Source organism: Nelumbo lutea, chromosome 6 (assembly GCF_056320005.1).
Source record: "Nelumbo lutea isolate HS-2025 chromosome 6, American lotus-T2T, whole genome shotgun sequence".
Lineage (NCBI taxonomy): Eukaryota > Viridiplantae > Streptophyta > Magnoliopsida > Proteales > Nelumbonaceae > Nelumbo > Nelumbo lutea.
In genome coordinates, this window is record NC_142689.1 from 52,506,254 (window position 1) to 52,578,342 (window position 72,089).

At 38.4% G+C, this 72,089-nt stretch overlaps 2 protein-coding genes across 6 annotated transcripts; one reads left to right on the plus strand and one right to left on the minus strand.

Annotated features, from left to right (window-relative positions):
• The first annotated feature begins 5,621 nt into the window (after positions 1-5,621).
• On the plus strand, positions 5,622-32,794 carry LOC148848901 (uncharacterized protein At3g49140-like). Of its 5 annotated transcripts, XR_016101048.1 has the most exons (13): positions 5,623-5,749; positions 5,843-5,933; positions 6,005-6,233; positions 6,393-6,495; positions 6,614-6,669; positions 6,790-6,939; positions 7,086-7,211; positions 8,444-8,785; positions 12,960-13,037; positions 28,729-28,881; positions 31,253-31,355; positions 31,685-31,780; positions 32,554-32,794. XR_016101048.1 is itself a non-coding variant. In XM_088951251.1 (12 exons), the coding sequence occupies exons 1-12, from the start codon at positions 5,674-5,676 to the stop codon at positions 32,656-32,658; spliced, it is 1,605 nt and encodes a 534-aa protein (XP_088807377.1). In that variant the 5' UTR covers positions 5,623-5,673; the 3' UTR covers positions 32,659-32,794. The 5 variants fall into 5 exon arrangements, 3 of the variants coding, with proteins under 3 accessions (XP_088807378.1, XP_088807377.1, XP_088807379.1); XR_016101049.1 differs by lacking the exon at positions 12,960-13,037; XM_088951251.1 differs by lacking the exon at positions 31,253-31,355.
• Positions 32,795-33,936: 1,142 nt separating this feature from the next.
• Positions 33,937-35,556, minus strand: LOC148848902 (NAD(P)-binding Rossmann-fold superfamily protein). The gene has a single exon (XM_088952391.1). It carries the CDS (start codon positions 35,304-35,306, stop codon positions 34,269-34,271), a length of 1,038 nt encoding a protein of 345 aa, XP_088808517.1. The 5' UTR covers positions 35,307-35,556; the 3' UTR covers positions 33,937-34,268.
• Between the last annotated feature and the right edge of the window lie 36,533 nt (positions 35,557-72,089).

A 72,089-nucleotide genomic window follows, 5' to 3' on the forward strand; every position in this document is an offset into this window, starting at 1 on the left:
GGTAGTCTACGGCTAAGGCGTCGAATTGGTTTTCCGCGAGCCGGAGCCCAAACTGAGAGCGTCGAGGTGATGCTAACTTGATAGGCCGGGAGGTCCCCAATCTGCTGGCGTGCTGCGAAGCAGGGGTAGTTAGTCTCTCCCTCCTGCCAGGGGATGAGGCTTGGCTTCTATAGGGGTTCTGAGCCTGAGAAGCTTCCCCCCGGTGAAGGCGTCCGCCCTGAGGAGATGGCTTGACTTGCTTGACAGCAGGGTGCCGAGGTGGAAGCTGTGGCTGGTTCTGAGACAGTTGGGGGAACTGCTGTTGGTAGTGGTATTGAGAGACGTGATGTAGTACCTGCTGCTGGTAGAGTTGGTGTTGCTGAAGCTGCTGCATTTGGACTTGCATGGCTCGCATGAATTGCATCAAATCATTAAGTTGGTTCTGGTTGGTCGCCAGGGGGACAATGGTTGGTTCAGCGAAGGTTGTCTCAACAGAGGGGGGAAGGGGAACATTCACAGGTGCCACTGTTTGTGGCACATTCAGGCTAGGGATTCTGTCCACTGAGAGGGGGATGGTGAATTTCCTGATGCAGACAGTGGGGGGCTGAGGGTGTTCCCCGATGGCATTCAGGTCGGCATTACGTCTATTGCTGCTGGAGGAAGCCATGAATGCTAAGTTTTCTTTCTTTAGAAAAGAGCTAGAGGTTGGGGGAGGCTTTTTGAAACATTCCCACAAACGGCGCCAAATGATGATGCACGATCCGGTCAGTCCTAGCTCCCGGTAGCCTTGCCTCTGATGGAGCAGGAGATGCCTGAAACAGGGAGGAAACAAGAGATTCCCGGGGGAGAAACCCGATGGGAATGCTCTGATGAGACTGAAAAGAACCCTATTTTTGTCCCTAATTTTCATCTTTTTAATCACTTTATCACTTAAATGAACTCATTACTCTTGTATTTCGATTCAGGGCAATAAAGAAGGCAATTGGAAAAAAAAATAGGACAAATTGGGTGATTTTGCACAGTTTCGGTGACAGTCAGTAATCTGGGTCTAACTCCCAATTCCGGACTCAAAATTGGACAATTCAAGAAGCATAAGAAAGATGAAAGGAAGGCCCATAACTTTTATGTTTTGGGTTTTGACAGATTCGGCCTGCATCGAGTATGGAAACAAGCCCGAAATCGGAGCAAGTTCATAGCCAGGCCCATTTCACAACTTAAGCCCAACTCGTAGAAGTACCTTGAAGCAGCCCAAGTTTTAAAGCAGCCCAACTCGAATTCAGGAGTCAAGAGTCCAAATCTCAAATGTAATCTCCAAAGAGAGAGTCTTATCAGATTTAAAGTCTTGAATGTAATCCTAAAGAGATAAGAAGATTGAGATTACATCATTAGATAAGAGATAGGATAGGATTAGTTCAAAGAAAATCAAGACTCCCTAAAGATAAGATCATCTCCTAGAAGGAGTTGAAAACAGCCCTCTCCTTTGGCTATATAAAGAGGGGGGGTGAACCAGCTCTAGCATCACTCACTCCAAGATCCAAGAGATCACCAAGCAACTCAAGAAACTCAAGAGAGCAGTTCGGCCATGAAGAAGCAGAGCATGGAGGTTTCACAAATCATGAGCAACTAAGCTTCTTTTTCTAGTTCAAGGGGGGAGGTTCGATTGTGTCACTGTGAGGTTCTGTAGTTAATTTATTTTCTTGCATTTTAATTCAAGTACTCATTGATTATTGTGCATATTTTTATTGGATGTTAATGTTAATTAGCCTGACAAATTGAATTAATATTGATTTTCCTACTGCTGTCCATGATTTCGGTGATCCGTAATTGTCACGAATAGTGGTACAAATAGCAATTAGGTTAAATATCCTTTTGGATCAATTATTCGTGACAGCCTTTGGCCAATGTATTGACATGGTTTAACCTAAAAGGAATCGATGGAACAAGATTTTATAATTGCAGCTATCTCAATTATTGTTGTTTTGGTTTAACTATTTTAACAAATCTTAATGCTATCACCGGTTAATATGGAACGCTATCGTACCCAGTTGAGTGGTGATAAGTGTTGATTGAATGCTAGGTTTGGTCAACTGATTTAGGAAAACACAAGGTTTATTATGGCTATCCTAATAAATCTAAGGTTAAATGCTTGAATCGCAAGAATGTTGAAATTTTCCTAGGATCGATGGCCAATGGATTCAACCCGAATCCATGAACCAGAATTCAGTAAGACTGATTTTCTCTTATTTGTTTAATTTGTTATTGCTTTCTTATTCTTTTAATTTTAGTTATAAAATTTTCCCACTCAATTACTTTACCCATTCGGCTAAGAGATTACTGAATTGCTCCCTGTGGGATTCGACCTATTACCACTTTTTACTGCAATTATTTGATTATGGGACTAGCATTAATTTTGTGGGCTTCGACAGCTTGTCATGCTCCAATGCTCAAGTTAGTACTTTTAAGAAGGCGCAAAAATATCACCTACCTTTACTCTGAGGGAAGATGACCTTTTATAACCACCTTGGTGCACTCATTCCCAAGCCTCTGCTAGATCGGGTGTAACCGCCTCTATGGGGGGTAGGCATAACCGCCACTGTCTTCTCTGTCAGGGCCGTCTCTACAACAACTAAGATGGCTGTAGCAAGTGGCTGTTGGAGTGTAGTTGTCATGTGTCAAATCCCTGGTCAGTCAGGCGTGTCGCCTCAGAGTACGGACTTCTATGTCAGGTACATTTATTCAGTCACGCAACCTAGAGCCGATGTGTCGGAGTGGTGCACGAGGTGAAGTCTTGAGTTCAGATAGGAGTGTGGCCTAAACTGACCCGAGGTGCCGGGGTGTGGGTTCCTTTTGGTGAGTTCAAACCTCTTCTTGGGATATGGCTATGTCGTTGTGCCGAGCTGACGCTCCTGCCAAGTCATACCTGGTTGCTTCCACGTGTCGCACAGCCAAGGGGTCGGGCCAAATCTACCTCCATCATAAACATTATTAAAATACTAAAAATAATTAAAAATAATGAAATTTAACAATATTTTATATTAATAAGGGTATTTACTAAAAATAATTAAAAAGTACAATCAATAGTTTATAATTAAAAAATACCAAAAGTTATTAAAAAATACCCAAGCCAGAAATTCTTGAAAAATACTTAAAATTAACAGTATTTTTTATTGACTATGGTATTTATTTAGTTATTTAATTTATTTTTACTGAAAGCAAATGCAAATTAAATTTGTAGTGACTAATATGAAAAATAAATGCTGAAAACACTGAAAATTATTTAAAAATACTCATATGCAAAAATTATTGAATAATAATGAAAAAAACACCAAAAATTAATTAAAAATCCAAAAATTCTGAAAAACCTAAAGCTTAATTAAAATACTGAAAACAATTAAAAAAATTAATTAATTGTATTTTATTGCAAAAAATGTTGAATAATAATTAAAAAATAATGTATTTTCATTATTAATAGTAATATAATTAACAATAATTATTTTTAAACTGTAATTAATAATAATTATAATTTAAGTTATAAATAGTAGAAAATTACATTTAATTACCAAAAAGTTATATTTAATTACCAGAAAATTATATTTAATTTCAACCAAGAAATTAGCAATATTTCTAAAAATATAATAATTTATAGAAATTATTGTATTTTAAATAAATACAATATTTTAATAATTAGTAATAAAAAGTAATAAGTCATTTATAACTTAACCTAATCCAATTAGATCTATAAATTTGCAAGCTCAAGCAACTATTTTCTTTTGAGTTTGGTCTAGTTGAGATATACACCATGCCCACACATTGTCAAGGATAATTAGATTTGAAGTCTAATTGGGTATCAAACTTTTGGAGTCCAATGATGGCTTTAGCGGATAGGGCCCAAGCTAAACAACCCCTAATAAACTCAACTGGGAAGCTATATGCATATATGGTAAAAATTATTATAATATTTAAATAATAAATTTTATATTAATATATATAGAACTGTTATATATTTTTTATACTAGATTAGAATTAAATAAAAAATTAATTTATAAAAAAGCATAGTTTTATAATTAACACGTGCCTCTTTATCAACAGAAAATGTGCAAGCCCAAGCTCGAGCCTGGCCCGACCATCGGGCCTAGACCTTGAGCCCAAGCCCAAAGCCTGACTTGTACACAAAATGTCTTATTTTTAGTATACTTTTATAAATTAATATTATATTAATTTAGTAATAATTTAATAATTTATTAAACTAATTTATATTTCCTAATAGTAAATTGATATTTATTAACAAATTTAGAAGCATATATTTATTTATTTATTTATTATATATAACATAAGTACTTTTTTATATATATAATAGTATCGGGTACTTGGGCCCAAGCCAGGCTTATTTAAGAAAGCCGAAGCTCTAAGCCCATGGGCCTAAAAATTTGTCCAGGCTTGAAAAATAATGGGTTAGGTTGGGCTGGGCTGTCGGGCTACTTGACCCATGAATAGGTCTAATTGTATACATCAAAAATCATATAAAATAAAAATTTAAACATCTTTTTCATTTTTTTTAAATGGACCTCTCATAGCTTGGCCTGGTTTGTGGCCTGGCCTGGTCCAAGGCTCAGCGCATGGATCAGCTCGACCCATGGCATGGCATGGGCCCGTGTGGGCTCAGACCTTAGGTCATGCCGAATTGACCCCCACATTATCTTAGGGGAGGGAGGCATGGCTCGAGACGCCGCATAGGCCAGCATGACCCGATTTACACTTCTACTTGAACCCGCCCAATGTTGGGGATGGGGCGGGGAAATTCAAGGATTCCCCATCCTTGATAGGGAGGGCCTTACCCCTAAACTCACCCGACATTGGGGAGTGGTTGCCTTGTCTTGAACCTGCCTGACATTAGGGATAGAGCGAGGATGGGGTAGAGTGTCTTGACTATGGGGCAAGGACAGGGATGGGGTGCCTCACCCTGAACCCACCCCGTTATCATTCCTATATAATTGTTAATTGTTAGTGAAATTAATAAAAATATTAGCTTTTGTAATTATTTTTATTTATTTAAAGTTAATCAAAATTTCATTTAAAAATGATAAAAGTAATAACATTTATTAAAATTACTAAAAATTATTAATAAAACTAAATTTATTAAAAAATATTTATTCATGTTAAATTAACAATAATTATTTTCTATAAATCAACATTAAATGAAAATACAATTATTAAAATTTTAGATATTAACAATAACTTTGAATACTTTTAGTTAATTAACAATAAATTTTGATTATTAATTTAATATTAATTAATATTAAATAAAATTATTAAATCTTTTAGATTTTCCTGTGCATCGCACGGGTCCCCACTAGTTTTATATATTGTTTGTAAATATTAGACATTTTATTTTATAAATTTTGAGAGATTTCAGACATTTTTTGTCTATTTATAGTTTTATATAATTTTTTGAATATTTATATAGGTTTTATTCATGTGTATATATATAATACATTTTTTTCATATTTTTAATTATGATGTAACGGGTTGAACCGTTCAACCCGGACGGTCGAACTGGTGACCCGTGACCCGGAGGAAAAAACGGGTCGACCTCCAGTTCGGTTTTTAAAAACACTGGATAAAACAGCCTACTTCCTTGGAAGGAAAGTCTTGGTACCTCATAGCGCGACCAGCAGTCACACAGCGCGAAGAGAAATGGTGGTGATCGAATCAGCTCTGGCGGTTGGGTTCCGAACCGCCGACAGATTTTGCTCCTCCGGCAGTATAGCAAGTGAGACTTCATTGCTTTTATTGCTTAACTCATATAGTTTTTCTGTATATATCTAATCCTTTTTTTTTTAACCTCTCTTTATCACTTTCACAGATTACCGCCCCTTGTGGAGCACGGACGACCCCATCGGTCTCCACATTTCTTCCGGTCGTCTGTCCCACGGCAGCAGTCTCGATTTGCGTTGGTAGTTTTCTAGAACTGTTTCCGGCAGCCATACTTTAGTTGGAACTTACAAGCTATGGAATTGATTTACAGGAACAGAGTTCCAAGACTCATTGATGGTTGTTCCTTTTCAACAAGAAACAATGTCCTCAAAACCAGAGTTCGGGCTACAGAAAACCACTCAGGCCCGACGTCCAATCCTCTGTACCGGAATCGGAAGCCGTATTACCACCCACTTGAGGAGATAGCTGAATCTACACCACAGGACAATGGTGAAGACGCGATTCTCACAGCTGCTGAAACTGCTAGAACCATAATTGAGGTAAATCTCTCTGTATTCAATCTAGGAAGAAATGAAGAAAATTGGAATTGCGTAGAAAGTTCTACTACATTGTACATTGTACTCATCAATTCATTCTTGAACATACATTTGATTGGGTAATATGGTTCTTACTCTATCACGTGGTGCCTCGTTGTATAGGTAAACAGCAAAGCAGCGCTCATTTTTTCTGGGCTGATAAACGATGAAGTTCACGAGAGCATTTTCTGGCCTCAATTGCCTTATGTAACTGATGAACATGGAGGTGAGTTGGAGAAATCATATTTATCAATGAAAATACTTCATTATCGTGCGTTTTGGCCTTTTAGAACAGATATCCTTGGTTGCATTTTTTAAGTGTTAAATGATTCGGCGTGTTCCAGATGTTTATTTCAAGGTGAATGAAGAACAAGGCATTCTTCAGGAGAATAACTATGTGGTATAAATACTTCGATTTGCTAGTTGGCATATATTTTACTATTTTCTGTGGGCTTTTTTTTTTCCCTCAAAATGTCTTGCTACGATTATTACACTGTATGGTATAAACTTTGGAATGCAGCAAGTAATCATAGGATTGGATACCATAGAAATGCTCAGGGAGATGGAGTTGTCTGGACCATCTGATATTGATTTTGGCATTGAAGAAATCACTGAAGAAGATGGTGATGATATTGATGACAATGACGATGAGGATGGTGATTATGAAAAGGTGTGGTGTGGTTATATTATGTATTTTGTTTCATCATTTCACCTCTCGGGTATATGGGATAGTTTTTGCTATTTGACCTAGTCCTTGTAAGCATAGTCTTCCTTTCTCTTTTTTTCTCTCTTTCTTTTTCTTTTTTGATTTTATAGGACTGGGTTGCAATTCTTGAAGATGAGGAAGATGAGTTGGATTCTGATGAGACACTTGGTGACTGGGCGAAATTAGAGACAATGCGTTCTTCTCACCCAATGTATTTTGCTAAAAAGCTGGCTGAGGTAACTGATTGCAATAAGGGTGTTTCATTCTCTCACCTTATTTTTAAGATTAGGGTAAAAGACTTAAATATACCTTCAGTTTTCTTAAATTGACTTAAACATACCCTGAGTTTTTCACATAGACTTTAAATATACCATATGGATGTTAGATTTTATGGAATTAACTAAAAGGCTTTTTTTATCCTTCATTATTCTTCAAATTTTCAATGAAAATCAGAAAGAAATAAAAAATCTCGCATATCCATTTTCATTTGAAGTGTTTGTGCAGATTTTACTATAGGCCTGTTTTATCTTACATAAGGATGGAATGGCTTTAACTCTGGTCACCATTCCTATTCCTTGATCATCAGCATGAAATCCGTGAATTGGTTGGTAGTTTTCATTAGTTGCAATTTACTCTGAAGTTGTTCAATCCTCAAGCTCTATTTGCTTGCTGCTGATGTGAAATGTAAACAATCGCCTGAACCTCAAAAAGAAAAAAAACCAGAAAAAACAGAAGTTCTATCATGACTGAAACCACTATAACATCAAGGCAAGATCCTTTTCAATCTCATGTTTTTACTTCTTACAGATCTATATCTATATATAAAAACTCCCAATGCCCAGAAACAATTATTCCAAACAACATTGAAATATTACTAAAATTTGATAGCAAACCAAGACTGATCCACAAGCAAAGCCATAAAATCAATCAAGTGTCCCTAATATGATCTGATTAATGAACCAAATCTTCAAAATCACAGCAAATACAAACCCAGAACCCTGCACATCTCAGCTATCTTATATCACAGGAATCAATTTAACTAAAAAGGGGTATCAAGTTCTGTTGCAGTTGTAGAAACAGAGCAAGAAACAAGGTATATTCTTTCAAAAGAGGTCTATTGTTTATGGAGGGTAAAATAGGAATTTTTGAATAAGAAGTTTATAGAAAAGCATATAACATTTTATCAAATAAGGGTATGTTTAAGTCCTGTGGGGCCAATCCTCAAGGTATATTTAAGTCTATTTGAAAAACTCAGGGTATATTGAAGTCAATTTCTGAAAACTCAGGGTGGGTATGCTTTAGTCTTTTACCCTTAAGATTAAAATCCTGCTCACCATTGTGAGTTTATTATATTCTCCTTTCAATTACTGCATGTATAGTGTCAAGCTTCATTTACCAATTTGAAGAATTAAATGATTTTATTACCATTGTTCTTACTCTTTCCTTTAATTTGTTTCTGTTTGTTCAGGCTGCATCAGACCTTCCTATTGATTGGATGGAACAACCTTCAGTTGGTCTTGCCATCCAAGGCCTTCTGACGCCTGTTTTTGTTGAAGAGGCTGTCATCCAAGAGCATATACCAGACCATGAATACAGTAATGGTAACTCAAAAAATCAGGTGGGGGAATATGTGGAAGACAAACTAGAAGATATTGGCATGGTTTATGGCCATCAGCATGAGTTAGCCTCATCTGAAGGTAATTCAATATGGGCAGAACAATTGGAGATAGATGAAAGCTTAAGAACTGGGGTTTCATTTTACAAGTTAGAGATGGTTAAGATTCAGATGATTTCAGCACATGGAAACCAGGCATGTTCTAAGCTTTCTAGTTGCTTTTGAAAGTAGACAATTGCTTCTTTCAACTACTTCTCACATTAGGCTATCTTTCTGTAAAACATGCATGGCAGTGAAATGGAAAATAGGCATCATATTCTATATCTAATATAGGATATTCCAATTTAAGGTTCCCCATTTTCTGAATTCCAAAGTTCAGCATCTGGAATTGAAATAGAGTGATAATCTAGGGATTTTAATGGTTAAAAAATAGGAAAGTCCACCAGAGTGTAAATGAATTCAAGAAGGTGCTGTCGGCTTACATTCGAAGTAGGTTCAGTGAATCACAAACAAAGTTTGGTAAAGGACATGCTCAAATAACAAAAAACATTTATAGGGGATAAGGCTTCAAATTTAAGCAAATAACTCCAACTAGGCATCACACTAGAGAACCTAAGCATATAAGCTTCAAATAGATTTGTTTGTTCATTAGAGTGTCTTATGGTTAATTAAAAATTAATCTTATTTTGAGAGAGATTGAATTGGGGGGGAACTTGTATGCAGAGTAATTTATCCTTCTCAGTATGACAGGCTGACAACATTATGCTTCTCATAACATTTCTGCTTGTTTGGCCCCATTTTAAGATCCTTAAAGTAGCTAGTAACTTCTTTTTCTTCAATTTATAAATCCAATATACTATAACTGATAAAAAAAGCAATAACCCTTATTTTATTGGCTCATGTTAGACAGTTTATGCCTTAGCTCCAATCAATATGATGTACATTATGACATTTATTGTAAATGAATAAAGTACATATTTGATTCATGTTATTATGGTGTGTTTCTGTGTAATACCTTTAAAGTGGACACATATGAGACTCGTGTTAGTTTAGAATCTTCACAGCTGTTGGATAGATCTGGGGAGATTTATCCTACCAAGGCTGACATTGATGTACCGCCAAGTTGGTTGGGGTGGCTTGTCTCAACTGCTAGGGTGAGACCTGAGGTACATGCAGTGTGGATTTTCTTAAAACCTTGAACCAGACCAAAATTCCAGTATTACTCTGGACCTTAGAGATAGATGGACAAAACTGGAATGTTACACATGACCCCTACACTCGATTATGATGCTGCACTAGGTGTCGGATTTGACTGTCTTTGATATGCCAATCAGTGAGATCCTTAGAGGGGGTCAAAACCTGGGTATGTTGGGACAGTCCGAGAATTCATCTGAGTGGGTGATCATAGTGACAGGATCAGCTCCTTTGTCAGACAAAGTGAATGATCGGGGATGCACTCTCCCTGATGTAAACCTAAACTGCTGGTAGTTGAATTCATGTGAGTAGTGCAGCACTGCACCTTGCAGCCGAGGGGGAGGTTAAGTGTAAAACCATTAAGGGTTATACCTGATGGGCTGAGAGGTTAAGTGTAAGACCATTGAGGGTTATACATGATGGGCTAATCTTGCATTTGCCCGCAGTCCTTGGGTCTTCATAAAATGGTTGGACCCAAGAACCATTTAGTGTAAATGTTGGGCCATAAGAGCCCATAGTGATGGACTCAGGGGTTCACTGTATTCAGCAGTGAATTCGGTCAGACCTTATAACAGAGGCTAGGCTGAACATATGTGACTGATGTATAGATCAATGATAGGGTCCAACACCATACAAAGAGAGCCAAGCTAGCTAGCATTAAAGTGGAAGTGAGCCTGAAAGCTTAATGGGCCTAAAAGCCCATTTCGAACTTGGTTAATTAGATTAATTAAATAGGGGCGGATTTGGGATTTCGATCAACAAATAAGATAAGAGATTATCCTTATCCACTTAAAGAGTCCAGATCCAAATAAAGATTTGGATCAAATGAACTCCTAATTTGATTAGGAAGGCTAATCTTTATCTGTAGATAAGATAAGAGTTTATCATTATCACTTAAAGAGTCCAGATCCAAATAAAAGATTTGGATTAGGAAACTCCTAATGTGATTAGGAAATTTTTTCTTTAAGGTAAATAAGAGAGCAGGGCGAACCTCCAAAGAGACATTCGCTGAATACAGAGAGAAGACAACACGGTTAGACTGCTCTTGCCTTTTGCTTTATTTTTTCCTGCACTTGCCGCCCCTGAAGGGATGAGATATCCATCGTATGGACGCCCGAATCTTGCGGAATAGAATGGGCGAATTTCAAAAATTTCTCCTCATCCTACTGGGAATCGTATTCTCTATTTTAGAAAAATCATATTTTTCAATGATCAATCTTGAACCAAGAACCGAACCAGATCTGAACAAAAACAGTAGGAAAGGGATATACCTGATATGGAGAAATAATATCTCCCAATGGAAGTGTTCACACCCAAGGAAGGAACCAAAGGCTGCTTCCATGAAGATGACGCAGTGCAGGATGGAGCAGAATCAACAGCGTTCTTCACAAGAACCAGATCCTTCGCAAAAATCAGCTGGATGGCACGTGAGCACTACTTCCAATCAGTTCTTCCACAAAGAATTGATATCAAGATCTGATCTTGATCACTCCCACTGAGAACAGGAGATCGAACTGGCAGATATGGCGGCGGCAGGAAGGAGGTGGCAAGAGAGACTTGGCGCAGTAATGCTGAATTCTCTCTTTTGTGATTTCAGCTCTAAAGACAGGGTGTGAAGTGTGTCAAAAGGCTGCCGCCCCCTCCTCCTTTTATAACCTTAAAGGGATCAACTCCTAATCCCATTAGGAGTTGCTGATCCAAATCATATTTGGATCAAAATTCCCTTTAAGTGATAAGGGTAAACCCTTATCTTATCTGCAGATTAGATCAACTTTCTCCTAATCTCTTTAGGAGGTTTTCAGATTTAAATCATATTTAGATCTGGACTCTCTGTGTGGATAGGTTTAAGACCCAATCCTATCTGCTAATCCAATCTTAGAATTTGCCTCTTATTTAACTGATCAAATTAGCCCAGTTCGAAATGGGCTTTAGGCCCAGTTGGGCTTCCTTGTATGGCATGGGACTCAAACATTGATCTACACATCAACCACATGGGTTCAGCCCAGACTTTGTTACAAGGCCTGGCCGAATACACTGTTATGGACAGTGCACCCCCTGAAACCCATCATATGGGCTCAATGGGCCCAACATTTACCCTAAGTGGTCCCTAGGATAAGCCACTTTGTAACACCTAGGGACTGTGGGCAGATGCAAGATTAGCCCATCAGGTATTACTCTCAATGGTCTTATACTTAACCTCTCAGCCTATAATGATCAAATACTACCCGACGAGAGGACCTCTCCCTCGGCTGCAAGGAACAGTGCTGCGCTCTCTTCTCATATGGATCCCGGGAATTAAAACCTTTTACAAACGTTTGGAAACCATAATATATATACTTTTATATCTCATAAAATATATTTTGCAAAACAAATATCAACGATTGAAATCGGCTACTGGCAGTCTTGGTTTCCATCAGAGAGAGTGCATCCCTGATCATTACCGTTGTTCGACAAAGGGGCTGATCCTTTCACTATGATCACCCACTTAGATGAATTCTCAGACTGTCCCAACATACCCAGGTTTTGACCCCCACTAAGGATCTCATTGATTGGCATATCAAAGACAACCCAATCCGACACCTAGTGCAGTATCATAATCGAGTCTAGGGGTCAGGTATAATTTTCCAGTTTTGCCCATCAATCTCCAAGGTCCAGGGCAATACTAGAAATCTGGTCCGGTTCAAAGATTCAATTAATCCTACACTACATGTGTCTTGGGTCTCACCTTGGCGGCTGAGACAGGCCACCTCAACATTTGGTAGCACACTAGTGTCAGCCTTGGCAGGATAAATCTCCCCAGACTTATCTAACAGCTATGAACATTCTAAACTAACACAAGTCTCATAAGTGTCTAGTTTAAGGGTATTACACATAAACACACCATAGGAATATGAATCAAATATGTACTTTATTCATTTACAATAAATTCATAATGTACATCATTCTGATTGGAGCTAAGGGCATACAACTGTCTAACAACTCCACCCTGTTCGATCTCCAGTTCTTGGATTGGATCAAGATTGGATCAAGATTGGATCTTGATATTGTTTCTTGCCAGAAGAAACAATCTAGAAGCTGTGCTCACTGTCCTATTCGATTCTTGCTGAAGAATCACTAGTTCTTGGTGAAGAACTACTTGCTGATCCTGCCTCACCCTAAGATGTGTCATCTTCAGTGGAGGGAGAATTTGGTACTCTCTTTGGGCGTGAACACCTACGTTGGGAGGAGCATTCTTGCGTGGATTCCATATCAGGTATATCCCTCCCTCATTTTGGTTTCAGATTTGGTCCAATTTGGTTACAAGAATGAACATTGAAAATGCAGTTTTCTAAATTGGGAATAGGATTCCCGGATGGGAGTAAAGAAATTTTTGAAATTTCGCCCAACCTTCCTACAGGGTTCGGCCATCCATATGATGGGTCTTCCATCCCTTCAGCTCATGCTGCTGATATTGAGCTACAAATGGCTCTAAGTTTTGATTGCTAAACGAACTAGAGAATATCTTATCATTAGTTGTTTATACTAGAATCAGTAAGAACTATTAAATCTGACTTATTCCATTTGTTGAAATATATGCCCATGAGGGGTATTTTTGTCTTTTGATATATCTTTGTATTTCCCCTGTTAAGAATCACTTGACAGGGGCATTTTTGTAACTTTACAATTTCTAAATAGTGAATTACAATTCAGGTCGATGGGGGGGGGGGGAGGATTTCTCTTTCTTTTTGCTTCCTTCTGTACATGACCTCTCTCTGTACATGACCTCCTTTTCCTTCTGTTTTCTTTCCTTCTCATGTTGTGACATGGTATCAGAGCTCTAAACTCTACTGTCACTGTTCACACCTTTGTTTTTGTGCCCTATAAGTTGAGAACTCGCTCACTTAGAGACAAGGAGTTAAAAGGACCTAAAAGGACTGGTTGCCCCTTAGGAAAAGAGGCTTTAATTCCTTAAGCTGGCCAGTTTAAGGTGCTGGTGCTGGTGTACTAAGTCATTCCTTGCTGCAGCCCTAGATATGAGTATAATTATGTGTACTAAGTGCAGCTATTTTTTGACAGTTTGTAATGTGGGAATTTATTGTCTATGGTGTGTGAAGCTTTTTTGGGACCTTACAAGTATTTGTGTGAGCTTTTTGTTGGATTCTAGGGCTGAAAATCACTGTAGCAAGGTACTGTTGTAATCTTGTTGGGCTTGAAATAGCTGTAGTGAGTGTTTCATCTTGTGGTTGGTAAATGATGTTGTTTTTCCTTGCTGGTAGGTGTCTCGTTCTACTTATGACTGCTTCCAATAGTAACTCCAAGTCTGTTGTAGTAGTGCAATCAGACCTTATGAACACCCGGTTAACTATTGTTAAGCTCAATGGTACTAATTATGTATCATGGGCTAAATCTGTGGAAATTTCTTTAATTGCAAGAGGGAATTTGAAATATGTTAAGGAAGATCAACCCAAGAGTGGGCTTGGAGAGTACAGTGAATGGGTGCAAGAAAATGCTCAGTTTATGTCTGCCTTATGGAACAGTATGGAAAATAATATTAGTTTAATCTTATGTTTTTGGACACCGCTAAGGAAATTTGGAAGCATGCCCAACAGTTGTGTTTCGACTGTTGCTACAGTAGTCTGAACAAGAAGAAGAAGAAGAAGAAGAAGAAGAAGAAGAAGAAGGGTCTGTCGAAAATCTGATGGTTAACCCATTCTGTCAACCCCCTTAATCTATATTAGATTCTAATCATAGTTACAAAGATAGAAATGACCTACTCAAGTGTGGGGCAGAGTAACTCTAATAACACTGCCACATAAGCAAGTTACTTAACAAACAGAAGAAGACTAAACTACCCCTATTCGACACATCTTAACACTCCCCCTCAAGCTGGAGAATATATGTCATATAATCCTAGCTTGTTACATAGATAATTCACTTTCCCTGAGCTTAGAGCTTTTGTAAACAAATCTGCCCACTAGTCATTGGAGCCCACATGTTCTGTATTTATCTCTCTGGCAAGAACCTTCTCTCTCACAAAGTGGCAATCAACCTCTATGTGCTTTGTTCTCTTATGAAAGATAGGATTGGATGAGATATGTAGTGCAGCTTGGTTGTCACAGTACAATTTCATAGGTTTATCCATGTGAAACCCAATTTCTTGTAGGAGATTCCTCAGCCACACTAATTCACAGGTAGTGTGAGTCATGGCCCTATATTCGGCTTCAGCACTGCTTCTGGCTACAATCGTCTGCTTTTTACTCTTCCATGTCACAAGATTTCCTCCCAGAAATGTGCAATAGCCTGTAGTAGATCTGTCACTCACTGAGCTTGCCCAGTCTGCATCTGTATACCCAACTACTTCAAGTTTTCCTCCTGGTTTATACAATAGCCCACGGCCTGGAGCTCCTTTCAGATACCTCACAATTCTAAGGACTGCATCCCAGTGAGGTATACGAGGGTTCTGCATGAATTGGCTCACCACACTGACTGCAAAGGAGATGTCGAGTCTCGTGATAGTCAGATAGTTCTGCTTTCCCACTAATTGTCTATACCTTCCAGGATCTTCAAATACTTCTCCTGTATCACTGCTCAACTTAACATTTGGTTCCATAGGGGTCTCAGCCGGTTTTGCACCTAACAGTCCTGTTTCTTCCAATAGATCAAGGACATATTTGGCACAGATTCACACCTTGTTTTGACCTGGCAACCTCTATTCCCAAGAAATACTTTAATGTTCCAAGGTCCTTTGTTTGAAAATGATTTTGCAGAAATACCTTTAGTTTGCCAATCCCCAATTTATCACTACCAGTGATGACAATATCATCCACATAGACCACTAATAAAATCTTTCCAGCTTCTGAGTCATAGCTGAACACTGAGTGATCAACCTGGCATTGCTTCATTCCAAAACTCTTCACCACTTCGCTGAATTTCCCAAACCAAGCACGTGGAGATTGCTTCAACCCATAAATTGCTTTCTTCAGCCTGCACACCTTACCACCCTCCCCCTGAGCAACAAACCCAGGTGGTTGCTCCATATATACCTCATCCACTAGATCACCATGGAGGAAGGCATTCTTTATGTCAAGTTGAAGGAGAGGCCAATCATACATAACTGCTAAGGAAATTAGGACACGAACGAAACCAATTTTAGCCACCGGAGAGAATGTCTCCATATAGTCCACACCATACACCTGTGAGTAACCTTTAGCAACAAGTCTGGCCTTCAGACGCTCCACACTACCATCTGGCAAGTATTTCACAGTATACACCCATTTACAGCCCACAGCATGCTTCCCAGGTGGAAGATTAGTAAGTTCCCACGTTTGAGCATGTTGAAGAGCAGAAAGTTCCTCCTCCATTGCCCGCCGCCATCCAGGTGAACTAAGAGCTTCTTGAACATTGTTAGGTAGGGAAATAGAAGATAAAAGAGAAACAAACTGGCGATGTGAGGCAGAAAGACGAGATAATGAAACAAAATTGGAAATGGGATGGAGTGTGGAACTACGTTTACCTTTCCGTAAGGCAATGGGTAGGTCAAGATCTGAAGGTTCAGCAATAGGAGCCATGAGAGGATCCGTAGATGAGGTAGAAGCAGGAGGAGGGGCCGGTGTCGTTCGACGTGTATACACTTGTCGGATCGGTGGTCATTCAGTGGTGACCTGCAATGGATGAGGAGATGAGTCTACTCCAACAACAGCCTCTGGAACTGAATCACTAACAGGAAGAGGAAGAGGAGGTAAGGGTGAGGACAAGGGTGCTTCATGACTGGAGAAGAAGGGGACGGACTCAAAAAATGTGACATCAGGGCAGGCATAGCACTTTCAGGCAATAGGATTATAACACTTGTACTCTTTTTGAGTCCGAGAGTAGCCAAGGAAGACACATTTAATTGAGCATGCATCTAGCTTGTCTATTCCAGGACTCAGATTATGAACAAAGCACACACAACCAAAGACACGAGGAGTTAATGGAAACGGAGATAAAGTGGGAAACAAGATGGAGAAGGGGGACCGACCATGAAGAATAAAAGAGGGCATCCGATTAATGAAAAAACATGCAGTGAGTACAGAATCACTCCAAAACCGTTTAGGAACATGCATGTGGTGAAGCATAGACCGAGCAATTTCAAGAAGATGACGATTCTTCCGTTCAGCCACCCCATTTTGTTGAGGGGTGAAAGCACACGATGTCTGATGAATAATGCCATGCTGTTCTAAATACTGTTGAAATGCAGTAAGAAAGTATTCACGACCATTATCTGAACGAAGAACTTTGATTGGAACACCAAATTGTGTGCATATTTCAGCATGGAATTTTTGAAAAATGGAAAATAATTCACTTTTTTCTTTCATTAAGTAAATCCATGTCATTCTTGAACAATCATCAATAAATGAGACAAAATACTTGTACCCATTATAAGACTCTATTTTGATCGGACCCCAAACATCTAAGTGAACCAAAGAAAAATGACTCAACATACAACTCTCAACTCTTGGGCTGAAGGACACACGACGGTGTTTACCAAACTGACATGACTCACATTGTAAAACTGACAACTGACTCAATGATGGAACCAACATCTTGAGGACCTTGAGAGATGGATGTCCCAGTCGGCAATGCCATTGTAGAGGAGTAAGGGAAGTCTGAAGTGCAATTGAAGATCCACCGCCGTCAAGGTAATACAATCCACCAGCTTCATGCCCCCCACCAATCTTCTTCCCCATCTTGAGATCCTGAAAAACACAAGTGGAAGGAAAGAAGGTAACAGAACAGTTAAGAGCTTTGGTTATTTTACTAACAGACATAAGATTGAATGGAAACTTAGGTACGTATAAAACAGATGATAAAGGGACAAAAGCCAAGTCAACATTACCAACACCACAGATGGGAGATGAGGACCCATTGGCAAGTGTAACAGTTTGTGGTGTGGAGGTTTCAGCAAGAGAAGAGAACACACCTGGAGTCCCGGTCATATGATCTGAGGCTCCAGAGTCAATAATCTAGGAAGGAGTTTTAGATGACATGCAAGCGATACCTGATTGGGCATATGTGGCAGTGGAATGCTGTGAAGTAGTTTGAAGGAACCGTTCATACTCATCACGCGGAACACTCACCATCTCCCTCCCAGAAGTAGATGTAGATGTGGAAGGAGTTAGGTCTGCCAGTTTACTGTCACTAATAGCAACCTCGCCTGCTACAGCATGATTAGCCCATTTAGAGGGAGGGCCTTGTAGATCATAACAGAAATTCACTGTGTGTCCATCCCTACCATAATGAGTACACTTCACTGTGTGTCAATCAACCATTCACTACTGAAGTCACTTTCCTTGTTGAAGAAGATTATGCGCAACAAAGAGACAAGCTATAATGTTTCTGACCTAGGGCGAACCAGTTCTCTCCATCGACTGATCAGAAACGAAGGTGAAGAGTCACGAACAATGCTGAGGTGCTTTACCAACTGACTTAGGTTAGGAGCATTGCTCTGATACCATGTTTCGACTGTTGCTATAGTAGTCCGAACAGGAAGAGGAGAAGAAGAAGAAGAAGAAGAAGAAGAAGAAAGGTCTGTCGAAAATTTGATGGTTAACCCATTCAGTCGACCCCTTTAATCTATAGTAGATTCTAATCATAGTTACAAAGACAGAAATGACCTTACTTAAGTGTGGGGCAGAGTAACTCTAATAACACTGCCACATAAGCAAGTTACTTAATAAATAGAAGAAGACTAAACTACCCCTATTCGGCACATCTTAACAACTTGTCTTTTGGGACAGGACAATGTAACAAGGATTTACCAACTTTACTAGGATTATTTCTTTCTTCAACAGGGTGATAAAAGTGCCGAAGAATATTATGCTACCTAAAAAGGTCTACAGAATGAGTTGAATGTTTATCAACCTCTTTCCCTTGATTTGAAGGTACAACAAGCTCAATGGGAGCATTTAGATGAAAAATTCTTGTTAAGACTGAGGTCTGAGCTTGAACTTGTGAGGGCTCAAATCTTTGGAAGTAATGATCTTCCTTCCCTATCTGAGGTGTGTTCTTGTATCCAGAGGATATGTTAACCCCATAATGATCATTCCACTACTTTAGAGAAGTCAGCTTTAGTAGCAACTAGATGTGATAGTGGTAGAGAGGTTAGGGGAAGAAGTGTAGTTAGAGGTGCTAGCCACAATTTTAGGGGTGGTTGTGGTGGAAATAGGGAAGGAAGAGGTGGTGGAAGAAACATTGGTGGTCGTGGTACAGTTAGAGAGTGCACACATTGTGGTTGTGAGGGAATCATTGTTGCCTTTTGTTATGACTTGCATGGTCCTCCATCTTCATGGGACAATTATGCTATATAGTTGAGGATGATTATGGAATTAACGACTCTACTAGTAAGTTGCTTGCCACAGGAGTTGTTAGGAGTAATGAGTTGGTCTCCATCACTTGTGAGGAATATGAAAAGATTTCATTAGGCTTCTTTCATGTCTTCTAAGTCCATTGCCACTCTTGCTAAGTCAGGTACAACTTGTTTAATTTCTTGTTCTAGCCATTCACCATGGGTAATTGATTATGGAGATTCAGATCATATGATTGGATCTTTAGATCTTTTCGAGTCTTTGTCTCCTTCCATTGTTTAAACTCACAAAGTCATTTAAACTGTTCAACCATGTTCTTTCCTTTCTATTGTGTTTTTCAGGATCTTACGACGGGGAAGATGATTGGTGGAGGTTGTGAAGTTGGAGGACTGTACTACCTGGATGTTAATGATCCACTGAGAGCTCTTCATTCATCCCTTACTCCTCCTCACTAGTGGCATTGCCATTTGGGTCATCTTTCACTTCGTATTTTGAAGAAGTTAGTTCCTAGTTTGGTGTCAGTATTTCAATTAGATTGTGAATCATGCCAACTCAACAAGTATCATATAGTTACTTTTGTTCCTTGGGAAGATAATAGCCATGACCTTTTGATCTTGTTCACTCAGATGTTTGGGGTTCTAGTCTTGTGCCATCGTACAATGGATTTCGATATTTTGTAACCTTTATTGATGATCATTCATGAATGACATGGATATATTTAATGAAAGAACGTTCAGAATTGTTCTCTAATTTCCTTTTCTTTCACGCTGAAATTCACAATCAATTTTGTGTTTATATTAAAGTGTTTCGTTCTGATAATGAAGAGTATCTTTGTAGTTTCTTTCAAGCTTATTTTCACACTCATGATATTATACATCAATCCTCCTATTCCCGTACTCCATAGCAAAATGGTGTAGCTGAACGAAAGAATCAACACATTATTGAGATGGCTCGTGCATCGTTGCTCCAAATGTATGTATCTAAAACCTATTGGAGTGATGCTGTTTTCACTTCATGCTTCTTGATCAATCGCATGCTCACGTCTGTCTTTGCTGGTGATTCTCCCTTTTCTATCATGTTCTCTTCAGGATCCCCCTTTTCTCTCCCTCATGTTTTCGGAAGCAATCTGTTGTGTTGTTCTTGGCTACTCTTGCACCCAAAAGGGGTACAAATGTTATGATCCTATCCTCTGTAAATCGTCTGTTGCTTCTGATGTCACCTTCTCTGAGAGTCTTATTTTTCTGAATGGGAAGCCTCTCCCTCTAATCTTCTCCTGTTTGCCTGGTGATGTGTTTACTCCTCTTCCCACTCTTGAGGAGCTTATTTGACCATCAATTCGCAGTGTACATTAGACGTGCTTGGGAGGTTGTATCAGATTCTATGCCAGCTCAGACTTTAACTTACGACCTTCCACTAGCATCTGAACCGGTGGCTGATCACCCTCTGTCAACTTGATCTTTCCATTGCACGTAAGGGTAAGTGTGATTGTACTAACCACCCCATCTTTCGTTATTGCTCTCTTGTTCACTTATTTGCTGCCCACTAGAAATTTAGGGTGGGCAATTCAATGATCATGGAAGGTTCAAAGTGATCACCCTCTGTCAACTTGATCTTTCCATTGCACGTAAGGGTAAGTGTGATTGTACTAACCACCCCATCTTTCGTTATTGCTCTCTTGTTCACTTATTTGCTGCCCACTAGAAATTTAGGGTGGGCAATTCAATGATCATGGAAGGTTCAAAAGATTAGTTGGAAATTTGATCTCTCTCATAATCATCCATCTTGATATTTCCTTTAGTGTTGGAGTTGTGAGTCAATTCATGTAGAATCTCGCAATCACCCACCAGGAAGGTGTTGTAAGAGTGTCGAGATATCTGAAAGGTGTTCCAGGCCGGGGATTACTATACAAGAAAGGGGGAGAGCTAACCTTAGAAGGATATTCCAATGCAGACTGGGCTGGTTCTTCAATGAATAGGAGGTCTACTACAGGGTACTACCTTCTTGTGTGGAAATCTCATTACTTGGAAAAGTAGAAGGCAAAGTGTAGTTGCTGGGATTAATGTTGAGGCTGAGTATAGAGTAATGGTCCATTACCACTTGTGAGTCGATGTGGCTGAAACATCTACTCCAAGAGATAGGCATTCCTATAGGGGAACCTATCATGTTGTTTTGTGATAATCAAGCTGGCACTTATTATTGCTTATAATCCAGTTTTTCATGAGAGGAACCTATCAAGACCTCTCTCTTTTTCTCATGTTGTGACACCATTTGCTTTAATAAGGCCTAAAAGTTAGAAAAAAATAAAAGAATAGGAAGGGCTTCAACAATGCTAAAGCTTTACAAACAAAATCATGAAGTAAGATTAAACTCTTATATAGACTATAACCTAAATAAATCAATTCAATGAACACACATAGGAAGTAAAACCACTAAAAGAACCAATTTTTATTTGGAAGGTAAATCAATTTAATGAACACTAAAAGAACAAAAAATCAACTTAAGATACCAAAAGAATTTGTGATTTTCATTAGGGCATGCTCCACCTTTGCACTCCTCACTAGGCCTGTCAATGATACTCGAAAATCCACAATTCAATTTGACATCTGATCTGATTATCTTGGATTCAGATGATGAGTTTATGTAATTGGATTGGATTTGGAATTTTGCAACCTGCATCTGATTAATAATCAGATCAGATTCGGATTTGACTCCATCCAATCCGATTAAAATCCAAATCCAATTATATTATAATAATTATTGATTTTAATATATAAAATTCAATATTTAGTAGTCGAACAAGACTACAATCTGTTTTAAGTTTTAATTAGAAAACAAATAAAGATTGAATAGAAGAAGAGAAGAGAAGAGAAGAAGAGGAGAGGAGAAGAACTCGAAGAGAGAATTCAGAAAAAGAGAGTAAGAGTAACTAGCAATAGTCGCCCCAATCTTATATTTATATTCATATTCAAATAATTGTAAAAGGGCTGAATTAGCCTTATTGCTTACATGGCAAAGTAAAAGAAAAACTAATAACATAAGTCTGAAATAACTACTAACTAACAAACTGAAGTAACTAACATAACTAACTATTACTGTCATACGAACATAGTGGGGACCACATCAGTGGAGTCCACATCAGTGTTCTCTACACTCCCCCTCAAGTTGGGAATATATATTTGTCATTCCCAACTTGCATAGGTCTGCCTCTAACCTCTTCCTTGAAGCAACATTGGTGAGAAGATCTGCAAGCTGCATGTCAGAGGTGATATACGGAAGACATACTTCTTGAGATGCAACCCTTTCTCTGGTAAAATGCCGGTCCACTTCAATATGCTTAGTTCTATCGTACTGTACTGGATTATGGGCTATATTAATAGCAGCCTGATTATCACAGTACAACATTAAGGGCTTCTCATAAGCAATACCCAACTCCTCAAATAGTGATCTCAATCATAGATTTTCAAACACACCATCAACCATGGACCTATATTCAGTTTCGGCACTTGAACGAGAAACAACATTTTGTTTCTTACTCCTCCAGGAAACAAAATTACCTCCTACAAAAGCACAATATTTAGAGGTAGATCTTCTATCATCAACACACCTTGCCCAACCAGCATTTGTGTAAACTTATATCTTCATGTGATCATTATTCTTGAATAAAACACCTCTGCCAGGGCACCTCTTCAAATATGCCAATATCCTCTCAACTGCAAGTAGGTGAGTAGTTTTAGGAGAGTGCATATACTGAATAACAACACTGACTGCATAAATGATGTCCGGTCGTGTGAGATAAAGATAGAGAAGTTTTCCATCTAACAGTTGGAACATAGCTTTATCTTCAAGAGGCTCTCCACCCTCTACACTGATCTTGTGGTTCTGTTCAATAGGTGTGTTAGCAGGCTTAACACCTAACTTTCCAGTTTCTTCCAACAAGTCAAAAACATACTTTCTTTGAGAAACAAAAATCCCATGTTTGGACCTAGCACCTCAATACCCAAGAAGTATCGTAGCTCTCCCAGATCTTTTACCTCAAACTCTTGATGGAGTCGCTTAAGAGACTCAATCTCACTGTTATCACTCCCTGTCACTACAATTTCATCTACATATACAACAAGCAAGGTTAAGGAAGAATCCACTTTCTTAATAAACAAGGTGTGGTCTGACTGGGCTTGCACATAACCGAACTAAGGGCTTGTTTGAATCTATCAAGCCAAGCTTTGGGGGATTGCTTTAGTCCATACAAGGCTTTGTTCAGCCGACAAACCTTCTTTCCTGTTTCTACACCATAAAATCCAGGAGGCAACTACATGTAAACCTCTTCCTGCAAGTTTCCATTAAGGAAGGCATTTTTAACATTCATTTGAAACAAAGACCAAGAGTAACTAGCTGCAAGAGATAATAAAACTTTGATAGTGATCATCTTTGCTACTGGTGCAAAAGTCTCCAAGTAGTTAATACCATATGTCTGAGTAAATCCCTTTGCAACTAATTAGGCCTTATACCTTTCAATGGAACCATCAACATTAAGTTTCACAGTAAACACCCATCTACATCCAACTGATTTCTTCCTTTTGCGCTGATCAACTATCTCTCAGGTATGGTTTTTGATAAGGACATCCATTTCTACCTTCATTGCATCCTTCCACTTAGGAACTGACAAGGCTTCTTGCACTGTTCTGGGAATGGGAATATCAGCAATGGATGCAAGAAAGGACTTGTAAGAAGGGGACAGACGATCATAGGACAAGAACTGGGAAATGCAGTGCGCTATGGATGTGGTGCAACGACATTTGCCTTTACGGACAACGATGAGGAGGTCAAGGTCTTCAAATGAAGGTGAGGGTTCAACAGTGGAAGGTATCTCATCTGTAATATCTGATAAAGGAACTATGGTACCTGGATCTGGATCCGCAGAAGGAACTGGAGCTGGCCTGGATTGCTGATGACCAAAATCAACCTGCCTCCACCATCTGTGATAGACTGTCAAATCCCGACACCTTTGACAACCCTCCCCATTACATCCCTCTTCACTCAATGGGATAGGTAAATGAACTTCTGATGAGTTAATCCCAACCTCACTACTTTCCCCCTAAGGAGAAACTCTAGGATAATAGGGTACATCCTCATAGAAAGTGACATCCATAGAGACAAATCTCCTCCTAGAAGTAGGTTCATAGCAGCAATATCCTTTTTGAGTTTGTGCATAACTAAGGAAAATACATTTTGAGGCCTTAGGATCAAATTTGGAATGATGAGGGCCAAGAATCTGAACAAAGCAAGTACAACCAAAGGTTTTAAGGGGGACGGTAAACAACTCTTTATCAGGATATAAAAGGGTAAATGGAGGTTTCATATCAAGAACTCGTGAAGGAATCCGATTGATGAGATATACTACTGTAAGAATAGCATCCCCTAGAAACGTATAGGCACATTGGAGTTAAACATAATGCTTCTAGCCACCTCTAATGCGTGTCTATTCTTTCTCTCAACAACCCCATTCTGCTGTGGTGTATGAGGACAAGTATTCTGATGGATAATCCCGTGGTCAAGGAAATAAGAGGCTAATGGTTTTGCATAGTATTCTTTCGCATTATCGAATCTAAAAATTTTGATTTTGACCCCAAACTGGGTTAAAATCATTTGATGAAAGATCCGGGTCAATGCTGGAAACTCATCTCGAGAACGCATAAGGTAAACCCAAGAAAAACAGGTATAATCATCAACAAACAGCAAGAAATATCTATACCCTGCCCCCATAGCAGTGATATGATAAGGTCCCTAGACATCGGTATGCACAATTTCAAAAGGAATATCTTCTTTTATTACTCAATGAATAAGTTGTTCTACAATGCTTTGCAAGCTCACAACTTTCACATATCAAACTAGACATCTAGATAGACTCAAACAAGCTAGGAAACACTCTTCAAAGCCCGAAATGATAAATGACCTAACTGATTATGCCAAAGCATAGCCTGACCAACAAACTAAGAAACAAAAGACCTAGCTTCACTATCTTCCCAGTGAGAGCTCCGTCCAAGTAGATAGGTTCCATTCGTCTCACGGCCAGTCTCAATCACCTTCCTTGTCTCCAAATCCTGAAAAACACATCGATCAGGGAAAAAAGTCACTGAACAATTCTGGTTTTTAGTAATGCTACTAACCAAAAGTAAATTAGTACTAAGTTTAGGAACATGCAAAACTGAAGACAAGGAAATGGCATTAGACAACTTGATGTCTCCCTTGCCAGAAATGGGAACAAGGGAACCATCAACAATGGACACTTTGTCTCTGCCAGGAGATAAGTGATTAAGTGGTAGGTAGTAAACAGTGAAGGCAAGCCAGCCATATGGTCAGATGCACCTGAGTCTATTATCCAACAATGTTCAGTGTTACCTGGAGCTGAAGCATGATAAGCTGAGGCTCGAGTATCTGAATGAGCAAAGGCTAAGGTGGGAGGAGCTAATGGTGGCTGAGGTGATGGAGCTGAATTACCAACTTCACTTTCCAACTGAGTTAGAGCAGCCCGAACAACAGCTAGGGTGTCTAGTGGTGTGCCTCTTGTGCCCGATGAGGTTGCACAATCAGTATTAACAGCCATGTTAGCATTACCCTTTTTGTTCCTGAGTTTTGTTGGAACTAGATGAGGATGCAACTTCCAACAAGTGTCTTTAGTATGTTCAGGTTTCTTGCAATGTTCACATACTAGGTCTTTCTTGTCTTCCTTCCTCATATCCCTCTCCTTATCACCCACAGACTTAGGTTTAACTGCTGCCAAGGCTGATTCGAAGGGTTGATGTTGCAACATAACTTTTCTCCTAGTCTCTTCACTGTGCACTAAGGAATAGGCTTGTGATAGGGTTACACTGTCTCTTGTCAGTAGTTGTTGTCTCACAATATCATATTCAAAATTCAGACCAGCGAGGAACTCAAAAACTCTATTAGTTTCAACCTGCTTTCTATAAGTTTGTGCATCCTTTTGACTTTCCCACTCAATTGTTTCCAGATGGTCAATTTTATGCCACAAGGATTTCAAGTTTGAGAAGTAAACCGAGACCTGTTTCTCTCATTGCTTAAGATTATTGACCTTACATTTCAGCTCATAAGCTCTAGCAACATTAAGGGGTTGGGAGTAGGTCTCTTTTATGACATCCCATTATTTCCTTGGTTGTTTTTGCCCACAAATAGTTTTGGCTGATATGTGGCTGCATAGAGTTGCACAGCCATGTCATCACCAAATAGTTCTCTTGAACCCATTTGGCATAAGTTGGGTCCTCCTTAGTTGGTTCCTCTTCACATCCCCTAACAAATAGTTCAGTTTTCCCCTACCCCCAATGGCCATCATGGCTGATTGGGCCCATTCTAAGTAGTTTGATCCATCAAATTTAATAGTTGTAATCTGAAAGGTGTTCTCAGACATTTTACCTGAACCACCAGCCCCAAAAACACCTTCCCCTTGGTTCTTAAACTCCATCCTGGTTAGGAGTTAATTAAAAAACACTTTTTTTAATCATTGTAATAGGAGAAACTATACCCAAACTGATAACAGCCGACCTAGGAGGATGATTTAGATTCAGCAGTTACCCAGAAACAATGAGCAGCTCTACTGGATCTTCCAAAGAGAAAAAAACAAACTCAGATTGAAAGAAGCAAGTCCAACTACTGCTGCCACAATCAATAACAGACCTGAATTTTAGGTTTTCCTCTTAAAAAACAGGTGAAAAAGAAGAGATTTTCCAGCCACACCTCTCAGAATAAACAAAGATGTTTTTTTTTTTAATAGATCTCAAGAAAAAAACTTACTTCATGAAAAGATGAATTCCAACTTATCTCTTACTGCTGCCGGTTTCAAGAAGAGATGCAAACTTAAGCAGAAAATTCTGATCGGCACCTTCAATCTTGATCAAAAAACTAATTTTGATCCCTTTATTCTTCTCTAATTCTTCCTGATTACCAAGAACACTCTCAAATCTTTGGACAGCTGCTAAAGACTTCTAGTAACCTCCAAGATTCAGCCGAAAAGAATGATCTTTCTAAACTTCCAGCCCTAGATAATTCTCATGTGGTCAGCTGGATTAGATTCACATGAGAAACCCTAGATCGTGCTCTAATACCAAGTAGTCGAACAAGACTACAATCTGTTTTAAGTTTTAATGAGAAAACAAATAAAGATTGAAGAGAAGAACTCGAAGAGAGAATTCAGAAAAAGAGAGTAAGAGTAACTAGCAACAGCCGCCCCACTCTTATATTTATATTCATATTCAAATAACTGTAAAAGGGCTGAATTAGTCTTATTGCTTACATGGCAAAATAAAAGAAAAACTAATAACATAATGATAGGCCCCAATTAACCTTATGTATGCCAGGAAGAGGAAAGGTCAACAATCAGCTAAGGGGGGGGGCGGAAATAATTGAACAATTAATCACATGAGGGCATTTATAGCTGGAGGGAATAAGGAGAGTCTTGGGGCATTTATAGCTATGTCAATTATGAAAAAAGAAGAGTTTTTGGGCATTTATAACTAGGCCAGCTGGGCATTTATAGAGGGAGTCAGTTATGCTATCAGAAGAGTATAAGAAGGGGCTTTGGGGGATAGGGGGTGGTATGTTTTTCTTTGATTAAAGAATATTGTGAGTGTTTGGGAGAGCCGGCGGTCTCTTGAAGAACCGACCAACTGTTAATGTTTTCTGCTGAATGAATACTAGTCTCTGCTGAATGAATACTAGTCTCTTTTGTTGATGTTCGAGTGTGTGAACGCTGCTGTAAGTCTGTGAACTGTGTCAAATTTTCGGGACATATAAGTCTGAAATAACTGCTAACTAACAAACTGAAGTAACTAACATAACTAACTATTACTGTCATACGAACACAGTGGGGACCACATCAGTGTTCTCTACAAAAATTATAAAAAATATATTTTTATAAATTATATTTTATATGAATTATATATATATATATATATATATATATATATATAATAATTTCAGTATGTTATATTTAAATAATTACATTAATTTATTAATACAAAATAACTGTCTTTTTATTTTATTTTTGTATTTTACAAAATTAAAGTGGAGTCGGATTAAATCCGAATCCAATCCGAGTTCATTAGGATTCTAATTTGAATCCGAGTTCTTCAAATCCAATCAGATTCGGATGCAAGTTTTCAATTATCAGATTGGATTCAGATTTTGCTGAATCCGATTCATGTGCAGCCCTACTCCTACCCCCAGATCAAAGAACTATAGTTCCATCAGTATTGAGTTCTAGCTAGCCTCCAAGAAAAGGTTTTTGTTATGTCTATGTCACTTCCCTGAATTATTGTGCTTTTGGCTCAGAACAATCATTCAGTAAACTGATATTTTAGAGTCTACCTTTTGCTTTCTATATTATCCTATTATGGAAAGATCTCATTCTTGGTTGTTGCAATTCCTACTTTTTGGAACAGTTATTTTGTTTCCTCTGTACCTATGATGATTCCAGATGTTCCATTATTGTTTTTAATTCATCGTGTATGTTTTTTAGTTCTGGACAAACTTGTAACTTAAAGGCATGCCTTTCTATGTCATGGATGCAATCTTCAAATGATCTAAAGATTTTATTGTTGTACTTCTCGATAGACTGCAGTGGGTGTAAAAGATTTTCAGAAAGCTAAGCCAGATGCTATTGCTCATTATGCCACCAAAATTATTTCTAGCCTGAAAGCTGGTGGGGAAAAGGTCACAAAAGCCCTCAAATCTCTCTGCTGGAGAAGGAAGGATATTCAAGTAGAGGTACCACTTTTCATGCTTTGGAGTAAGTTTATATATATCATGTAGAAATCATTGGAGTGAATCTATGCAGAAGTACCATTTGCTTGTGCCCCCTGGGAGTTGGAGGCGGATGTTACTACATTATTTGGATGTTAAAACCAATCTTTCAGCTATTTCATTTGTTTTGGGGTGTTGATACATGGTGAGCTTTAAATTGTATCACCTTGGACTCTAGGGGGAGGGGGATTTCAACAAAAACCAGGAAATTCTATCTAGTGTCTATAAATTCTTTACCCACTTAGTATTACAGTCCCAATTATCTATAATATAAGTTATTTAGTAATGACTATTTATGGATGGGGATGGTCAAGCTGAGGAACCTTTTTTTTATAGATTGGAGGAATCAGGAATGTGACTGCAATGAAATGGGATTAGAGGTCCAGTATGGAGATGTAAAAGCTAGGAAGAGTAATTTAAGGGAGTATAACAGAGAGTATTGGAAGAAGATAGAGGAGTGCTTGGGTTCAACCTCTGTTTTTTTTTTTTTTTTTTTTTTTTTTTTTTCTTTGATCAGCCGAAAATAAATTACATTAAATTTAATTAAACAAGTAGTTGATACAACTTGCTGACCAGAATGTCATCCCCAAATTTCGCATCCAAGTTGCATAGAAGCACCAAAATACATCAGATTACAGCTTTGTCCAAAATAAACTAGGCCTGTCAACCCATTGCTTTGCCAAAACATCTGCCAACCCATTTGTAGTCCTTATCCAGCTAAAGGTAGTTTTCTAGGATATCAATTTCCCTGTTTCTAGGGTAGGTGAAGAAGTGCAGCACAAGTTGAGCGTGGGTGTGTGTGAAAACTCCTGGGTTGACGGATGGGGCAGTTTTTGGTTGGTAAGAAGTTTGGGGGGTTATTGCTATCTATACTATACTCTAAATGCAGTTGTCCACCTCAGTCTACTCTCTCTTGCTTCTTTAACCCCTTTAGCATTTTGTGTTTTTTTTTTGAATTTTTAAAAATAATTAAGCATGGAGCTATTTAAGTTCACCCACAACCAATTCAATTTAGAAACTGAATGTAACATGGACGTCTTTTTAAGATTGTTGGTCTTGAGCAGAAATTTAGAGTGGAACTGGGCCATGCAACAAGTTTCCTAATTAATGCCTGAATGATAGGATTCAGGGAGCTCTGTCCCCCTATTTGAGTCTACTTGATGCTATTTCCAAAGAACCCATGTATCTGTACTTCATGCTTTCTGAAACCTTTACTTAGTTAAATATATTTTAGATCTGAATAGAATAATTTGTTGTTAATTACAACAGTGCACTAGGGGGATAAAATATCCACTACATGCCAGTATTGCAGGTTCCCTATTACTTGACAAAATATTTAATATATACAAGACCACAAAATCTTATCACAACTTAAATTAAAAAAATAAAATAAAAAGGAGTTAAATATAACTTTATTAAGGTTAAGTTAAATATAACCTTTGAAAACAGAAACTGTGGAAAATTCTTATCTCATGCAGGAAAGGGTACAAATGGTGTCCATGCAGTGGCCACATGGTTTTGGTGAGTCCCTTTGGGACCACAAGAGAACCATATGGCATTTGATTTGGGCCTTCCAATTTAACTCATGAGTCATGATAGCCCTCCCTTCCAGCCCGCAAATTAGACTGTAAAGTTTAATCATGTAAATTGTGTGCTTTTACTGTTTTACCTCTAGTCATACCCAATCATTAACAGGTCTACCAATTTATCCCATATCCTTCTGAACTGAGAAGTTGCATAACAAGAATTTTATTCTGAACTGAAACCCATACCACATAAAACAAAAGTTTCAGAGTTATAGCTAACTCCAATATCTGCCAATTTATTTATTCTCTCATTTCTCTGTCTATATGGGAAATACTCCCTTTTTTTTATAAACCAGGAAATGGGGCTACACAGAATGGGGGGTAGCATGTCCCCAGAAATCAAAACAACTGATAACAAATGATACTCCCTTGAAAGTATCTTTTTGGCCTTTAAGCAACTCTATGTAGGTCTAACAAAGATCTGGGAAAACCCAACAGGCCCTGACCGATCAAACCTTATTATATAGCTCTGGATCTGCCTAAGTCCTGACTATAAAGTGGTCAGGATTGGTTTTACCTGTTCAGACCCAATTAAGACCATTCGCCCATTCTTCAAGATCTCTTTTGTATCAAACTTATGTTACTGGAGATAACGAGCAACATATTGGCTGCAAGGCATGGCTCAATTGATTCTATGAGGCAGTTAAGATGTTCAAATGATTAATGTGGATCCATCACTTTTTTTTTTTACAGAGGATTGACATTGACTGAAATGTGTAAAATAGGATTTTATCATTTGTGTATTTCAGGATGAGATTGAGGGTGGGCCTTGGTGCAACGGTTCGGTTGCTCCTTTGCAACCTGGGTGACCAGGGTTCAAATCTTGGAAACAGCCTCTCTGTATGTGCAGGGGTAAGGCTGCGTACATCTGTCCCTCCCCAAACCCCGCATTGGTGGGAGCCCCATGCACTGGTCTGCCCTTTTATATTTCAGGATGAGATTAATTTCTGTAAATATATTATATTTTGAACCACTCATAAAAAAATATTATATTTTGTACCACAAATAATGATTACGGTATACATATCAACCTTTGGCTTTCTGTCATATAATAGCATGTATCATGGGGAAGTTGCATCTATGCCTTCAAAAAATTTCCCAGGGTTACTATGTAGAATCTAGATGCATGAAATTTCTGAATAGGTAGCTCAGATATTAAATTTTTCCACAACTTGATACAGGAGGCAATGCTTGTTGGTGTAGATAGTCTTGGTTTTGATTTGAGGGTTTGCTCAGGAACACAAGTCCAAACATTGCGGTTTGCGTTTAAGTCAAGGGTATGTTTTGGCAATCAACTTTTATCTAAAATGTAATTGAAGTTTTTCTTCACTTGAAGCCCCTGATATGCTGTTAAAATCATGAAATATCCAAAATATAATTGAAGTTTTTTTTGTTCATTTGAGGTCCCTGATATGCTGATAAAATCATGAAATATCCAAAATATAATTGAAATGTTTTTTTTTTCTCACTTGAGGTCCCTGATATGCTGATAAAATCATCAAAGAGTCCTCTAGCCAAATGCTAAAGCTGCTGGTGTTCATTAACATGGGATATATACAAGTTGCACTCTATGTTAATGACAACCAACCTTGCAACTAACTTGGAAGAGTCCTCTAACTTGTTGGTTGAGGATCATCTGAGTTCTCTGAACTTTGTACAAGGTGCTTTGTGACCTGGGCCTCTATAGTTCAACCTGAAACCATGTCCACATCCATGACTGGAATATAAAGTCAGGAGTCAGGACCAATAGATTGCATCATAGCCAACCCCACATAGTTGGGATAAGGCTTGGATGATGATGATGATGATGATGACCAATAGATTGCATCATAATCCTATTTGTTTGTCATCATGGATCTGAAGTTCATTTCGTGACTTTTGTTATTATCTAGCAAGGGTTTCCTAGAATCCTTTTTCATTCAAGTTTCCTAGAATCTTATGAACCGTAATCCTATATATCTGAAATATATATGGGGACAGAATTTCAAAATGCAATCAGTGCCCATGAGAAATTTCCTCTCTAAAACTTTTCTTTGAATTATATTTGCAGGCAACTTCGGAGTATAGTGCTGAGAGACAACTTCATGACCTATTGTTCCCAAGGATCCACCACAAACTACCAAAGCGGCAACATGTTCATAAGAAGGAATCCTAACTGGAATTGTGTATCGGTTATTGTATTTTATTGCCACTGATAATTAAAACTGTCAGGTCAGCCGTTTGTTGAACACCTGCAGCTTATGTATTTTATGTGAAATATATGGTAGGCCTTGGGTGTCCTTTTCTTTCTATTTTTCGCACCGTTATTTGGTTTTACTTCTTGCTCTGTTCTTTGCTTTCACCAATTTTTGGTAAGTAGATCCCAGGCGATTAATCAAAGTCAGATGCTGTTTTAAGTGAAGATGGTGGTCTCATGCAAATATAAATGTTAATAGGAAAACAAAACAGTGAAATTGTTGGCAATATTAGAAAACAGGTTACGAACTGAGCATTGACTTGTGTGGGAGGTAAGGGGGGCAATGAAGCGGGCAGCATTGGAGGCCTGCTTCCACCACCTTCTTCCTCAACCTCTTACTGGGTTTCGCTCCTTGAATCAAATCTTGTATTCTTTATCTTAATGGTATATTGATGTCAAATATCCCCTAGTTGAATTCTGGAGGGCCCAAATATTATATATCAATACGTTGGTTCATTAATGTTTGCTGTATAGATCAATACATACATCTATCAGAAGTCAAATATCTAATAACCAGAAGCTTTCATTTGGATTATGGAAAAGCAATCTATTTTACATTTCAACTCGAGAAGCTTTCATTCCCATGGCCAAATTATGAGTTGTGTATTTACAATATGGTTGCAATTTAAACAAATTTCCATATCCACCCCCCCCCCCCCCCCCCCATTTTTCCTTTAACAACGAATGCGTATGTTGACTCTAATTCTGATAGGTATGATCAATCCAGGCTACCGGAATGTCGAGCCAGTGCTTGTACAAATGCTGCCCTTGTGCGATGACTAAGAGCTCAATTGAGGCCTGAATCTTTGATTAAGCTGCTTTAATTGCACCTACCTCACAAAGCAAAAAGCTGCTGCCTGCAAGCGGTCCCAACTAGTTGAGGGTTTAACACGATAACATTCCTCAGTCATCTATGAGATTGTATTCCTTTCTCGCGTATCATCAAATATATTCTCTAGCAATAGAGGTTTATATAGTTTCGCCTGGTGGTAGACTGAATAATCAGTGATTTTATCTGAAATTCCAGCAACCATGCTATCAAATCAAGCAAGATTCTTCTGCAGTTGGAGACACCCAGGGAACTAGAAGGCCAACTCCTTTGTGTGATATCGAGTTGAAAAAGGAGGAAACCAACTAAGGATCTTATCAGGGAGTTGGAAGGTAGATCGGTTCTTGTAATCCAGATAGATTCAGAAATTGAGATTAAAAACTCAATAGAAGAAGAAATTCCCTTCATAACAAGTCATTTAATACAATATACTTCAAATAATAAGGAAGCCTAGATAAAGGAGTAACCTCCATAATAGCAGAACCAAGAAAAACAAGTAGACTAGACTAAAGAAATTACAAAACAAGAATCCTTTAAGGTAGTCTATTCTCGTACATCAATACAAAGCAGGCAGTAAAATTATAGTTGAATGTAATCAAACTGCTGCAATGGCGGTGTGGACAAACAGTAAGTGAGAACAGGGTTATAAGCCACTTATAGAGCAGATTAAAAATGGCAGCTATGAGAGTAGAAGCCGGGATCAGAGGTTAGCATCCAAGTAACTCTCATATACCAATTGGGCGCTCAGTATATCTACAACTGCCGAACCAACAGATTTGAACAGAGTTATCTCCTCAGAGCTATTCCTTCCAACCTTATCTCCTTTGATCAAATCCACCAAGCTCCCACCAATCTCTTCAGGGGAAAGAACTCCCCTCTGAAAAGCTCCCACCAACTCTCCAGCTTCGATCAATGCAGCCTCACAGTCAACAAACACTCTCCCTCTCTTAATCGCCTCATCATCGCATTCCCTCATCGATGGCGTAAAGGAACCTACCAAATCCAAATGGGCACCAGCTTTTAACGCCCCACCCATCACAATCGGACTCTCAGAACTCGTCGCACAGCTCACGATATCGCCTAATCCAATAATCTCATTCAAACACTCTGTATGCTCAAAACAAACATCATTCAAATCTTCTTCTTCTTGCAATTTCTTAGCCAAATCACTAGCTCTCTCTACCCTTCTGTTCCATATGATTACTTTCTTCAAATTGGGCCTCACTGAAGCATGAGCTTTTACTAGGTAAGGAGCTAATGACCCCGCCCCGATCATCACGAGAACCTCCGAGTCTTCTCTAGATAGGAATTTCGAAGCTAAAGCAGAAACACATGCAGTTCTCCAAAGAGTCAATTCGGTTCCGTCCATCACAGCTACAGGCTGGCCCGTAGTCGAATCAAAGAGGAGGTAACTCGCATGGATTCCGGGCAAGTTTCGAGCCGAGTTCTGGGGGTAAGAAGTTACGAGCTTGACACCGATGTAAGGCAAAAAAGGAGAGAGAGACCAAGATGGCATCAAAAGCAGAGATGACGAAGAATCGATAGAATAGTTTTGTCGAATAGGTGATTGAATCGCTGTGGAAACCGAGGGGAAAGAATATTGCAAGTGTTGGAGGAGAGATTGATAAGAGAGCAGAGATCGCATAGCACTATTGTCAAGGAAGATTGGGCCTGCACCGCTATTCTTTGATCTCTTATCAAATTTTTGATTTTCTTCTTCTCTAACCGTAGCTGCCATTGAAACTTCGGTCTGCAAACGGAGGAAAGCACAACAGACCACGGAGTCGAAAACTTTTTTGTAGGTCAAGAAAATCCAAAAACCGTCGTTCGATGTCAACGATGATATTTTCGTCAAGACTCGGGAATCCAAAGCCTCACCCCTCAGTCTGGTCTGTGGGTAGATTCTTGCCAAGTTTGGTATGGCTCACTCTTGCCCAGTTCTTTTGGTTTGTTTTCTTTGTTCTGTTTAATAAATTTCAGTTTTAGCGAAAAAATGGTAAATTTCTTAAATTATCCTTATGCTTTAGTTAATTGATTAATTATTATATTGCATCACCCCTACTGTTTTTAGGGCAAATGTCATCGCCGGTAAAAGAAAGGGTAAAAAGTCAATTTTACCCTTCATTAAATTCCATCCACCTTTCTTCAAACGTTGGCACTTCCTTCCTAGTTCCATGCCTATCATCACCATTGTAACCCAAATTCCCATTACCTGTTAAACCATCATCTCTATTGTGGATTCACCGTTTTCTTGAAGGGATGAGAGATCCATCATATGGATAGTTGAACCCTGCAAGTAGGTTGGCGAAATTTCAAAATTTTCTTTCTCTCCCAAGTGGAAATCACATTATCTATTTTAGAAAATTACATTTTCAAGCATCAATCTTGAACCCTAAACTAGACCAGATCTGAAACCAAAATGTAGAAGAGGGAAATACTTGATATAGAGTAGTAGTAACTCCCAATGAAGGTGTTCACACCCAAGGCAATCACTAAAGACTGTTCCCACTGAAGATGACACAACGTAGGGTGGAGTAAAATCAGCAAGGTGGTTCTTCAACAAGAACCTGATTCTTCACCAAGAATCTGATAAAGGGCAACTAAGCACGATTTCAGATCAAATTTTCTCAAAAAACTAATATCAAGAACCTTTATTGATAGCTCCTACAAGTAGAGATTGAACTGCTAATGGCAGCAACAAAAAGAGGAGGCAAGAGCAGAGGATGACGTCAGTCCAACTGGATCTGTCTTCTCTCTTGAATTTCTAATCGGATTGGGTGTATTGGGGTTCGCCCTCCTCCTCTATTTATAGCCTTAAAGAGAGGTTCTCATAATCCCATTAGGAGTTTCCTAATCCAAATCTTATATTTGGATCTGAACTCTCTTTAAGAGATAAGGATAATCCCTTATCTTATCTACAGATAAAGATCAGCCCTCCTAATCTCATTAGGAGTTTCCTAATCCCAATCTTTATTTGGATCTGGACTCTCTGAGTGGATAGGGATAACTCCCTATCCTATCTGTTAATCTAAATCCTAGAACCGCTCCTCTTTAATAATCATATTAAACCAGTTCGAATTGGGCTTTAAGCCCATTAAGTCCACGTGTTCTCTTATCCTCCAAACTGTTGCCTAGTTGGGTATCCTTGTATGGTGTAGGACCCAAACATTGATTTACACATCAACCACATGGATTCAACACAGCCTCTGTTACAAACCTTGACTGAATTCACTGTAGGAGACAGTGAATCCCTGAGTCCATCACCATGGGCTTTTAATGGGCCCAACATTTACACTAAATGGTCTCAAGGTCAAGCCACCTTATAAAAATCCAAGGACTATGGGCAGATGCATGATTAGCCCATCAGGTATTACCCTCAATGGTCTTACACTTAACCTCTCAGCCTATAATGATCAAACATTGCTCGACAAGAGAGGACCTCTCCCTCGACTACAAGGAACAGTACTGCACTCTTTACTCACATGGATCCCAGGAATTAAAATCTTTTGCAAACATTTTGAAACCATAATAAAAAAAATATATATATATATATATATATATATATATGTGTGTGTGTGTGTGTGTGTGTGTGTATATTTTTATATAAATATATTTTGCAAAACAAATTTCAACAGTTGAAATCAGCTGCCGGCAGATTTGTTTCCATCAGAGAGAATGCATCCCCGATCATTCACTTTGTTCGACAAATGGGCTGATCCTGCCACTGTGATCACCCACTCAAATGAATTCTTAGACTGTCTCAACATGCCTAGGTTTTGATCCCCTCTAAGGATCTCACTGATTGGCATATCAAAGACAACCCAATACGACACCTAGTGTAGTATCATAATTGAGTTTAGGGGTTAGGTGTAATATTCCAGTTTTGGCCATCTATCTCAACTGTCCAGGGCAATACTGGAATTCTGGTTTGGTTCAAGGTTTCAAGAAAATCCAAACTGCATGTACCTCAGGTCTCACCCTGGCAGCTGAGACAAACCTCCCCAACCAACTTGGCGGCACATCAGTGTCAGCCTTGGTAGGATAAATCTCCATAGATCTATTCAACGACTGTGAAGATTTTAAACTAACACGAGTCTCATATGTGTCTAGTTTAAGGGTATTACACAGAAACACACCATAATAACATGAATCAAATATGTACTTTATTCATTTACAATAAATGTCATAATGTACATCTTGCACCTTGCAGCCGAGGGAGAGATCCTCCCTTGTTGGGCATTGTTTGATCATTAAGGGCTGAGAGGTGAAGTGTAAGACCATTTAAGGTTGTTATACCTGATGGGCTATATCTCACTTAAGTCAATTGTCCTTGGGCCTTCATAGGATGGATGAACTCAATGACCATTTAGTGTAAGTGTTTGGCCCATTAAGAGCTCATACTGTTGGACTCAGGGGTTCACTATGCTTAGTAGTGAATTCGGCCAGGCTTTGTCACAAAAGTTGTGTTGAGCCCATATGGGCTTATGTGAGGTCATTATCGGGGTCCCACGCCATACAAAGAGAGCCAATTATACTAGCAACTGAAGGGGGATGGGAGCCACTAGCTTAATGGGCCTAAGGCCCATGATTAATTGGATTGATCAGGGTGTCACAGGTCAGTTTAAAGCAATCATTTGACTTGGGTGATTATGGGTATGGATAAGAGGATAACTCTTTTCCACTTAGTGAGTCTAGATCCAAATAAAGATTTGGATTAGGAGAAGCTGGACTTTAAGGCTTATAAATAGAGGAGGGCGAACTGCTCCAGAGATCACCTTTCTGCTCTCGTTTTCCTCCCTTTGCTCTTGCCACCCAAACCCTAGTTCGTTCTCTATCTGGTGATTGATCATGATCAGTCGTGGTTTCTAATTTTTGCAAGAAAAATCAAAATTTCATCGTGCCTGCATCCCTTAATCCAAGTCGTTGGATTGCAGTTCTTGCTGAAGAATTGCATTGCTGAACCGGCTTCAGTTCAAACTGTGCCGTTTTCAATGGAAGCTGGTTTTGGTATCCTCTTTGGGCGTGAACACCCACTTTGGGAACTACATTTGTGGAATCTGTATCAAGTATTCTTCTCCCTTTCTTTTGGTTTCAGATCTGGTTCGGTTCAGTGCGAGAACGATTATTGAAAAATGTTGTTTTTCTAAGCTGGGAATGTGATTCCTGAAAGGGTAAAAGAAATTTTTTGAAAAATTTCCCTACCATCGAGCATGGTTCAACCATCCATATAATGGATTTCCCCTTCCTTCAACAACATCCAAGCTTCTTATGTGTCTTGGAATGGTACAAACTTGCATAGAACTTATTGATCTTCTCCTATACTACATCATCCTACCCCTATATGTACTAAGATGGGTCTTCGAAAACCAACTTCGTAAATGTTTGTTCAGTTGGTCTGAATCCAATGTTGCATCAGACTCTTAGGAATTGACTTGGTTGAAATCTAGTTCAACACGTAGATCACAATTTTCAATGTGTATCATGAAAATGATATAGGTTAACTCTGAGTGGATGAGGAGTGATCAGACCATATCTAATAAAGTTTGATTTATTTATTTTTCTAATGTACCATCCAATTGTGGTGTAGTTGGAGGAGTCAACTGTGATATAATCTCATTGTCCTTTAAGTAGTCATTGAATTCATTGGAGAGGTATTTATCTCATCGATTTGATTGAAGGGTTTTGATTTGTCTCCCTAACTATTTCTCGATTTCATGTCTGAACTCTTTAAATTTTTCTAAGTATTTAGACTTTTGTCTCATTAGGTACACATTATCATACCGAGAATAGTCATTGGTAAAGGTTATAAAATAGACATGTTGGTTGTATGTACTAACATTCATGGAACCATATACATCTGTATTTATAAGGTCAAGTATGCACATACTTCTTTTAGGCTTGCTTGTAGATGGCCTTTTTACCATCTTGCTTTGTAGGCAAGCTTCACAAATTAGTAGAACTTCTATAGTGAGAAAATCTAGAGGGTCATCCTTCACCAATCTTGTGGCACATTTTTTGTTTGTATCGCCAAGTCGATAATGCTACAGAAATGTGGTATTAATAATTTCCCGTGCTCTTTTTATGGGTATGTGTTCTGACGAAGTTTTGGTCACATTTGTTTCTGGAGAAGGGTGAAGTATATAAAGATCATTATCAAGTTCTTCATAAGCAAGGAATTTTTTATTCAATTTAATTGTAATCCTATAGCAGCAGTTGCAATAATTGTACATGTACCCAAGTAGAGCACGGCCATATCATCACTTAGCCTTCTACTTTCCTTGAAGCCCTAGAAAGAGTTACAAGCATGAGTAGAATCCCCAGAGTCAATATAGCAGGAGGTAGAAGTGACTAACATATTGGTTTCTATAACTAGAGATTCAAAATTACATTCTTTCTTTTTCTTGAGGGATTCTCGATACTGAGGAAAATTTCTCTTCTAGTGTCCAATCTCTTTGTAGAAGTGACATCCATTGAATGACTTGTTTCTCTTCTGCTTCTTTTGTCACCTCCCTTTCTCTGATGCCTCTTCTTGCCCTTTCATTTCTTCCTGTCAGATTTGCCTCCAACAAGCATGGCTACTCGTTTGTCTTTCTTAATCAGTTCCTCAACTCTCTACAACATATTACTGAGCTCTTACAAGCTAACTTTTATCTTGTTCATATTATAGTTCATGATAAATTTATTAAAAGGATGTGGGCAGAGAGTTTAAGATATTATCAGTTTTGGTGTCATCGTCAAGTTGGGAGCCAAGAGCTTCCAGTTCATTGATATACCCTATCATCCTCGTGACGCAGTCATGAACTGGTTGGGTCTTGGTCATCTTCGTGGTCATCAATAGTTTGAGGTTCTTCTGGCGTGTAGAATGATTCTTCTCCTCAAACATAACTTTTAAACCATCCAGAATATATTTGCATATATCTATTTTGTCAAACTGTCTCTGGATAGAATTGTCTAGCGAGGTTATGATGTAGCACCGGGCAAGAGTTTCTTTCTCTTCCCATTCCTGATACTCCATTCTTCTTGCCTCAGAGGCTTTATCATCAGACGTTCTGGTGTTGGGTTTTTGGTAACTTTGCGCAATTTCTCAAATATGAGTACCAGATTAAAGTTACAAAACCAGTCTGCATAATTAGGTCCTTTGAGTTTTTTGTTGTCTATCAATTTATCGAATTGTCCTTATGCCATTTCTAATAAAAAGCACAAGTCAATTAGTCGACGACTTTATTATTGTTTCATGTTATCTTCCATAGAAAGGAATTTTATCTATGTTCCATCTCCATTTTTCATCTTTGAGATTTCCCTTTTGTCTCAATGATAATGACACTTTTCATGTCCTTGGAAATGTGGGAAATTATATTGGTGCATGGGGCCAACTGTTTCAATCGTATTACCCCATCACTTTTTGTAAGGATTGAATCCACCCATCTCATGAGCTTTTCCTTTGGCCTCCATTAGATAAAGTTCATTGCCATTTTAGGTTAAACATTTTCGATCGGTAAGTGTTGACCTATTATATCGACAAGACTTGGAACCACACAATTTCGTTCTTTCATTTTTTATTTTTTCTAATTTCCCCTTTTTTCTATTTTATATTTTCCTCTTTTTTAATTTTTATTTATTTTGTATGTGTACTTGTGCCTAACATTTCTACCCTTTTTTGAAAATTTTCTTTCTTTTATGATTTTTTTTTAATTTTTTACTTTTTTTTATCTTTTTATCAATATATATTTTATCCTATTGTTCTATTTCTATTTTTATTTTATTGAAGTCTTGACATTTTATCTATTTGTTTACTTTGTTTATATATACATACATATATATATATATATATTGATTTCATGTTATTATTTTTATGTGGGCCCCATAAGGGGTATGCAAGAAAACTAATTTAGGTGGCTGACATCTTAAATGACTAGGATGACACATAGAGTGCGATGCATGAGGGGAGGGTTGACACCTAGATTCAAATGGCTCCAACAAGATTGCAAGCCTTCAAACCTCCACCCATTGGAAAAATGGGCTTTTCAGATTGGTGGTTGGTTGAGAACCATCAACTTGGCCAACAAGTACTTAGATTCCATGGCTTAGGGTTCCAACCTTCCCCTATAGGACAATAAGATGCTAAATCTAATATGGGATGATGTGCAGAGTGTACATAAGCAAATAATGAAATAACAAAAATAAAGCAATGAAGAACTATCAAACAAATATAAGGAGGTAGTAGTTATTATTCTAATAAATATAAGCATGCAATATATACAAAAAATAGCAATAAAGACAAATGAGCTCCATCTAAGCCCCACCTATGGTCCAAGAACTCCCCAATGGAGTTAGTAGTTTATGTGCATCGGGAAATGACTCACTTGGGTTGGAAATGGAGGTGATGAGACCTCCGAGAATGACATCAAATCTCATTTTTATTTAATAGTGACTCCAAAGCCCGAGGCACTAGTTACACCAGTCTTGCCTAGGTATGACTCGGATAGAAGAGGAAAGGGGTTAGGCACCCCTCTCTTGGGTTCAATAAGTGGGGCCATATAGGATTCCAAAATAAGCACAAGCAAAAAAATAGATATTTATTCAACCACCTAATTAGTAACAAAACACAACAAAAAAAAAATCACTAACAAGCCAACATAAGAGAAATCACACCATAATATTTTATGTATTTCTTTATATATATGTTTATTACTATTTTATTTATTAATTTTCTTTTATATTTATTTATTTGTTGTTTGTTTTTATTTAAATGATCTATTTTCCTCTCTCTTATATTGCTATTAGAAACCTTACAAATAGGGGTGGATTCGAGTAGAGACGAGTCGAATATTACAAGGTTTGAGCTCGGCCCGCAAACCTTATGAGATCAGCTCGAGTTAAAAACTCATAAGCTTGAACTCAATTTGAGAAAAAAGATATATAAAAAATATTTTATTTAATATTTAAAAATAAGAATTATAATATTTTTACTATATATACTATTTTCTATAATTTTATTATATATATTCGAGCTTGGCTCGCGAGCCTTACGAGTCGAGCTCTACTAGGTCCGAGCTTGGCTCGTTTATTAATTGAGCCTCTAAATTGAACTCGAGCTCAGTTTGAAGCTTGGTTGAAAAGCCAAGCCAAGCTTTTCACGGGCCAAAGTCCACTAGCTCGTAAAGAGCTTGACTCATGGCCACCCCTACTTACGGAATTAGAGTAAACTTAAAAATTGCTATATTTTTTTGGAAAATGACCCCCTCCTGAGTGAAAACCTTATTGAATCAAGGTAAATGATGTGTGGCTCATTGTGACACTAGCAAGTGCACTAGCCGTTCAAGTAATAAAGTAGAGAGTGAAGTATCGTTCCCACGAGGATTTAGGAAACAATTATCAATATTAAATTGAGCACTTCTTATCTGATCAACAAATAAATCAAAACTCTAATGAAAGCTAAGAAATCCTAAATTAAAATCTATCTAAATCATTGGCCCAATTGCCTTCAATTCAGGTTAGAAGAGTAAGCAGTAAATGTCAATCTCAGAATTCAGCAATCTATCAATTTGGATCATTCGAATGAATCATGATTGAGCCTTGGTTTGGTGAAACCCCAAGGTCATGAACAGCCTCTCTCAAACGCATGTTCATCCTATGCATGAGTGACGGTTCTTCTATCTCTAGCAAAAATCTAATCCCCATGCATGCATTTCTTCAAACACTTCTAAGGCATCAATTCAAATCTGAATTGATCACCAACTGAATTGTGCAAGTTATCTCTAACCTTGCACTCAATTCAGTTCTTGAATAGTAGATCTGAATTCCTAGAGTCTCTCTCAAGCACTCTAGGAATTCCAAGCTGTAGATTAATTCGGCCAATCTGAAAATTTCAGATCTGAATTCTTTTTCAAGCAATTCAGATCTTGCAATCTCAGATCTGAGAATTCAGATATGAGTTTTGAAGGTTAGTTGGCCGGATTACTCTACAATAACACCCTTATCCAAGAAACTTCAAGTATAATTCATGACCATTTGAATGAATAAAAAAGAATTAGATTGCTGAACTGAAATTTTACAAGCTGAAATGCATCAAGGAAGAATGAAAACAAGGAGAAAGAAGAAAGAAAATATAACTAAGAAACTGAATTTAAATCAAAAGAGAATGAAACTACAAATGATTTATTACAAAAGATCTTTGAATCACAAACCCTCAATTCGAACTCACCTTCTCCTTCTAGCTTGCTTGTCTTGAACTTCCTTCAGCCCTTCTTCTTTTTCTTCCTTGCGCCTAGCCTTCTTCTCTTCTCTTCTCTCAAGGTGGCCGAACCTCTAAGAGTGGGAGAGCCTTCCTCTCAAGCAATTGAACAACTTTCTCCCCTCCTAGAGGCCTCCATATATAGTTTTTCAAGGGGGCTCTTGCCCCTTCTTGAAGCCTCTAGAATGGGGTGTATTACACCCCTCATGAACCTTCTAGAGTTTCTCTTCAAGAAACTCCTAGAAGTTGCCGCCCCTAGCTCCCTTTGGGCTGCTATTTGGGCTACAACTTAGCTTGCTTTTGAGCTCATGTGGGCTACACTCTAGGCTGTTATTTGGGCTAAAAATGGGCTGGGCCGAAATTTCCTTCTTGCTAGGCTTCTTCCCTTGGATTTTCCAAAGAATTTCACTTGCTCTTCTTGGGCCGAATGAAATTCTCTTGCTCTCATGGCTGGACCGGGCTGATCTTGATAAATTTTGGGTTTTCTTTTCTTGCTTTTGCCTTCTTTTTGTTGATTTGGCTCCCCTGAAATCTTTCTTGCAATCAAGCTAAAATAGGGCAAAATTTAATTAAACCATCATAAAATTTCATGCAAAAATCTCAAAAAATATAGATAAATTGTAGGTTCATAAAAAATGCCTTTATTAAATTGAAACTGAAACCAGAAAAAGAAAGTAATCTACTTAAGAAAGAAGAAACATAACTACAGTAGTACAGTAGTTGCAGTCCAAGCTGAAATGAAAAAGTTAGCAAATTAACCCAACTATGAATGCAATGCTGAATGAGATCAGATTAAGAATGCTCAATGTTTCCTAATATTGTTTCTCTAAATCCCCGGCAACGGTGCCAAAAACTTGATGTGTGGCTCATTGTGACACTAGCAAGTGCACTAGCCGTTCAAGTAATAAAGTAGAGAGTGAAGTATCGTTCCCACGAGGATTTAGGAAACAATTATCAATACTAAATTGAGCAATTCTTATCTGATCAACAAATAAATCAAAACTCTAATGAAAGCTAAGAAATCCTAAATTAAAATCTATCTAAATCATTGGCCCAATTGCCTTCAATTCAGGTTAGAAGAGTAAGCAGTAAATGTCAATCTCAGAATTCAGCAATCTATCAATTTGGATCATTCGAATGAATCATGATTGAGCCTTGGTTTGGTGAAACCCCAAGGTCATGAACAGCCTCTCTCAAGCGCATGTTCATCCTATGCATGAATGACAGTTCTTCTATCTCTAGCAAAAATCTAATCCCCATGCATGCATTTCTTCAAACACTTCTAAGGCATCAATTCAAATCTGAATTGATCACCAACTGAATTGTGCAAGTTATCTCTAACCTTGCACTTAATTCAGTTCTTGAATAGTAGATCTGAATTCCTAGAGTCTCTCTCAAGCACTCTAGGAATTCCAAGCTGTAGATTAATTCGGCCAATCTGAAAATTTCAGATCTGAATTCTTTTTCAAGCAATTCAGATCTTGCAATCTCAGATCTGAGAATTCAGATATGAGTTTTGAAGGTTAGTTGGCCGGATTACTCTACAATAACACCCTTATTCAAGAAACTTCAAGTATAATTCATGACCATTTGAATGAATAAAAAAGAATTAGATTGCTGAACTGAAATTTTACAAGCTGAAATGCATCAAGGAAGAATGGAAACAAGGAGAAAGAAGAAAGAACATATAACTAAGAAACTGAATTCAAATCAAAAGAGAATGAAACTACAAATGATTTATTACAAAAGATCTTTGAATCACAAACCCTCAATTCGAACTCACCTTCTCCTTCTAGCTTTCTTGTCTTGAACTTCCTTCAGCCCTTCTTCTTTTTCTTCCTTGCGCCTAGCCTTCTTCTCTTCTCTTCTCTCAAGGTGGCCGAACCTCTAAGAGTGGGAGAGCCTTCCTCTCAAGCAATTGAACAACTTTCTCCCCTCCTAGAGGCCTCCTTATATAGTTTTTCAAGGGGGCTCTTGCCCCTTCTTAAAGCCTCTAGAATGGGGTGTATTACACCCCTCATGAACCTTCTAGAGTTTCTCTTCAAGAAACTCCTAGAAGTTGCCGCCCCTAGCTCCCTTTGGGCTACTATTTGGGCTACAACTTAGCTTGCTTTTGAGCTCATGTGGGCTACACTCTAGGCTGTTATTTGGGCTAAAAATGGGCTGGGCCGAAATTTCCTTCTTGCTAGGCTTCTTCCCTTGGATTTTCCAAAGAGTTTCACTTGCTCTTCTTGGGCCGAATGAAATTCTCTTGCTCTCATGGCTGGGCCGGGCTGATCTTGATAAATTTTGGGTTTTCTTTTCTTGCTTTTGCCTTCTTTTTGTTGATTTGGCTCCCCTGAAATCTTTCTTGCAATCAAGCTAAAATAGGGCAAAATTTAATTAAACCATCATAAAATTTCATGCAAAATCCTCATAAAATATAGATAAATTGTAGGTTCATCAGTAAATTTGTGAAAATATTCTACTTTTGAGATAACAACCCCTCCTGGGTAAAAACCTTACGAGATCAAGGTATTTGCCGAAAATAAAGGCATTAAAAGCCAATGCAAAAAACAACATTGAAAGCAACTTAAAACAATTTTAAGCCCATTGCAAATCACAATCACAAACACAAATAGATATTCTTCGAAAAACTCTTTTTAAAAAACCTATAAAACATTTTGAAAATTTAATGGAGGTCCTGGGATTGATATAACACAACTGCTCTTTTGATAGGTGAGAGACATTCTTCCATGTAAGAATAATCTATGCTCAAAAACTTTGATGAAACACTTAACAAATCCAACGATAGTGCAAAGTGTTGTGCTTTCAAGTGTATGACAATATTCATCAAGATAATAATGCATGATTAACATATTGTCCTGAGCTATTATTTTCCTTGGTGCTCCTTGGTAGTGATGAGAGAATTTGCAAATTTAACACAATAATGGGATAGTCGAAGGTTATAATGATTATGGGCATGCTACCACACACTTAGAAGGTGGTGAAGGACCTGTTACCAAGTTCTCATTATCACCATTTTTTTTCATTTTCATTTTCATCATTTTTTTTTGAGTCATGATATGTGTTGCAATTAAAAATAAAAACACTAATGATGATAAAATGTGCATTATGCTGCGATGCAATCAATAAACCACTATATGCTAATAAATCAATGAGAAGCATGCTAGAATATTAATTTCTTCACCACGAAAGACTTTGATTCCATAAGAGACTTTGATGCCATGATGGACTTTGTTGTCACAAGGGACTTTAGTGCTCGAATGGACTTTAAAGCAAATATAATTCAAATGAATAGTTAATGATTTTCAATTCAAGCAAATGATTTCTATGTTGGAAGGAAAGAAATTGGTATTGATTTTTTTGTCAAGAGGAACTTTAAGGCCTTAAAGGACTTCAATGCCACAAAGGACTTTGCTGCCATGATGGATTTTAATGTCATAATGAACTTTTGCTCTCACAAGGGACTTTGGTACTAACATAATTCAAAGCAGAAGTTAATGAATTTTTAATTGGCATATTGATGATTTTTATGCTTAAAGACGAGAAGCTTATATTAATTTTACTATTACGAGAGACTTTAATGCCTTAAAGGACTTTGCTGCCATGAAGGACTTTAGTGTCATAAAGGACTTCAGTGCTATTATGGACTTTGTTACCACGAGGGACTTTGATACTGACCTAATTCAAAGGAGAAGTTAATGATTGAAACAAATGATTTTTCATGTCTAATGTGCATTAGGTTGTGATGAAATTATCCACAAAACATTAATATTCTACAATGAGGGACTTTGGTGTCATGAAGGACTTTGATGCCGTAACGAACTTTGCTACCACAGGGCATTTTGGTGCCGCGATGGACTTTGATGCCATGATGGACTTTGTTGCCACAAGGGATTTTGGTGCCACGATGGACTTTGATGCCACGATAGACTTTGTTGCCACAAAGGACTTTAGTAACGGAACGAATTTTAAAGCATATATAACTTAAATGAGCATTTAATGATTTCTATGTTCAGTGTGTGTTATGTCGCGATGCAAATAACGATCTACAATATGTTAAAAAATTAGCAATGAAATGCTAATAAATTGGTCGTAAGGGACTTTAATGCCATTAAGGACTTTGATGCTACAAGGGACTTTGCTACCACGAAGGACTTTAATATCATAACAGACTAATGCCACAAGGGACTTCGACGCTACAATGGACTTTGATATTAATTTAATTCAGATGAGTGATTTTCTTCTCTCTTTTTTTTTAATTGAAACTTTATGAGGAATTAATGATCTTTAACTAAAATAGTGATGATTTATGTATCTAAGATGCATTATGTCGTGACTTGTGATGCAACTATCCACAAAACATTGATATTCTATCATGAGGGACTTTGGTGTCATGAAGGACTTTAATGCCACAAGATACTTTGATGTCATGAGGTACTTTGAGAAGCTTTTAACAATATTTAACTGAAACATGATTAATGCGAAAAGCTAATGTTTTTTTTTCCTAAAAGATTGTCGATTTCTATGCTTGAAGGTGAGGAATTGTTTACCTTTTTTTGTTTTTTTTTTTTTGAAAAATGACCCTTCCTAGGTATCAAAAACCTTACGAAATCAAGGTATACATGTCACTAAAAAAACCATACTAAAGAAAACTCATAATGTATAAATTATTTATATTTTTTGAGAAGACAACCCCTACTAGGTATCAAAAACCTTATGGAATCAGGATATACATGTTGCTAAGAAAAATATAATAAAAACAACATATAATGCAAACTAACACATTTAGATGATTCAAAGTAGTGGATACTCAAAAATAGAGTTTCATTGGGGTTTTTTTTGCAAAACCTGAATAAGAGATAAAAGTAGCCACTTCATCCTTGGAAGTAATGATCAACACATTTCAAATCTTAAAGACATAAGCATTGGATATGCAATGATTACCGATCAAAGATTCACATCGCGAAACACCCATCGGAAGGGGGTTGCTGTAGTTTGGGCCAATTAAGAAGGATCATTCACAAAGGGGATAACTGCTCAATTTTGCATAATGAATATTATGATTCATCAAAATGGGTGTTTATCGCAAGTTTCAAATGAGGGATGAATCTAAATTTGCTCAAAGTGGATTAAGAGGTACTTCTATAATGCTCCTAATGATTGATCACTTCATTGTCTTTGATATCCAATTCCCTAATGCATTGCACTTTTAACAAGAAGATTCTCTCTATTTTTTTACCATTTTGTTATAGTCAAAGAATAACCAAGCTTAATTTATTCTTTCCCCTTTTTTCTCTTTTCTTCCCCCCCGCCCTTTGGCCAACCCATTCAAATATGTCTAGTGCCAATTATTAACTTTTCAAGGATCAAGGAAGGCTTCCGACTAGGTCGAAACGTACCTTAGGACAAGGGTTCTGAAACAAGAGGTAAAAGGGTCAAGAAACTTAAATTATAATGGGTATCGAATACTTGAATCCATATTTAGGGATTTATTCAAAATTATGCTCTTGTACTCTTATTTTTCCCAACCAAACACTCTTGCAATCATAAATGAAACAAAGTGCTATTTATACCTTTCAATACTATGGGTTATGCACTCGAGTGATCAAGGAGGATTTTGTTGTAGGACAAAATGCAAATAGGCACGGTTAAAATTAAAAAAATGAGTACGGATGTCACTTCTAGAGAACAATTTACCACTTTGACTATCATGTCTGCCCCAACTTTTCTTGCTCACTCTTCTCATCATTCTTTGTAGCAATAGACTGCCATAGTTTTTCTTTGATGCCTTATCTTCTCTCTCTTTTCCTTTTCCTTCTTTTTTTATTTTAATTTGCACACTTGCCCAATTTTTTCATATTCATTTCTTTCCTTCTATTTCTTTTTAATTGCTTAAATTTGATTCTTAGGAGGGTTTATTTGAAGGAACGGTTCCTACAAAGGATCATAGGGATAACTAGTGAAATGAATAATAAAGAGGGTTTGATGAAAAGTGATAAAGCAATCGACGAAAGAGGGACCCCCATCATTTCTCTATTAAATGCATAACACATAGGGATAAAATACATGTTGAGCACACATTTTGAGTTCAATTGACTCACAGGTAATTATGTCATTTGATAGCTTCAAGACTTGAATGCTTTGAGGTTACTCAAATGAGAGTGATTCTTTTTTTTTTTCTTCTTTTCTTTTTTCTCCTTTCTTTTCTTTTTATATTTTCCTTTTTCTCTTTTTTCTAGATATTTTTTCCTAGCCCTTTGGAAAGAAGCATCTTAGAGATTTGATTGGTTTAACAAAGAATAAGGTCTAATGAAATCAATACAATGGGTTAACTAGTGATATTGAGAGTGGCAAGGGATTTAAAAGAAATAAAAACAACCAATAATGGCCTTTAGTCCATTACCTAATCAAATAGCAAGGCACTAGGTTAATATGATGCTTTCGTTTTATGTTGGCACAAGAAACAGATCAAATGGAGTGCATACCTCATCGTAATGAATTTAACCTTATGATTGCCCTAGTTTGAGCTATCAGTGATGGATTTGTTTGTAAATACACTTGAGAATCGATATTGCTAGTTCGATAGGGCTCCCCTCCCTCTTTAGACACCTTTATCGATGGGCCTTTCATTAACAATTATTTTTCCACAAAGGTATGCCCTCAAGGCTCTTATTCCCAAGTCCAAAATCCAAGGTGATTATGCCCATTCCATCCTCTTAAGGGAGGTGGTAACTTTATCCCTTTTCAAATTTGGGGAGTCCCCTTCTTATTAAAAATTATAGTTTTACTGGAAGCACAAAAAGTCAAACAATAAAATGAAATAGCTAAGTAAAACTTTCGTTAATGCAAAAGATGAATTGTTCAATGATCATGTTCATTTCCAAACTACAAATGGTAAAAGCAAAAGAGACTGGAATAACTGAAAAGAGTTCTAATGCAGCAAAACAAAATTGATGAGATCTTTTAATGAATTAGCAGCTTCTTGGGCATGGGTGGTGCCATGTTTGGAACTTCCCTAGTGGGATCAAATATGTCCTTATCAACGAGGTCTTGAATAGAAAACTACACTAGCCAACAATGATCGATAGTGTACTCAAATCCCTAGTGATAAGAACAAAATGCATTTTTGTTATGCTTTCTCGGCTTTGATTCTAGAGGTGGTTTTCATTTCAGTGGCTAGAGATATCTCTTTGAAACAAGAAAAGGTAACAACTAGGCATGAGAGCACAGTAATTGGGTGAGTAACCTTCTTTCTTTCTTCTAGGGTGGCCGGTCATGTTGGGTTGCTTGGGTTGGACCAAGTGGTGGAGCTTGTGGTGTCAGCTTAGGTAATGAAGATGCATGAAGTGAAGTTGTTGGAGGTGAGATCGATATGACTAACGGTTTCTTGGCAAATGTAGATCCACTAGCGAACATTTTTGAATGGCTAGTTTGGAAGATGATGATGCTGATTGAGTTGGTGGACTAAAGGTTGCGGGAGCGGGCGTGGATGCTGTGAGTATGTGAAATGGGTTTGCCAGATGGGAGTATGTGAAATGGGTTTGCCTTGGTTTGAAATATCTTCCAATCCATCTTGGAAACCAAGGTAACCAACATCTGCTTAAGCTCATCAAACTCTTGGCAGGTTATGAATCGATTGTCAATAGGAGCAGACATTTTTTTGGGTAAAACACCATGCCAAAGAAGTTGAACTTATTATGCAAATTGCAAAAAAAAAAAAGGATGAAAAGGAAAGATAATGAAAAGATGCTTTCATAATAAAGCCTTCATTAAGCACAACTAAGTAACTCAAGAATTAATTCACTTCTGCTATTATCATTAGAGACTATTGGCAGCATGTCCAGAACCTGCATGTTAACCTCATCCTATTTTTACTTTTCTTCTATTCTTTCTCTTTCCCACTTCACCTCATAGGAGCATCGAACCTCAAGCAATGGATAACATATGCAAACTCACAATAAAAGGAAAAGATAGAAATGTCCACATGTGTGGCTGCCATTAGTGGTATGTTTGAAATGCGAGAAAATAAAGGATGCTTGGCTGAGGTACGGTAGAACCTATCAGGAAGGCAACCTAAGGCTATTCAAGAGGTATGAAGAAGTATAGGATTGAAAGGTAAGATAAATTAAAAATGGTTAATCACTATTTTACTTGATTAAGAGACCTTATTTACAAGATTAAGGATAGATAAATGAAAAAAATGAGAAAACAAGCACCACTGCCTAGGTTGCCTACGTACCCCTCGTGAGGGATCAAACCGAGAATAGTTTGGGTTATTTACAATTTCGATTATAAGCAAGATGAAAAAGGAACACAATACCACATGATGAAAACCCATAGAATGCCGCTAAGGCTAAACAGATAAGATTCTGAACTACAAGACGAAGAGGTACACATTGATTAGTAGGATGTCTAGACATATGATGATAATTATAGAATGTACTCGATCTGAACCCTTGAGGATGCAGATTTGGAATTGGTTTTGGCTGAAGCAAAATTACATGTCCATCTTGTACTAGTCAAGGAAACAACTGAGAAAGAGGCACTGGGAGTGGAGTAAGCCTTCTCTTAACCCTTTTATCTTATCACAATGGAGAAGCAAGAAGCTTCTGACCTAAAGACTCAACTCTTTGATAATTACCAACAACAACTTGCACTTCATTTACTTCACTAGATGGTGGAGAGTTGGTAGTCAAACTACAACTTCCAGGTCGAAAGTCGATGTGTTGCTCATTGTGACACTAGCAAGTGCACTAGCCGTTCAAGTAATAAAGTAGAGAGTGAAGTATCGTTCCCACGAGGATTTAGGAAACAATTACCAATACTAAATTGAGCACTTCTTATCTGATCAACAAATAAATCAAAACTCTAATGAAAGCTAAGAAATCCTAAATTAAAATCTATCTAAATCATTGGTCCAATTGCCTTCAAATCAGGTTAGAAGAGTAAGCAGTAAATGTCAATCTCAGAATTCAGCAATCTATCAATTTGGATCATTCGAATGAATCATGATTGAGCCTTGGTTTGGTGAAACCCCAAGGTCATGAACAGCCTCTCTCAAGCGCATGTTCATCCTATGCATGAATGACAGTTCTTCTATCTCTAGCAAGAATCTAATCCCCATGCATGCATTTCTTCAAACACTTCTAAGGCATCAATTCAAATCTGAATTGATCACCAACTGAATTGTGCAAGTTATCTCTAACCTTGCACTCAATTCAGTTCTTGAATAGTAGATCTGAATTCCTAGAGTCTCTCTCAAGCACTCTAGGAATTCCAAGCTATAGATTAATTTGCCCAATCTGAAAATTTCATATCTGAATTCTCTTTCAAGCAATTCAGATCTTGCAATCTCAGATCTGATCTGAGTTTTGAAGGTTAGTTGGCCGAATTAATCTACAATCACACCCTTATTCAAGAAACTTCAAATACAATGCATGACCATTTGAATGAATCAAAAAGAATTAGATTGCTGAACTGAAATTTTACAAGCTGAAATACATCAAGGAAGAATGGAAACAAGGAGAAAGAAGAAAGAACATATAACTAAGAAACTGAATTCAAATCAAAAGAAAATGAAACTACAAATGATTTATTACAAAAAATCTTTGAATCACAAACCCTCAATTCGAACTCACCTTCTCCTTCTAGTTTGCTTGTCTTGAACTTCCTTCAGCCCTTCTTCTTTTTCTTCCTTGCGCCTAGCCTTCTTCTCTTCTCTTCTCTCAAGGTGGCCGAACCTCTAAGAGTGGGAGAGCCTTCCTCTCAAGCAATTGAACAACTTTCTCCCCTCCTAGAGGCCTCCTTATATAGTTTTTCAAGGGGGCTTTTGCCCCTTCTTGAAGCCTCTAGAATGGGGTGTATTACACCCCTCATGAACCTTCTAGAGTTTCTCTTCAAGAAACTCCTAGAAGTTGCCGCCCCTAGCTCCCTTTGGGCTGCTATTTGGGCTACAACTTAGCTTGCTTTTGAGCTCATGTGGGCTACACTCTAGGCTGTTATTTGGGCTAAAAATGGGCTGGGCCGAAATTTACTTATTGCTAGGCTTCTTCCCTTGGATTTTCCAAAGAGTTTCACTTGCTCTTCTTGGGCCGAATGAAATTCTCTTGCTCTCATGGCTGGGCCGGGCTGATCTTGATAAATTTTGGGTTTTCTTTTCTTGCTTTTGCCTTCTTTTTGTTGATTTGGCTCCCCTGAAATCTTTCTTGCAATCAAGCTAAAATAGGGCAAAATTTAATTAAACCATCATAAAATTTCATGCAAAAACCTCAGAAAATATAGATAAATTGTAGGTTCATCAAAAGTCATGCTCAATTCTCTTTCCAATAGTGACCATACCCTTGAAATCTTTGAAATCTTGATACTTCATGAATGTAGAGAATGGTGGATCTAAAGTACAACTCAATCATTTTTTCCAACGGGATGAGAGTCTTCAACTGAGCAGCAACAAATCTCTATTGCCATGCATATTTGGTAAAACTTTCTTTGGGTGCCTTTTGCATGTCTTCCACTGTCTATCTTATTGGAGTCAAATCTATGTTGTAACCAAACCATTTCAAAAAGTTGTGACCACCCGATTCCAAGTCTTCTTCTTATCTACCTCAAGCAATGTGAACCATGCTCGTTCCTCACCCTAAAAACTCCATTGGAAAAGCTAAATGAGGATATTCTCATCTACCCCAAGCTGAAACATATCTCAATAGTATGTGCTCAGATCCACTCTAAGACAACATTTTCCGTTATACTTATCAAGCTTTGGGATTTTAACACCTTCTAGCAATTCTACCCTAGGTATAGCACAACTCACTGAAATCTGGTGTAGGAGAAGATTGAATGCGCTTCAACTCTTCAAAATCTTTCTTCAACTTGGGTACATCTTCGCAAATGAGTACTATACTTAGTGACCCTACAATGCTTGCTACAGGCTGGTGTTAATCGTTTGCTTCAGTGTACAACTCTCTAGGATTCTTTAATCTCAATAAGAAGATATTCTCTATTTTGGATGTCTTAACTCTCTTGGAATTGGATGCCATGGTCCTAAAGAAACTCCCTCAGTTCATAAATGGTGGTTGGCAATTCCATCTTTTATTTTTATCTTTTGTTTTTTTGTCCTAAAATTTCATCATTTTTTAATGCAACATTTGTCTCACTTGCCCTTTTGGTTTTATTAAACTATTTGGCCAACTAAAGGGAGTGAGAAAATACCTAGAATCTATGTAGTAGGAGGTTTTACCTAAGGCCACTAAGGCAGGATATGTAGAGTGCTAAATGTATGTGAAAACCACGCAATGCCAACAAAAGATCAAGAAAATAACAATAAAACTGGCCTACTCCTAGTTTGAAACCAAATGGAGTGAACACTCGGGTAGATGAAATATGCATGAAGCTGGGAATGGACTGGCCACCTATGAAGAGGGTAGGCTGCTATGAACTAGCTATCTAATCAATGAGTCCAAGGGTATTAATGGGAATATCAGAGTTGAGGTGAGTTTGATGGATGTTGGTTTATTAGGCTTTAGTCACACTAGGATGAAAATGGATTAACTAGGGATGGTAGGTGGCTCAAGATTGTATTTCCTTTTTTTTATTTTGTTTGTATTTCCTTTTTTACTTCCTTGTTTTATTACTTTTTATTTTTATTTTTCATATATTTGTATATATTATTTTTTTTCAATTGTTATATCTTTTTTGCTTTTTTGTTTGCCTTTTTTTTATTTTATCAATATTTTTTACTTTTTATTTTTTGGTGAGTTTTGATTATTTTACATAATTTATGTTTTATTTTTAATTTCTTTTTTTGGTTTTTAGATTTAGGGTTTCCTCTGTATGTATGTATGTATATGTGTGTGTGTGTGTGTGTTTGTGTGTGTATTTGACTAGCGTGTGTTACACCCTTTACACAAGACCCAAAGCCCTTTTTTCTATATCTCTTCTCCCCTCTTTCTCCTCTCTCTGTCTCTCTCTCCTTTTGTATCTTAGTGACAGGTTGTCGAAGCCCTCAAAATTAATGCTAGTCCTACTATAAAATTTTTGTAGTAATAGTGGTACTAGGTCGAATCCCACAAGGAGCTAGGGAATAATTTTTTAGCCGAATGATTAATATAATGGAGTAGAATAATTAAATAATTAAAAATTCTAAAAGAACAAGAAAGCAAATAGCAACGAACAAACAAGAGAAATCAGTCTTACCGAATTCTGATTCAAGGGTTCAGATTGATCAATTGGTCATCGATCATAGGTAGACTTTGGCAGTCTTGCAATTCAAGCATTTAACCTTAGATTTATTAGAATAGTCATAATAAACCTTGTGTTTTCCTAAATTAGCTGACCAAACCCAGCATTCGATCAACACTTATCACTAATCGACTGGGTACGATAGCGTTCCATATTAACTAGTGATAGCATTAAGCTTTGTGAAAACAGTTAAACCAAAATAACAATAATTGAGATAGCTGCAATTATCGAATCTTGTCCCATTGATTCCCCTTAGGTTAAAACATGTCAATACATTGGTCAAAGGCTGTCATGAACAATTGACCTAGAAAGATATTAACTTAATTGCTACTTGTACCACTATTCGTGACAATTATGGATCACCGAACCATGGATAGCAGTAGGAAAATCAACATTAATTAATTTGTCAGACTAATTAACATTAACATCCATTAAGAATATGCACAAGAACCAACGAATACTTGAATTAAAAAGCAAGAACTTTAGTTAAATATAGAACCTCACGATGACACAACCGAACCCCCCCCCCCTTGAACCAGAAAGAAAAGTTTAACAGCTCATGATTTTTGAATCCTCCATGCTCTGCTTCTCAGAAGGATGAACTGATCTTTTTTGATTGAGTGCTTCAGTGATTGAGTGATGCTAGAGCTGGTCCACCCCCCTCTTTATATAGCTGAGGGAGAGGACTCTCTCCAACTCCTTCTAGGAGATTAACTTCAAGTCCTAATCTGTTTTGAACTAATCCTATCCTATCTATTATCTAGTGATCTAATCCAATCTTCTTATCTTTATAGAATTACATTCAAAGTTTCAATCTAATAAGACTCTCTTTTTGGATGTTACATTCGAAATTGGGACTCTAGGCTCTTGAATTCGAGTTGGGATGCCTTAATATATGGGGCTGCTATGAGTCTCTTATGCGAATTGGGCTTCAGTTGTGAAATGGGCTTTGCTACAAACTTTCTTCGACTAGGGCCCAGTTTCGTCTTCAATGCGGACCGAATCTGTCAAAACCCAAAACATAAAAGTTTTGGGCCTTTCTTTCATCTTTTTTATTCCTCTTTAATTGTCCAATTCGGAGTCCGGAATTGAGAGTTATGATCAGATTACTAACTATTGCCGAAACTGTGCAAAATCATCCGAATTGCCCTGTTTTCTTCCAATTGCCTTCTTTCTTGCCATGAATCGAAATACAAGAGTAATGAGTCCATTTAAGTGCTAAACAAATGTAAAAGAGTAAATATTAGGGGATAAAAATAGGGTTCTTTTTAGTCTCATCACTTAGCTTCTACAACACTTCATTCTAATGCCTTAACGAATGAAAATTGCAGAGATAAAGTAAATAGAATTGGCTGATATTAAAGACAAAAGGGGCATTTTGTAGCGTTCTGAAGTTTAAACTTCTACATTTGTCAATTGAGGCCATCATTGAAGATTTCTTCTTCACCCTTTGTTATCTCTCTCTCTCTCTCTATTTCTTCTAGATGATGGGTTTTTTTTTTATTTTCTTTCTTGTTCTAGATTCTTTGAGGGTTTTTTTTTTTGTATTGTTAACAAGTGATGGTTGTTTTTCCTTCTTTATTTTGGTTTTTATATTTAGGGTTTCCTCTACAAAATCGGTTAAAATTGAACTGAGTTGAATATCCAATATTTTAATCGAAATTGAATTCGGTCAGGACTTTTAAATATCCAGTGGATATTGAATTGAATTCGAATAAATTATTTTGTAATCAGAATGGAATTTGAACATGGCCTTATTCGATTCAATTTGTTCCATTTATAGGCCTATTTAAGAGTCTCTTTTGAGGATCTTTGATGGTTTCAAATAAAGTTTGGATCAAAACTCAAGAATTAGAAGTTTTAATAGGTTTGGGATTTGACAACAGCAATGGATTGGCTATCAAAGATATTTTGATGAGAGATTTTAGGGTTTTGGCTAGAGGGTCAAGTTGTCCAATTTTTTGTGTGTTATTGTCCCTCTTTATCAGAGGTAGCAGGATGTTGAGCAATAAAGGTAAGAGGCATCCAAAAGCACGGGGTGGGGAGTGAAGATACCTTTCAAGACTTATAAAACGTGTTTATTCTAGGTAGAATATCCATTCCAATAGGTATTAACTGTCCTACGGAGTTAGAGCTTTTCAGCCACAACAAAAAAAAAAATGGAAAACAATTTAAAAAATACATTTTTGAGTAAAGTTTTTAAAACTTGACAGAAATCATGTTCTTAATATATCATTCCTACCTTTCTTGATAGACATAGAGTGACATTTAGCTGTATGGAAGCTCATGCATGAAACCCCAGTAAACTTACGGAAAATTTGTGTTCCGCCTTATTGGTGAGATGCTATAGTTTAATAGTGGAAAGCAATCCTAATGCCTTTGCTTGGACTCCTTAGGGATAAGGCCGGGTTTGGTAAACAAAAGGATTTGGAGCTTTTACACATGTTGCCACATACTAGAAAAAAAGTGAAATAGGTATTACTGACATGACAGAGAACAATAGGCTAGTTATACTTTGAAAAATAATGTAGAGGAAACCTATTTTTTATGGAAACAAGAGTTAACAACTTGGCTAGAAAAATTAAGGGCACTAGCTAATAAATGTTTAGGGATGAATAGTGCACAAAGCAGGAAAGGCCAACTGCTTGAGGTAGGTTACTTGCACAAAACAAGGAAGACCATGAAGGTAGGTTACTTGAAGCTTTGATGATGAGGAGGATTTAAGTAATATGCCACCCACTTTTTTCAATGCCCTAAGTGTTGATGATATTAAGGAAGAAGTTACTACTCAAATTAGGTTTGCATGACGCACAAAAGGATGCAAAAGGAAAATTAATTGAAGTGCAGTGAGTCCTTTTTCAATGAAAGACTAGCTAATGAGATGTTCAAAGTGTGAGTTTATTTGACAATACTATGGAGGTAAATTGGATGAAGCAAGGAATACCACAAAGGCTAATAACTCGAAGTGAATTGCATGAAGCAAGGGATGCCATGAAATAGGGGATGAATGAAGGAAGGAGTACATATGGTGGCTTCTATCTCAGTAACAAAAGGATTCCTATTAGGAAGGGAGGGAGGAGTAAAAGGATAGTCCGGAATAAAGACATAATTTGGTATGAGGAAGACATACTTTGATATAAGATCTAATTAATCCATAGTTCACTTTAGTTATAGAGTAAATATAATTTACTATGGAAGGAAGATTCCTAAAGGAAGACTTAAGGTGATCTAAAATTTACTTTGATGTTAAAACTTTTGATTGAAATATGGGGAATGAAAATTGTGACGGGTGATCTTGTGAGAGATGACCTAGCTAATTGATTTTGATTGAAAGATGAAGGAAATAAGATCTACATGGGACAAGGTTTAATTCTTGGCTTCAAGCCTTTATTGAAAAGAACTTTCACAATTTGGTTAGTATCCCTCCAAGAGTGGTCAATTGATTGAGAAACCAACTAACTCCGAAGAGATGTAACTTGGAAATTTTGGATTGCCAAGTGGAAGTTTGAATTCAAAAAGAAGTTCATTTTGAATGAACTTTTCCTGTTCAAAAACAAATATCATTTGTTATCCTTTCTTGTTTTTAATGTGCTTTGCCTGTTGAGACCCTTTTAAGCCCTTTTTTTCCAGTGTCAAAAGTTGACAAGGTCTAGCTTTTTATCCCCCCCCCCTCTCTCTCCCATTTCTCTTTTCTTTGAAAATGCGTGATCTCGCTCTCTAGGGAGTGAAGGGATGAGAGTTCCATCATATGGATGGCCGAACAATGCAGGAAGGTTGGGCAAAATTTTAAAAAATTTCTCTCTCCCATGTGGGAATCACATTCCCTATTTTAGAAAACTGCATTTTCAAAGATCAATTTTGAAATCAAACAGGACCAGATCTGAAACTAAAAGGTGGAGAGGGATATACCTGATACGGAGTAATAGTAACTCCCCACGAAGGTGTTCATGCCCAAGGAGAAAACCAAAGACTGCTCCCATTGAATATGACACAGTGTGAGGTGGAGCAGAATCAGCAGGATGACTCTTCAACAAAAACCAAATTCTTCAACAAGAATGTGATGGAGCGTTGGTGAGCACGACATCAGATTACCTTTTCTACCAAAAGGTAATATCAATAACCTTTCTTGATCACTCCCATAGATAGAGATTGAACTGACAAGGGCGGAAAGAGCAGGAAAGAGCAGAAGACAGGAGCAGTCAAACTGCAGATTCTTCTCTCTTTGTAATCTATGAATTGAGTATTGTATCTTGGAGGTTTGCCCTGCTCCTCTATTTATATCCTTTAAAAAGAGCATCTCATAATCCCATTAGGAGTTTCCTAATCCAAATCTTGTATTTGGATATGGACTCTCTTTAAGAGATAAGGATAATCCCTTATCTTATCTACAGATAAAGATCAGACTTCCTAATCAAATTAGGAGTTTCCTGATCCAAATCTTTATTTGGATCTGGACTCTCCAGGTGGATAGGGATAATCCCTTATCTTATTTGTTGATCTAAATCCCAGAATCGCCCCTAATTAATTAATCTTATTAAGCCAGTTCGAATTGGGCTTTATGCCCATTAAATCTATGTGCTTACTTAACCTCTTAACAGCTGCCTAGTTGGCTATCCATGTATGGCGTGGGACTCAAACATTGATCTACACATCAGCCACATGGGTTCAGCCCAACCTCTATTACAAGGCCTAGTCGAAATCACTGTAGGAAACAGTGAACCCTTGAGTCCATCACCATTAATGGGCCCAACATTTACACTAAATCGTCATTGGGTCAATCCACCTTATAAAACACAAGGACTATGGGCAGATGCAAGAGTAGCCTATCGAGTATTACCCTCAATGGTCTTACACTTAACCTCTCCCTCGGTTGCAAGGTATAGTACTGCACTCTCTACTCACATGGATCCCGAGAATTAAAACCTTTTGCAAACATTTTGAAACCATAATATATGTATATCTCTATATAAATATATTTTGCAAAACAAATTTCAACGGTTGAAATCAACTACCGGTAGTTTAGGTTTCCATCAGAAAGAGTGCATCCTCGATCATTCACTCTGTCCGACAAAGGGGCTGATCCCGTCACTATGATCACCCACAGATAAATTCTCGGACTGTCCCAACATACCCAGGTTTTGACCCCCTCTAAGGATCTCACTGATTGGCATATCAAAGACATCCCAATCCAACGCCTAGTGTAGTATCATAATCGAGTCTAGGGGTCAGGTGTAACATTCCAGTTTTTCCCATCTATCTCCAAGGTCCAGGGTAATACTGGAATTCTAGTCTGGTTCAGGGTTTCAAGAAAACTCACACTGCATGTACCTCAGGTCTCACCCTGGCAGTTGAGACAAGCCACCCCAATCAATTTGGCGGCACATCAATGCTAACCTTGGTAGGATAAATCTACTCAGATCTATCCAACGGCCATGAAGATTCTAAACTAATACGAGTCTCATATGTATCTAGTTTATGGATATTACACAGAAACACACCATCATAAAATGAATAAAATATGTGCTTTATTCATTTACACTAAATGTCATAATGTACATCATTCTGATTGGAGCTAAGGGCATACACTGTCTAACAGCTCCCACTTGCACTTAGGTCCAATCGGGTACAAACCGGAGTCCCATACTTTCAATGTGTTTCTCAAACACTTTCTATGTTAGTGGCTTAGTCAACGAGTCTACTACATTTTCCGTTGATGCTACCTTCTAAATTAGGGCGTCCCCTCTTCCAACTATCTCCCAATTCCTGAATGAACTTCTTCATCCATATGGCTTTTTTTGTAGCTTCACTTGCGGCAATCTATTTGGCTTCGGTTGTGGAATCCGCCATGGACCCCTGTTTGCTGCTTTTCCAACAAATAGCACACGATCCTATCGTGAAGATATAGTCAGATGTAGACTTTCTATCATCTGGATCTAATTGAAAATCGGCATCAGTATACACCTGGATCTGTAGTGAACTACCATCAAATACCAGGCAAAACTCTTTTGTCCTTCGAATGTACTTTAGTATGCTTTTCACAGTGGTCCAATGCTCCTGCCCTGGGTTAGATTGGTATCTACTTACCACACTCACTGCTTGAGAAATGTCAAGATGAGTGCACAGCATGGCATACATGATGCTCCCTACGACTGAGGCTTAGGGAACCTCTTTCATGCCCTCAATCTCTTTGGAAGTCTTGGGAGATATACCCCTGGAGAGAGTGACTCCATGCCTAAAAAGATCATTTCCTTTCTTGGAGTTCTCCATGCTGTATCTCTTGACTATTTTGTCAATGTAAGCAGACTGAGACAATCTTATTATCCTCTTCAATCTATCTCTATAGAGTCGAAGACCCAGTATGTAGGAGGCTTCTCCAAGATCTTTCATGCAGAATTCCTGTGAAAGCCACACTTTCACCGTAGTCAGCATTTCTACATCATTCCCAATGAATACAATGTCATCTACATACAGAACCAAGAACGTAACCTTATCACCACTGATTTTCCTGTAGACACAGGGCTCATCTGGATTTTGCTCAAAGTCAAACTGTTTGATGGTAGAGTCAAACCGAATGTTCCAACTCCAATAAGTCCATATATGGATCAATTTAGTTTACATACCATGTATTCCTAACCCGCAGCTGTGAAACCTTGCGGTTGCTGCATATAGATATCTTCAGTAAGATCTCCATTCAGGAATGCAGTTTTGGCATCCATTTGCCAAATCTCATAATCTTGGTACACTGCTACAGCTAGCAGGATCCTAATGGATTTAAGCATGGCCACGGGCGAAAAGGTTTCTTCATAATCGATTCCTTCTTTCTGAATGTACCCTTTCGCCACAAGATGAGCCTCGTAGGTCTCAACCTTACCATTGGGGCTCTTCTTCCTCTTATAGATCCATTTGCAACCAATTGCTTTTACCCCAAGGGGTGGATCTACCAGAGTCCAGACTCCATTGGTCTCCATTGAGTCCATCTTAGCTCTCTTGGCATCTACCCACTTCAAGGAATCTATGTCCAACATAGCTTCCGTATAAGTCATGGGATCCTCCTCACTAGTCATGGCTTCCACCAAGTAACTTTCTTGGTCATAGCCAAAATGATCTAGAGGACTAAAAACTCAGGTAGATCTCCTAGGTCGGTTATTTTCTGGAGCTGGTGGGACATTTCCCACTACCCCTGCGCTCTCCTCATCAAGAACAACTTCCTGATGATGATTATTTAGGATGTACTCTTCTTCTAAGAAGTGGGTATTTCGACTGCAAAACACCTTTTGCTCTTTTGGATCATAGAATAAGTAACCCATAGAGCCTTTGTGGTAGCCTATGAAAAGGCAATGGCTGATCTTGGATTCCAATTTGTCAGCACCTATTCTTTTAACATGTGTCGGACAACCCCAAATCTTCAAGTCTCTCACACTTGGTTTATTACCGGTCCAAAGCTCATAGGGAGTCTTCGGAACAAATTTGGTTGGAACCCGGTTCAGCACATATATCACAATCTCTAATGCATAACCCCAAAAGGATGTGGTTAGCTCTAAGTGTACAAGAAATGATCGGACCATATCCAATAAAGTCTGGTTCCTCCTTTCTGACACAACGTTTAACTGTGGTGTAGCAGGAGGAGTTAGTTGTGATACTATCCCATTGTCCTTTAAGTAGTCCCTGAATTCGTCAGAGAGATACTCGCCACCTCAATCTGATCGAAAGGGTCTTAATTTCTCTCCCTAACTGTTTCTCAACCTCTTGTCTGAATTCTTGGAACTTTTCAAAAGATTCAAATGTATGTCTCATTAGGTACACGTAACCATACCGTGAGTAATCATCGGTAAAGTTTATGAAATAAACATGCTGGTTATGTGTCCTAACATTCAAGGGACAACATACATCAGTATGTATAAGGTCAAATGTGCATGTACATCTTTCAAGCTTACCGTTAAATAGTCATTTCGTCATCTTACCCTGAAGGCAAGGTTCACATGTTGGAAGATCTTCTACAGTTAGAAAATCCAAAAAACCATCATTTACCAACCTTATGATTCAATCTATATTAATGTGGCTAAGTCGGTAATGCCACATGCACATGAGATTCACTGTATCACGGGTCCTCTTCTTGGGGATTATTTTCGACGTAGTTTCAATAAGGTTCATTTCTAGAGAAGGATGGGGAACATAGAGACCATTCTCAAGTTCTCCATATGTGAGGAATTTGTTATTCCATTTAACAGTAATCACATTACTGAATAAGATAGAATAACCATTCATGCACAATTTTGAGATAAAAATCAAATTTCTTCTTAAATTTGGTATGAAAAGAAAATCTTTTAGTATAATAATTCATTCTCTGAAAACTAATTCTACAATTTCTATGGTTGTAGCTACAGCTGTTGCAGAAGTCCCCAAATAGAGCGTCACTTCTCCGTCACTCAATCTTCTACTTATCTTGAAGCCCTACAGTGAGTTACACGCATGAGTTGAAGCCCCGATGTCAATACACCAAGAAGCAGAAGTGACCAACAAATTGGTCTCTATGATAAAAGATTCAAAATTACCTTTCTTCTTAGTCTCAAGAAATTGAGGGCAGTTCCTCTTCTAGAGGCTGGCTTGTTTGCAGAAGTGGCAGGCATCCAATGCCTTCTTCTTCTTCTTCTTCTTCTTCTTCTTCTTCTTCTTCTTCTTCTTCTTCTTAACTTTGTTATTTTTCTTATGAGCCTTCCCTTTAGCCTTCCGCTTTCTCTTGCACGATTTTCCACCTTCAACAAGCATGGCTATCGGCTTATCCTTCTTAATCAGTTCTTCAGCTCTCTGCAGCATATTGTTGAGTTCCTGAGGGCTAACATTTAGCTAATTCATAATATAGTTCATGGTAAATTAATTGAAGGAAGGAGGCATGGAATTGAAGATATCATCAATTTTAGTGTCATGGTTGAGCCCTGACCCGAGAGCCTCCAGTTCATTAATATAACCCATCATCTTTAGATAATGGTCATAAACTTGTTGGTTCTCGGTCATCTGTGCGGTCATAAACAACTTTAAGACATTCTGACGAGTAGAACGGTTTTGCTCCTCAAACATAGTCTTTAGACTATCCAGTATGTCCTTGAACACTTCGATCTTATCGAATTGTCGTTGTATCCGATTATCCAAAGAGGCAATTATATAAGACTGGGCAAGAGAATTTTTCACCTTCCATTCTTGATACTTTCTTCGTGTGAACTTAGAAGCCCTGCCACCTGGACGATCCGGAGTAGGGTTTTTAGCAATTTTGTCCAATTTCTCGGACGTTATGACCAGCATAAGGTTACGAAACCAGTCGGCATAATTTGGGCCTTTAAGCTTATTTTCGTCCAACAATTTAGTGAATTGACCGCTTTCCATTTCTGATAAAGGGCAAAGCAAATATTAGTCCACAACCTTATTTGATTCATGTTATCTACATAGATATGACTTTTAATCTATGTTTCACTTCCATTTATTCATCTCTGAGATTTTCCTCCTATCTCAATGATGGAGACTGCAAATTATGTCTATGGAAATGTGGGAAATCACATAGGGTAAATGGAGCCAACCGTTTCAGTTACATTACCCATCACCTTTCTGTGAAGGATCATATCCACTCATCTTATGAGTTTTCCCTTTGGCCTCTATCAAACAAGGTTCATTGCCATTTTAGGTTAAACCTTTCTGTCCAGTGAGTGCTTACCCATTATATTTGTGAATGCCAAGGTACCGTGAGAGAATCTTCCATTTTAGGATAGGCCCCTCCCACATCAGTCTATGATGCACCTATCATCTTATGAAACAATCCAATAGATCCAATAACAAATGGATAGCCAATTTTATGGTGTGTTTCCTTATTACTGAATGACCCATCTTCATGTTAATGATGGAAGGCCTTTAGAGAGTTCATCATATGAATCTCCCTATCACATGCACTCATATTTCAATGGAGGGAACGAAATATTATGCCCTAGCTTAATTTTGGACAAACCAAAGTGGCTCCCACTGACTTTCATAAAGCCAGATTTTGATGGGCCCTAGACGGCTAGGGTTCTGCACAGTTCCTCTTGGGGAGGAAGCTAGAGTGGGACCCACCACAAATGGAGATCATTCAATGATCTTAAGGACACCATGGCAATGATGTGCATTCAGCCATGGTGTGCGCAAGAGCCACTATCGAATTAGCATGGGCCATGAACGTTGCACATCACACATCCATACATCACATGCATGAAAAACATAATTGGTCCAATCAATTAAATAACTGTAAAACCAATAAATAAAGACCATATAAATTGAAAATTTTACTAATCAATATTATCTAGGTATATGGGCTGAATTGCAAATAGCAGTTCGACCCATATAGCTTTTAGGCTGAAATGGGTTAAAGAAGTTTTAACATATTAAAACTGGGTTTTACAGATATGGGCTGAATTGCATCTTGCAATTAACCATCAACTCCTGGACCCATGAGTGAAAAATTAGGGCTGAGAACAGCCCCCATCGAACCACAGATTTGGTCCAACCAGTTTGGTTCAATCTGGTTTGAATGGGTCTCGGGTTTGATTTTTAATTCAAGATTTATTCAAGAAAAATTGATCTGAAATTAAATAACTAAAACAAGACAATCAAGAATCAGTAGGAGGGTTGTTCATAGGACTGCTACCCTGCAAAATAAAAGTTAGAATGCAGTATGCAGTTTCCAAAAGTGCAAATCGTAGATGGTCGAACCCATACCTGCGAAAATCTCTCCTCTACGCAATCTGGTTCAACTTCAAATGGAATAAAATAGAAAAACATATTTTCTATTAATATTACATCAGAATTGAATTCCTATACATTCCGTCTAAAAAATAAAAAAAAATAATTACAGACCAAGAATGAAAAGAATAACAGGTGCGCAGACAAATTTCAACGGTTGAAATCGGCTATCGGCAGCTTTGGTTTCCATCAGAGAGAGTGCATAGCCGATCATTCACTTTGTCCGACAAAGGGGTTGATCCTGTCACTATGATCACCCACTCAGATGAAGTCTCAGACTATCCCAACATACCCAGGTTTTGACCCCCTCTAAGGATCTCACTAATTGGCATATCAAAGGCAGTCCAATCCGACACCTAATGCAATATCATAATCAAGTCTAGGGGTCAGGTGTTACATTCCAGTTTTTCCCATCTATCTCCAAGGTCCAGGGCAATACTGAAATTCTGGTCTGGTTCAAGGTTTCAAGAAAACCCACACTGCATGTACCTCAGGTCTCACCCTGGCAGCTGAGACAAGCCACAGTGTCAGCCTTTGTAAGATAAATCTCCCCAGATCTATCCAACGGCTGTAAAAATTCTAAACTAACACGAGTCTCATATGTGTCCAGTTTAAGGGTATTACACAGAAACACACCATATAACATGAATCAAATATGTACTTTATTCATTTACATTAACTGTCATAAGGTACATCATTCTGATTGGAGCTAAGGGCATACACTGTCTAACAGGTACTATACAGAAATACACCATCATAACATGAATCAAATATGTACTTTATTCATTTACATTAAATGTCATAATGTACATCATTCTGATTGGAGCTAAGGGCATACACTGTCTAATAGGGAGCATTCTATTCCATCATCACCAATTTACAAGGTATCTAAAACCACTTTGTTAGTTTTTCAAAGATCAAGGAGGATATATTAGATAGGACAAAACGTGGCTTAGAACGGGGTTTGAAAATGAAAGAAAAGAGTATCAATCAAATTTAATTAGCTTGGGTATTAGATGCTTGTGTTCACAGTTAGAGATTAGAACATTACTTCTATCTTTCACTATTTGCTTGTTGCATACTCCTAGTCTCATTATAATTATGAGGATGCTCTCCATGTCGTTCAATATCATGAATTATATATTCTCTTTTGATTAAGGAGAACTCTGTCGTAAGATGAAACATGAGTTGGTGGAGAAAAATGAAATTAGATACCGATGTTCCCCTTAGATTCGCACTTGCCCCAATTTTGAGCTATTCATGGTTGCCCTAGTTTTCTTTTTTGCCTTTTCTGGGTCCAAATTGCACTTTATTGATACATTCTTTATTTTCTTCTCCTTTGTCTTCCTTTCTTCTACTCTTGATTGCACTTATGACCCCAAATGTAAGGTTTTTCTTTCCTCTTCTTTAACTCTTCATTGAAATTCTTGAATCCATCCCTTTAAGAGGGGTTTATTTGAAAGGGATTCACTAATGCAATGACTCAAAGGGGGTAACTAGGGGACTTAATCATATGAAGGAGTTATGTGAAGAAGGTAAAGCAAATGGCCAAATGATGGCCTCCCTTTGTGTCTCAATTGATTGTATGACTCATGAAGAACTACATGTCAAGCAACAAATGAGTTTGATCATAAGTAACCAACACTTTATTGCATGTTCTCTTATTGTCCTTCTTTTCTTTTTCTATTTTCTCCTATTTTTCTTTTTTTTTTCCTCTTCATTGTTTTATCCCTCAAATAATGCATCCATAGGACTTAGGAAGTGCACTTTTAGGATAGCCTTTTTGCAATTCGATACAAAATGATTACTTGCTCACAACTATTAGAGTTTCCTCCCCCTTAAACATTTTTTTATTCAAATCTCCTAATTGACAATTATTTGATTATCACAAGTATACTCCTGAGCCTTATCCCATACCAGTTATTATGGAACACTACCGGTATGATACTTACATGATCCAATATTGAAAAGGAAAAAGGCACAAAAATATGAAAAAGTGCTTTCACTGATTAACTAAGTAGTACACTGATTTGGAAGGAAACAAGAATACAAAGAAAGCTTTCATTGATCAACAAAGTCATAAAGTCTTGGGACGTGGCGATAACATGTCAAGTAGCCAAGCCCTAGCTCAAGTTTGTATTGGTCTTGATTTATAAGCTTTTGTATTGGTTTTGATTTATAATCTTTCATTGATCGGTGTCACGCCTAGGTCCTTAGTGAAATGTACAATAGGCCTTCCTGTCATAGTGTTGGGGTTCGGGCTCCAAGGGTGGCTTCCAAGTTTGCAAGACAAAGGTATCCCTTCTAAACAAAGATGGGCAAGAGATGGGATACAAGGAAAGGTAGTGAAATGAATTCTTTCCTTTGTACCTTCTATTTGCCTAAGGTTAGTGATAGGTGATGGAAGGTGATTTGACCCGACCTCCTGAGAAGGTGACACGTGGATGTGAATCAACACAAGCGACAGCTCAGCATAACAGCCTGATTGCGACTAAGTAACGAGCTCACAGGACAGCTCGCTACCGCGCGAGCTCAAGGACCCCAAATGTACTGAAAGGGAATACTCCAAGACAAGTCTATCCCATGTGATCGAAGGGGAAGAGGTATCTTGTATCCTGAGTTAGTTTCGAACTTTCATTGATCTAGCACTACTTGCACTCTTAGCTCTTTTTGCATTCCTTACCGCTCTCTCAAGTGTTCTAACTTAAGCATCGGAGTATTCCCATCAGGCAAGTCCCTTGGGAATCCTTCACTATCTTCTTCTTAGGTATCGTCCGTCGCTAGTTAGGAGCCAGTCGACTGCCAGCTAGGAGTGCCCGAATTGCATGACATTATTTGGCGCCGTCTATGGGAAAATGCTTCAAAAAGCCTTCCTCTAATCTCTGCAACTCTCTCTAAGAGCTCAACATTCATGGCTTCCTCTAGTAATGTCAGACGTGGTGCCGACCAGAACACTTCAGGGGAGCAACCCTAGCTCCCTACTGTTTGCATTGGATAGTTCACCGTCTCCCTCTCTATGGACGGAGTTCCCAGCTTGAATGTGTCTCACACAGTCGCACCTATGAACCACACCCTTTCGCGGTTGGAGCAACATTAATGGACCCTTCTGTTGTTCCCCCAGTGAGCAACCAAAACTAGCTTGAAGACCTGGTGCAGTGCATGCGAGCCATGCAAGATCAAATGCAACAGTTCCAGCAGTTTCAACTCTACCAGAAGCAAGTGTTGCATTACGTTTCTCAGTACCAATACCAACAGCAGTTCCCTTCACTGCCTCAGGCCTAGCAGCCGCTTCCCCCTCGACATCTGGCCTCAAAGCAAGCCAAGCCATCTCGCCGGAGCAAACGTCCTTATCGGGGAGAGGCCTCTCAAACCCAGAATCCTTCAAAAAGCCACGCCTTATCCCATGGCAGGAAGGAGAGACCAGTCACCCTGCCTCGCAGCCTACAAGCAGGTCGGGGGCCTCCCAGCCGGTCAGGTCTGTATCATCTCAGCACTCTCAATTCATGCTCCCGCTCGCAGAAAACCAGTTCGAGATCCTAGCCGCAGATTACAGGCAGGGCCCTTCAGTTCACAGCTATCATCAGCAGTCCGAGCCCATCGAGCTCGATAATACTGAAGCAAGTAGAACCAAGGCCGAGCCGATGAAGCAGCAGTAGAGGCGCTAACGAGCTTGCCGAACTGCTACTCGTGTCTTGCCCGAGCTCAGGGGTAAGGAAGAGGTAAGCTCAGATGAAGTAAAAGTTACTCCTCTCCTTTCAGTTCCTTCCCCTCTGTCGCTAGAACTTCTTGTTGTCCCCATGCCGAAGGACTTCAAGCTCCCTCCACTGGATAAGTATGATGGATCATTCGATCCGAATGATCATGTGGATGCCTTTCAGTCCCAGATGCACCTAGCAATAGCCAGTGAATCCTGTATGTGTGTGGCCTTCTCCACCACCTTCAAAGGAGTGGCCTGCACATGGTATCGGAATCTCATGCCCGGATCGATAAGGAGCTGGGCGCAGTTCGTGCACATCTTCACCTCCCACTTTGTCACCAGCAAGAGGTGCCCAAGAACTCAAGAAAGCATCCTTGGCATAGTTCAAAAGGACGGGTAGCCCATCCGGAGTTACAACAAGCGGTTCAATGATGCTTGTTTACAAATACCCAATCTGGACCCTGTAGTTCATCCCACCGTGACCAAGCGATGCACTACCCATAAAGATTTCAAGTGGCACGTGGTTGTCAATCAACCCAAGACCGTGACCGAGTTCCTCAAGCTCGCAGATTGGTTTACAGGGACGGAGGAAGAGATCAACCAGAAGGGCGAGCAGGCCCTCGAGAAAAGGAAAAGGGAAATGGAGCCTCCAACTCAAGGCGATAGCAAGAAGAAGAAGGATCAAGCTCAGGGGGCAAGGCCGAATCAGCCTTTTTGAGCTCCAGTAGTAGAAAGGGCAGACAATATGCCCCTTAACGCGAAGCGGGCCGAGATCCTCATGGTGATCAAGGATGCCCCGTATGTGAAGTGACCACGGTCATAGCACCGAAAATTGTAAAAACCTTCGCGATGAGATAGAGGAGCTCATCCGTCGCAGATACTTGAAAAATTTTGTACAAAATAATAATAATAATAAAGAAGGTCAGCAGGGGGAGCAGAATAGAGATGCACCCGAATCCAGTAGGCAGGCAGAGCAACCGCAGAGGCAGCCCCCGAAAGAGATACCAGTTCGGGGGACCATCCACGTGATTGTTGGAGGTTCGATTATGGTGGACTGCACCTCAGCTGTAGCTCAGACATCAGCTCGCGATGCAGCCAGGGAAGAGCAGAACCCACCGAAGCGGCCAAGGATGAAAGATCTGATCTTCTTCATTGAGGATGACACGCGCGGGGTCCATTACCCTGATGATGACGTGCTCATCATAAAGGTAAAGATCAATAACTTTAAAGTTAGGCGTGTCCTCGTCGACTCGGGTAGCTTAGCAGATATCCTTTTCAAGGTAGCCTTCGACCAACTTTAGCTCTAAAAAAGCAACCAGATGCCCACAAATACTCCCCTGGTAGGCTTCAACGGAGAAGATGTTAGGCCCCTAGGAAGGATTACAGTACCTGTGGAAGTCGACACTTATCTTAACATAGTGAGGCTCAACCACGACTTCTTAGTGGTCGCAACTCCCTCCCTGTACAATGTCATAGTAGGTCAATCGATCACCCATGCCCTACATGTAGTGGTCTCCACGTACTACTTGGCAATGAAGTTCCCCACAGACTTTGGAATCGGGATAGTGTGAGGTGACCAGCTTAAGTCT

Coding starts and splice junctions, on each gene's coding strand:
- LOC148848901 (XM_088951251.1), top strand. CDS start 5,674: ATGGTGGTGATCGAATCAGCTCTGGCGGTTGGGTTCCGAACCGCCGAC. Junction 6,234..6,392: donor CTGCTAGAACCATAATTGAG/GTAAATCTCTCT, acceptor CTCGTTGTATAG/GTAAACAGCAAAGCAGCGCT. Junction 6,496..6,613: donor TGTAACTGATGAACATGGAG/GTGAGTTGGAGA, acceptor GGCGTGTTCCAG/ATGTTTATTTCAAGGTGAAT.
- LOC148848902 (XM_088952391.1), bottom strand. CDS start 35,306: ATGGCAGCTACGGTTAGAGAAGAAGAAAATCAAAAATTTGATAAGAGA.